The 72,089-nt window shown below is 37.2% G+C and overlaps 3 protein-coding genes across 3 annotated transcripts in view; 1 reads left to right on the forward strand and 2 right to left on the reverse strand.

Moving 5' to 3' along the window:
- The window catches only part of LOC590546 (calcium-activated chloride channel regulator 4A-like), a 24,790-nt gene extending 22,551 nt beyond the window's left edge, over positions 1–2,239 (forward strand). The window contains exon 12 of the mRNA XM_030979099.1: positions 1,707–2,239. Coding sequence (XP_030834959.1) covers positions 1,707–2,203 — 497 coding nt within the window. The 3' untranslated portion in view covers positions 2,204–2,239. The remainder of the gene's footprint in view (positions 1–1,706) is intronic.
- A 13,789-nt stretch (positions 2,240–16,028) lies between these two features.
- LOC115921558 (bone morphogenetic protein 3-like) lies at positions 16,029–18,257 on the reverse strand. Its single transcript, XM_030979100.1, has 2 exons — positions 17,689–18,257; positions 16,029–16,813 (listed from the first exon to the last, which is right to left on the reverse strand). The coding sequence occupies exons 1-2, from the start codon at positions 18,190–18,192 to the stop codon at positions 16,622–16,624; spliced, it is 696 nt and encodes a 231-aa protein (XP_030834960.1). The 5' UTR covers positions 18,193–18,257; the 3' UTR covers positions 16,029–16,621.
- A 7,991-nt stretch (positions 18,258–26,248) lies between these two features.
- LOC581263 (bone morphogenetic protein 3) lies at positions 26,249–28,396 on the reverse strand. The gene is made up of 2 exons (XM_030979102.1): positions 27,429–28,396; positions 26,249–26,911 (listed from the first exon to the last, which is right to left on the reverse strand). The coding sequence occupies exons 1-2, from the start codon at positions 28,359–28,361 to the stop codon at positions 26,720–26,722; spliced, it is 1,125 nt and encodes a 374-aa protein (XP_030834962.1). The 5' UTR covers positions 28,362–28,396; the 3' UTR covers positions 26,249–26,719.
- Positions 28,397–72,089: the final 43,693 nt, after the last annotated feature.

The following is a 72,089-nucleotide window of genomic DNA, read 5'->3' on the forward strand; positions in this document are numbered from 1 at the left end:
CAGCAGGAACATAGCTGGTAGAAAGTGGAGGGGCGTCAGTACATGTGCCAACATTTGCCGATGTTTCCAATGAGCAAGGATATTAGGATAAAGTCAGGTCCTCGTAATGTCAAATTTACCTACAGGTGTATACTGTCTTGCATTATTATAGTTAACCAATCTTGTTCATTACTCATGTTATGTTACATACAACGAGTTATAGGGATGAACAATGCTTTATTTTACAATTCTTTTGGACTTTTTTCTCTGTTTGCACTTAATCATATATCGTGTGAGTCAAAAAAAAGTTTACACTCAGACAATTGTCATTTATGTTAAAAGTCAGCTATGCACGAAAGGTTATGATATATGTATTGAAAGAGTGTTTTATCCCAAATCGTTTGGTATTATTTTTGTGCGGTATGTTTTCACGCTTGAATGAAGAACAGGAGGCATTGTTTGTGAGGGTGCAAAAATCGACTTGCGCAAATTTTTTAAAGTGAGAGAATGAATTGAATGTATCAAATTAGATGCATTGCATTTGCTTTTTTCAGAAGCAAAGTCACACACACACACACACACACACACATACACACGAACACACACAAGGACCAGACATACACATATACACTCACATAGCACAGGATGCAGACTGACCGAGTACTTTGGGAGAAACAATTCATTGTGATGTTAATGCACCAAACTTTCATTATGGCATTATGATTGAATTCAAATTGCATTTCGATATTAAATTGGGAAATTTGCGATTTTACAGAATTGTTCATTAAGACACTAATCTACATCTTTCACTTTCCACCGATGTGAAGTAAATGGGTACCCGATAGGAAGATATTTCCTTTAAGCTTTAGCACCTTATTATGGCGGCTAAGCTATACAGTCGGCATCATAATATGATACTTTGTTTTAGGCGCAGTAGATTAAATTCATATGGTAGCTGCGCTATATAAATGTACCTTATTGTTATTAGCATCATGATGTTTAATACATACCACACATGAAGCACTTTTGAAGTTTTGTTCTGAATTATTATTGTGTTATGCTACAGTCACTCTGCCAAACCGACTCCAACACGACTCCAAACCGACCAAGTGTTTACCTTTCGGGATAATGTAATCTTTTGTCCGGTCTGTATTCGGTCTGGTGTCGGTCTCGTTAGTGTGACCGAGGCATAAACACGTATGTAGACACTGTTTTTTATTTCGATATTTGAGTGTGTGAGTGCACAGAATTTTGTCTGTGTGTGTGTGTGTGTGACTTTGTGTGGGTTGTGATATGTGTGGCATTATTATATTTGTTAGGGATGTTATTTGGATCCGCAAAGACCGAATTAATACCAAAATCCCAATTATTTTATTCAAACATCACATAGGCATCACTTTGGCGCAAGTCGATTTTTGCACTCTCTTTAATGTCTCCTGTTCATGCAATTATGATACCAAATGATTTGGGATAAAAAATACTCTTTCATAAGATGTATAATAATTTACTGTTCATAAGTTATTTGTTTAAATAATTAGTTATCTAGGTGTAAACTCTTGTTTGACTCACACTGTATAAGTGAAGCATTGTAGTTCACCTTTACATTGATGTAGATAGCAATTATGATAGAGCATATAGTTTAATAAAGAATCTGTCTTAAATTAAGAAAAGTTTTTGTTTACATTTTGACATGTGCTGTGATCCCCCCATCCATCTCTTCACTCTAGCTGCCTACTACGAGCTCCGTTTCTCAGATAACTTCACCCAAATCCGAACCAACTTTACCTCCGCTGCTGCTGTTAACGATACCGATCTCATACTTGGTAACCTCTCCCGAGTCGCTTCATCTGGTACTCTCGAGTCCATCACTATTCTTCTGCCTGGTCAGGACTCAGACGCTATCTTTTCATTCATGATAAGAGCCTGGGATGAGGCTGGCAACGCAGGTCCTTTATCGAACATCGTATCTGTCTCAAGACGTTCCCTACCCCCGACTACCATGCCGACTACCATTCTGAACTCGACATCGGAACCACCATCCACACAATCACCTGGAGTAGCACTTCCAATATGGGTTGTCATTTCATTTTCCTGCGCCGCATTCTTCATCGTTATCGCTGTTTCCATTATTGTTGGTGTGCTTTGTAATCGTAGCGCACCTAAGAATCCAATAGGGTCGGTTTATGAGCACACTAATCCTGCTTATGAATGTTATGAACCGTAGTATAGCACACGAATGTTATGTACATGCATGGGCGTCAATCCTGGGGGGGGGGGGGGACACGTCCCCCCACGAATTTTCGGGTGGTAAAATGTCCCCCCCCCCCTCCCCATGATTTGGGGTTAAAATCTTCTTTTTTTTCTTCTTCTTTCTCTCTTTCTCTCTATATTGAGAAAAATCAAGCCAAATCAGGCTATCAGATTTTATTAATAGAAGCGTCATTAATATTACATTCACATTACCGGAAGTTCAAACATTGGTTTACGATGAAGATCCTTTCACCAACTGAAAAAAAATCAAATTAATCCCTTGTATCTTCCAAACCTTATGGCTGATTGTTCCGATGGAAACGACAAATTCATCTACCCCCCCCCCCCCCCTTGCGGTTCTTGTTCCTGTTAGTTGAAATTAAGACTGTTTTCTTTTTAATTTGGCACAAATGATGTCCCAAATCAAGCTATCTATCCATCAATTTAAAAAAAAAAATCTTCAACTTCTGAGGGGGCACACCCCCTGCGTTCTACTGTTTTCTTTTTAATTTGGCAAAAAGTATGCACCAAATCGAGCCATCTATCCAATTTCAAAACAAAATTCAACTTCTGAGGGGGACACATCCCCCCTCAGACACCCCTGCGTTCTTGTTCCTTGTTAATTGAACTTCATCTATCCATCTATCCATCAATTTAAAAACAAATCTACAACTTCTAAGGGGGGCACACCCCCTGCGTTCTACTGTTTTCTTTTTAATTTGGCAAAAAGTATGGCCCAAATCAAGCCATCTATCCATCAATTACAAAAAAATATCTTCAACTTCTGAGGGGGCACAACCCCCCCCCCCCCTCAGACATCCCATGCGTTCTACTGTTTTCTTTTTAATTATGCAAAAAGTATGCCCAAAATCAAGCCATCTATCCATCCATTTAAAAAAAAAAGCCGGCGATTGACCGATAATGTCGAAGGTTCATTAATTTATATGTGGATAAACCATTTTGCACCTAACACCTGAACTTGAACCTCAAACCCTTCAGCTGCAGACAGAAGAGATGCTATTAATTAGGTTATCAAAAATGTGATTTTGTATTCTATGAATATTTATTATTAAGACGATGTACGTAGCATCTCATTATAATCGAATTGCTACATGTATCTCAATTACAAAGAAATCTTAAGTAAAATTAAAAAGCTGCTTATGTGGTGGAAACAAAGAGATTTGACTTTGATGGGGAAAATTCAACTAATTAAGACTTTTGTTTTATCAAAATTAGTATATGTATCATCACTCACACCTGTACCGCCGTGGGCATTCCGTGAAATTGAAGTGTTAATATTTGATTTTTTATGGAATGGAAAAGATAAAATCAAACGGAGTACTTTGTTTTTAGATTACGATAAGGGAGGTCTTAAATTGACAGATTTTCAATTATTTATTCGAACACAAAGAATCATGTGGATGAAAAGACTTATAACAGGAGATTCAAATATGATTTGGAAACGTTATTTTAAATACCTGACTAGTTATTTTAAATACCTGCCTGTGTGACATAAGTTAAATTTGTTCAGGAAAGGAATGAATAATTCATGATTTCTATTGTTCGGTTATTGTAAACGTTCAGGTGGTGCAAACATGTGTGGTAGAGATAGGTGCATACTCTGCTATTTATTGGCTCGTTACTCCTCTTCGTTTCAATGTATTTCTTTTTCTTTCTTTTTTCTGTATTGTATTGTATTGAACTCGCAAACAATTATTTGTCAAATTACTGCCGTCTTAATTTTGATTGTGTACCTCTCGCTACAGTAAACATTTTCTGTCCCTGTTATTTTTCAAGTCTCCCAGGAACCTATTCTTTACAAGCTCTGCTTTTCTATAGGTTCCTGCACATTTCACAGTTTGTACTTTTGTCTGGGTTTCCTTTAAATGATATTAGTTGTCAAACAAATGTGATGATTACCTTGTCAATTAATATTATCATTTTTTTAAATTCTGAAACAATATGTATTTTATGTATATTTTGTTATCTGTATTATTTCTGCATGTGAAATGTGAAATCAATAAACTCAAACTCAAACTCAAACTCAAAAATATGGCGGCCTCTTGATTTTTTTCATTAATGTATCGCCGGATTTACTTGCACTGTCATTACCAGATTTTTACCGTAGCATGCTGGAGGCTTGGCTGGGGACAAAAGCCTTTTTGCTTAAGAACGAAATTTCAAAAAGAAATCAAATTATTTACAATAATAGATGTATCCGCATTCAGGGGCAAATATGTTTCCATGAAGACTTATTTCTGAAAAATGTTTTTAAAATACATCATATTGTTGATAAGAAAGGTGAATTGAAATCCATCACAGAATTTAAGAAAATGGGTTTAACCCTTACTGTACTGGGCTATTTCGAGCACTCTCTGACTGGGGGGGGGGGCCTCGGAGGCCCCCCCCCCTATGATCTCGGCCGTCGAATGTCCGATGAATGCGAAAATTTGCATGTTTGTAGATATTTACGTAAGGAACAAGGTGGTATAAGTAGTTTTTTCCTAATATGCAAATTTTTGTCGTTATAGCCTAATTAAATATGCAAAATGCTAATTTTATGCATTTTACAGAAAACTCTTCACATTTGTCCATAGACTTGTGAAGAATCTTGAAATATATTGAATAAATGTTTCCTTCATCTCAAATTCATGAGGTTTCATTATTTTATGATATTTGAAAATACATAGGTTAATTTGCATAAATTATGAATATGCATTCATGAATATCAAATCTGAAAATATATATAGGGAACTAGAATCATTACAAAAATTGTCAGACTCCACTTTTTTTAATGTTAATTGAAACCCATTATTCATATGAAACTTCTTTTCTAACACAAAATAGTTATTTGATGTAATTAATAATGATAATTTATGCAAATTTGATGCGATTTTCAACTATTTATTTTCTTATGTATTTTATTGTTTTTTTATTTCTTATTATATCTATTGTTTTATTTCTAATGTATTCTTTTGTTCTGAAATACATCAAGTTACTTTGAGAAACATATAAAAGCAATTTGATATCAATTCATATCTTCACATTTCTGCTTGTACATGAGTAATTATAGCACTTTTTTGATGACATGCGCATACTAATTGTTATGTAACACCTTACAGGTATATCCGATTTCGACAAAAATGGTATCAAAATGTGCGTAAGACTTGAGGGAAAAAAGTCATGAAACGACAATTCAAAATTCCGAACGGTTGCGGCGCGATCTCCGAAAATGTCGAGGGGGGCCTCCCAGGCCCCCCCCCCCCCCCCCCCACAGTACAGTAAGGGTTAAACAACATTGAAATAAATATAATAAAACAGTTATATGAAGTCATTCCATTCTCATGGAAAAATCTTTTGAATATATATGAACATCCTTGTGAGGATACTGAATTAAGTTTAGAATTCATTATTAACGGAAACCCTCACTCTTTGCAAGGCATAACATCAATATATATATATATATATATAGTACATTGTTAAAAATGAGAACGGAAAAATCTTATGCTACATGCAACTTAGAACATACTTACAATATGGTCGAAAATGACACGAGAACAATTTTCTTAAGACCCCGAAAATCCACTATAGACAGAAAGCTGAGGGAATTTCAATATAAAATTGTATATAATTTAATTTATACAAATAAGCATCTATACACTTTCAAACATGTAGTGAGCAATCTTTGCTCCTTTTGCAATAAACACGAAGAAACCTATGAGCATCTGTTTTTTACCTGTGAAAAGGTAGCAAATATTTGGAAGGACTGCGGTGACCTTTTTTCTTCATCAGCGTTAAAAAATCTACATTGGCAAGAAATTCATATCGGGATAAAAAGATCCAATGTGGGAGAAGAACAACTGTTAAATCACATTATTCTTTTAACAAAACATATGATTTTTAAATATAGTTCAACTAAAAATAGACCCCCAATTCCTCAAGAAATTAAAAAAAGAATTATAGAAAATAGGCAAGAAGAAAAGGAATTAGCGGGGGAGAGAGGCACTTTAACACTTCACTTCAGAAAATGGGACAACTTCCACAGTTAAGGACGGCGAGGCAAATACTTCTTTCTCAGACTCAGACATTTTTTTTTTTAAATATATAATTTGGTCTTAAGGAAAAGGAAGAGACAGGATTTCCAACAAATATGTAGATGTGAATGCTCGGGCAGGGAGGGGGGATTTGTTAAGCTTTGGAATGAAGGGGGAAGGGGGATATGTCAGTTTGTATGTGTGTCTGAGTATGTGAGCGTGTGTGGTGTGTCTTTCTGTCTGTAGGTAACTCTTTGATTTATAATATTCGTTCAGTATAATTAAATGTAAACATTATGAACTGTGTATTAAACTATCTTATGTATTTTTTGAGAAATGTACAATTTTCTTTATATTTTGATATATGTAAATCAATGAAGCTGTATGTTTGTTTGTTATATATTTTGTACTGAATGAATACAATAAAACAATACTACAAAACAAAAGAAATCTCATCGTATTAAGACGCTATAGCATCTCATTATAATCGTAATGCTACATATATATCTCATATTATGACGCTGTAGCATCTCATGATTATCGTATTGCTTCATGTATATCTCATTGTATTAAGACGCTGTAGCATCTCATTATAATCGTATTGCTACATATATATCTCATTGTATTGAGACGCTGTATCATCTCATAATAATCGTTTTGCTACATATATATCTCTCATTGTATTAAGACGCTGTAGCATTTCATTATAATCGTATTGCTACATGTATATCTCATTGTATTAAGACGCTGTAGCACCTCATTATAATCGTATTGCTACATATATATCTCATTGTATTAAGACGCTGTAGCATCTCATTATAATCTTATTGTCACATATATATCTCATATTAAAACGCTGTAGCATCTCATAATAATCGTATTGCTTCATGTATATCTCATTGTATTAAGACGCTGTAGCATTTCATTATAATCGTATTGCTACATATATATCTCATTGTATTAAGACGCTGTAGCACCTCATAAATTGCTACATGTATATCTCATTGTATTAAGACGCTGTAGCACCTCATTATAATCGTATTGCTACATATATATCTCATTGTATTAAGACGCTGTAGCATCTCATTATAATCTTATTGTCACATATATATCTCATATTAAAACGCTGTAGCATCTCATAATAATCTTATTGCTTGATGTATATCTCATTGTATTAAGACGCTGTAGCATTTCATTATAATCGTATTGCTACATATATATCTCATTGTATTAAGACGCTGTAGCACCTCATAAATTGCTACATGTATATCTCATTGTATTAAGACGCTGTAGCATCTCATTATAATCGTATTGCTACATGTGTATCTCATTGTATTAAGACGCTGTAGCATCTCATTATAATCGTATTGCTACATGTGTATCCCATTGTATTAAGACGCTGTAGCATCTCATTATAATCGTATTGTCTTATATGTTGACCGTTTTGATCCTTTTTTGTATTTTATCTGACAGATAAAATACAATATATACTCGTTATAATGTAATTGAATGCTCTCATGTTACACGGAAATAAGTAAATCTTATTTTACAAGATAAAATATTTCTGTGTGACTTAATTTTTAGTTACAACCTAAACAAAATGAAAATGCTGTGTGATTTTATACTTTCGTTTTCAGTTTCAATCCAAACAAAACGGAGATAAGTAAATTTTATTTTACAAGGTAAATTTAGGCAAAATGCTGTGTGATTGTATACTTCGTCTCAGTTACAACCCAAGCACAATGAAACGCCAGACTACAATCAATTTTAAGTAATGATTAGTAATTAAAGTTTATACTTCCCTTCAACAATATTATTCTAGAAACAAATCTTCATCAACTTGTAATGTCTATTGCTTTATCGAGAAGCCTTTGCTATGTATTTAGAAAGACTTATTCCGTGTGCAGCACATTCTTACCTTCTATGAACATTTAGATCTTTAGCACTGCTCTTCACCTTTTTCCTAATAATGTGCATAATATATATACAGTTTGCTGTAAGAACATCGGTTCAACACCAATTTATAAAGGTATGTCATTTTAACTTAATATTTGGTAACTTAGATTTGTGCAGCTTGTTTATTCTGATGTTACAGTAGCATTTTAATCTAATCCCAGCGAATTTTAGTTGTTCTTATGTCTCCATTGGTAAAAGCTGTAAAATGTTAAATCTGGCCTTTAAAAATGAGATAAAATTTCGGCAAAAATAGTTTCAATCTCGTTTCATTTTCTTTGCTCCTCTAGTTTAAGCAATCGATTTTTTATATTGTTACTTACATATAGCCAGGAAAAACCTCATCCTGTATATGGACTTGTGTGTAACGCTGGTTATCCTGTCGGGTTTGATGTTACAAGTTTGTCGTCAATAATGATATAATTAACTTGATTACAGAGAAATGGTTGTACCGTTTTTCTCTGCTTATGAAGGCATACATATGTAAGGAAGCTTAACAGGCTCCTCATCTACTGTTCTGATTCGGTGGGTTACAGTTTCCGTGTGGCCCAAGTCCTCTTCTGAGGCAGCAAAGACATCACTATTTCGTAACAACAGTGCTTCTGCTTGTTGTCTCTGCTCCTCACTCAGTCCTTGCCATAGTAGTCCAGGTGTCTCTAGCAGTTTCATTCTACCTGTATCAGTTTGTTGGTCCCCACTTGCAACCATTCTTTGACACAGGACACTATTGTCATCGATCATCGATGCAAGTTGAAGAGATCCAATTGGAGTTCTGGTATCCTCATCTGTGGTATTGTATAATTGTACAGTTATTCTTCCCCTACACGAATGAGCCAGCGTGGGACTGGTGATTATTCCCTTCGGAGTTTGCACAATTTGGTCCACAATTACCGCAGTTTGGGTAGGACAAGTGGGTCCTGTCACCTCTATAGCTTGTATTGATCGAGCTGGGATTCTCACTTTCCCTCTTCCAGCTACACGAACAAGGCCCACAGTACTGTTCTTGTCGATCAATTTTTTGCTTGTGACAACTGACGTATCAGCTCCAATTACGGTTGCTAAGGTCTCAACTGGCAATCCTTGTAGAAAATTCATTCCAAGCAGAATGGGATGTTTTGGTTTATGTGTTGTATTTGTTACTAGAATACCTCTTTCTGGAACTGCAATGCCCGCAATAGTCACAGAACAAAAACTATAATTAATGTGTTTACAGACAATAACCCTCTGCGATTTGTGAAGGGATTTTCACAGACTGCTGGTCCCCTGCACAATCTGGTTGCCATCCAAGTTGAGAGAAGGAAAGAAAGAAAGACAATACCCTTTGCATGGGAACCAGAACACCAGGCGGCATTTGAGGAGCTCAAAGAGAAACTGTGTCAACCGCCAGTGCTTGGCTATGCAGACTTCACAAAACCATTTGAGCTCGAGGTTGATGCAAGTCTACAGGGACTAGGTGCTGTTCTTTTCCAGAGACAAGATGGTAAGCGTTTGGTAATTGCCTATGCCAGTCGAACGCTCAGAGGTACAGAGAAGAACATGGAAAGGTACTCCAGTATGAAACTTGAACTACTGGGGATGAAATGGGCAATTTCAGAGAAATTCAGAGACTATCTTATTGGGAGTACATTTACAGTGTTTACAGACAATAACCCTCTGGCTCATCTTAACACGGCGAAACTAGGGGCTGTAGAACAGCGATGGGTTGGCGCCCTCTCTGCATTCAACTTTGATGTACAATACAAACCTGGAGCGTCAAACAAGGTAGCTGATGGTTTATCTCGACGCCCCCATGCGTCACCCGACACTGCACAAGAGGCGACATATACTTCTGATGGATGTTGTATGGTAGTGGGAGCTACTCGGTTGCCAGAGGAACTCCAGCACACTCATGTCTATCCCCGATCTATCCAAGATGAGGGAGAAATGCTGGATAATGAGGAACCCAGGGAACAGTTGGAAGAATTTCAGCTTCTAGACTGGCTGGCTAACCACACCAAGATTCTACAATGGGCTTACCAAAAAGCATGGTAGTCATCTTCCTACCCTCTCTCCCTCATCTTGGATAGATCGGGGATAGACATGAGTGATTGCATCATTATGATCACAAATAATTACTTGCTACATCTGCTTTTTGGTAAGCCTTGTAATGTGATTAGTTGGAGTATGTTTCTATATTGCTTAAGGCTGATAGAATAATTTTGATGGCTCACTCATGTGGAGAATTGTGTTATATATATATGTGAAAGTAATAAATAGGGAGTGGCCTTCATTGCAGATCTATTTACTACATGAATTTCATAGGCTGAGGTAAACTCAATATATATACAATGTACATGTATGAACTAAATTGCATACACTGTATAATATAGAAGATGATCTGGAAAGCAGATGTAGCAAGTAATTATTTGTGATCATAATGATGCAATACTTACTGTAGTTTTTGTGTCTTTTAATTTTCTACAGCAACTGAAGTGACTTCATGCAGTCAAGGGTCTTCTACCCTCTTTTGTTTGATTCGATTATCATGAAATAAAGATTGGCCTCATATACCCAATAGAACCGCAACAACTGCTTCGTCTCATTTATGACTTCGAGTCGATACCCTCACACATACAAAAGCAAAGGTCAAACTACAATATTATAATTTATGCTAAAGTATTATTATTCAAACGGATATTCATTACAATGAAGAATTAGGGGCGGCGGAGCCTCTTGCTAAGTGGGACAGCAACAAAGGATGCATGATTATGAGTCATACCCCTTTGCTTTGATTGATATATTATTAATTTATATTTAAAATAATCTACGACAATCTACCATCTACATATATACATCGATAATTTGTAAAGCTTTTACATGTTTATACAGAACAACTGATTTATTGAAATTAATGCTAGCTTCATTTAGTTTGATCGGTTCATTGTATGTTAATCGCTACCTATGTTAGTTTTTCTCTGTTCATTTATATACGTACGATTGAAATAAACGAAATTAATCAAAGGATCCATTTCTATTTTTCCATTTACATTCTTTACACCTGATAAGTAGCTGAACAATAATAAATAAATAAGTATTAAAACGAATCACTCATATTTGTATATAAATATATTTTACTAAAGGCGTCATTACAGGGACATTTTGAGTGAAAAAATAGTCATTAAGTAGACATTGTCATTAGAATGACAATTTGTTGTCCTCTTAACGTTTTTTACGTTTTATTTCTCATAGAAGGCCCAATTTTGTCACATATCTCTCTCTATACAGTGCGTCCCAGAAAAAACGAAACCGAGAAGTATCGATGTTCTATCCTAACTTAATCACAACTGCAATTAATGAATGATACATATTTAGAAAGCTTAGAGTCTCCTCTTTCATGTGATGATACTCAGATAATGCATATTTCACGCATGAGTGATTAAAAGCAATTTGAAGGAAGGAAACCAAAAAGACATTTGGCGGGCGGTATCTGAATTTCGAAGAAATATTCACATTTCTAGAAAGTTGAGTTTCTGCCCTTTCATATGACACCTGAATCAGGAAAAATGAGCAAGGAATGACAAAGTTCTGTTTGTTTAAAGTAGTGCTTGCATTTCCATAATTTTATTAAACGAATTCGTTTTTCACTGGCTGCCTGCCGTATCAATAAACGAAATTAACAAAAGACTTAACTCCGTTTCGTTGACAATCAGCCGTAGACGAGAGTCTTCATGCATGGCTGATTGTCAACGAAACGGAGTTAAGTCTTTTGTCAAATCTGCTTTTTGCTACGGCAGGCACCCAGTGAAAACAAATTCGTTTGTTAAAATTATGAAAATGTAAGGGCTACTTTAAACAAATAGAACTTTGTTATTCCTGGCTCATTTTTCTTGATTGAGGTATCATATGAAAGAGCAGAAAATGAACTTTCTAGAAATATGAATTTTTCTTTGAAATTCAGATACTGCCTGCCAAATTAATTTTTGGTTTCCTTCCTTCAAATTGCTTTTAATCACCCATGCGTGAAATATGCATCATGTGATTAGCATCAACTGAAAGAAGAGACTCTAAGCTTTCCAAATATGTATCATTCAATAATTATGGTTGTGATTAAGTTATGATAAAACATCGATACTTCTCGGTTTCGTTTTTTCTGGGACGCACTGTATATATGTAATTTTACTAAAGGCGTCATTGGGGGGGGGGGACATTTAGAGCGAATAGGTGGGGGTAATGAGCACTATTTTTTGTTATTCAACATCCCCACCCCCCCCCCCCCCCCTTGAGCAAAACAAAAGATAAGGTAAAATTGTGGTTACCATCTTTTTTAAAACTTTTTTGTTGTTGCCAGGTGTGGGGGCCCCGTCTTCCTTTTTTTTTTGTTATGGTAAAATTGTGGTTGTCATCTTTATCCGCCACTTTGTGTGTGTGCGTGTGTGTGTATCAGAGAGAGAGAGAGAGAGAGAGAAAGAAAGAGAGATAGGTTGAGAGGGCGGAGAGAGAGAGAGAGAGCGAGCTTCTTCAATTTTCTTTCATTGCTTATTGAATCACTGATGACAATAACATTTCATTTTTAATGCATTTGAAAAGGACCATCTGCTTTCATGCACCCCCTTCCTGATGTGGTTACCCTACATAAATAAGACCCATTATTAATTCTCTTTCCATGTCTGTCTGTCTGCCTGTCCCCCCCCCACCCCTCTCTCGATTTTTTGTTCTCTCTCTCTCTCTCTCGCTCTCTGTCATACTCCATACACCCTATTAGAAATGCATTTACCTGTACACTCATTAAACGAAGGATTTAAAATAATTGAATGTTTAGAGCCCCCCCCCCCGGCTCTCGACCCCCTCTCTCTCTCTCTCTCTCTCTCTCTCTCCCTTTCTCTCTCTCTCTCTCTCTCTCTCTCTCTCTTTCTCTTCCTCTCCCTTCCTCTATCTATCTAATAACTCTAGCGAGCATGTTATTCCACATCTCTCTATTTCTATCCTTCCCCATCAACTCCATCCCAAAAGTAAATCAGTTACTAGTAATATAAACGCATAGACTTTCGATAAAATCTAACTAAGGCATTTTCAATAGCCCTTCGCAGACCATCGAAACGGAACAACAGTGTTATGGCATATTTCATAATCCGAACACTATTTCTTCAGGCATTACAATGGTGTACTGACAAATGCCGTCGAGTTTGTTTAATGAAAGTCCTTGTGATCATGTAATTTCTTTAACTGTGACAACACATAGGTTTTGACCTTTACCTTCCATTTTCTAAACCCTCAAAAATAATTTGGAAAATCAAGTATGGTCAATTATATTTCTCTATCCATGGCATAACCATCGCTTTGTTTAGTATTATTAGAAATAATTTGTATTCCTTTTTAAAATGATACCCCAAGGTAGAAAGTGAAAAGATGCAAAATACACTGGTCTTGTTCGCCTTTGCATTCAAATCACCCTATTGTCCAGGCCTTTTCATCAGTTGTTGATACCGGAGTGTTGGCTCAGTCAGTAGAGCGTCCGCCTCACAACCGGGAGGTCGTGGGTTCGAACCCCGGCCGCGTCATACCAAAAGACGTTAAAAGATGGGAGTTGTTGCTACCTTGTTTGGCATTCAAATCGCCCTATTGTCCGGGCCTTTTCAACAGTTGTTGATCTAGGCATGAGCTTCAGAAAATTAACAGGCGTTTCCAAAGTGTTTTGACGGATTAATGTCGTAATACACTTCGATAGTCTTCACAAACAGAATGAAAATGTGCTTGAGTAAATAAGATATTTAATATACACCAAATACTTTATACAGTACTTTACAAACATTAATACAATATTCAGGTTCGTATTCAATATAACAAACCTGTTAAATAGAACCCTATAAACATTTCACGTCATTTTGTAAAAATGCTGCATGTACTTTATACACAATGGTTGAAATTTGGTTGTCTTTTACAAGGTTTGAATATTAAAGATACTTTGTCCCTTTTGCAGCTAACATCAAATTCTGTAGAACTTTGCAGGAATCACAAGTAATTATGTCATGTATGTCCTATCTGTGAGATTTAAAAATTACCAGTGTCCAAGTATTCAAATTATGCAAGGAAACCCGTTTACTTTCTAGACTTCCCTGTCAGACACTATTGAGTGACTGACTGACTTCGTCATCTTCTTTGGAAATTACATACATGAGTTGTAAAGGGTACATGAGCATTTGTCTACATCAATAACCCACTTCTTGTAATGGCCCAAATCAAACTAATTGAATCTTTGTACAGCATAAAACGTACGACCATTCGATACAAGGGTCTGAAAATCAGACCATTACTTAGGTAATTACAATCACTTATGTCGTTTCGAAAACTAATGGTCGTTATGTTCCCACAAAAAAGCCATTTTCAAACCCTTTCGTTTTGAGGAAAGTTCTAAATAGGTATTTCTTTCAATGCCGTTGGAATTTAAATTTTTCATTTGTTGGCCTGCAAATGGGACATACACCTGTAGGCCTAGTACCTTTAAAGCATTGATCCACATAATCATTACGGGAAAGTTAACTTCTAGCCAATCATTACAGGTATACAGGGAGACGTTGGTGATCATAAATGTTATTTAGTGCCGATTTATGTATACGTAATATATATATATATATATAAATCACATTATTTATTTTTTAATCTAGTTACAGTTTTAGGCCGCTTAAAAAACAATGGTCGATTCCTTAATATATATATATAAGGGTTAGTTAGTTACAATGTGACAGCTTGGTTAAGATGATTATGTAACTTACACAAGTAATATACAATGAAAATGAACTTACAAAAATAGATTACGACAGAGGTTTGCAAGCTATTCATATCAATAATAATAAATTGGTATAGATAAATTATGCCAAGACCTTCACAAAAGGACACAAGTTATAATTAATCAAAACGATAATGCTTGAAAATTGAATTGAATTTGATTTGAAATAAAACAACGGGATCTTTGTTAAAGAATTACAAGACGATTGGGATTTCATCTGAATAACAGCCGAGTAAGAAACACCATACTCATACAGAAGTGTAAATGTAAATGTGTGCCTAATCTATTTTTAGACGATCAAAAGTGTAAAATAGTACATTTAAAAAATATATATTATGGACGCGGGTACATGTGGGAAAAAATTTTAAATAAACTTTTTAACTGTGTGTTCGACGTTCATTGGCAATTTCTACATTTTTTAAAATATACATGATTTTTGCCGAAAGCTCAAAATGAAATTAAAAAAACCTTTAAAGGAGGACTTAAAGTTTCCGATTATTCTGGTTTCATACATAGCTACATGTATGCAGTAACTTCAAAACAGGGTTTAAAAACATGTCATACGAAATTCATGAAAAATGATGAATCTCCTTTTCACGTATCTACATGTGTCATATATATTACATCAACTGTAAAGAGATAAAACGATACATATTTATAAACATACTCTATGTTCTTGTACGAATGAAATACAAATATACATAAATCCGTTAAATAGCTTGCAAGTGCAGATTAAATACAAATAAAAAAAAACTTCTCCCATTTATCTGCAGAGATTACATTTCTCTTGTCAATCCCATTGAAGTAATACCCAACACCATCTAGGTCCAAAAGTGCAAAGTTATGAATACAAAACGTGTAGGTTAACTTAGATCAAACATAAATGATAATCATGCTTGTTTCTTTATCATCTGATCATACGCCTTTCATTTTTAAAGAGAGGTTTACTTCCATCTTATTCAATGATAACTTGGCAACTCAGACTAGTGAAAGTATACATTTTCCATAATACACTCCATTTTATCTGATCCCGCAGAGATTTTTGCTACTCGAGTACTTTATCTTGTCGATATCTTTAATCAATCAACTAACATTTTTTTGTGGTATACCTGAAAAGTAATTATCTGTTCCTCATTTCTAACATTTAGTGAGGAACAAAACATTTTGTTTGAATTATAGCAATACGCGTGGAGCATGTAAATCATACAAAGAATCATAGGAAGAAAAAAGTAAGAACTTATATGACTTCTTGCTTTTTCGTACCTAATTTGAGTTGCAATTAACTATAAAACACCCATTCTACTCACTCTGCGAATTATTCAGTCATAATTAACATTCTATCAACGCTCAGAGATGATAGAGGTCGCTCTTCCATTCGACATTGCGTGATCTATGAACTCTTGACGAGAATCTCAGCTTAGTTGACAGGTTGTCATCGTTGTTGGTGGTTAATTTGAATTTCCTCTCCAAACGTCGTTAATATCCTCATTTTTTAATAGTGCCAACGAATATATTAAACTCATTATGTCATTGTTAAATTATTTGCAAACAATTCTTTTTAATTATTAAAAAAAAAAACGATTTTCACAGTTCATCGATTTTAAAGAGTTTTTGCGTTGCCGTTTTAAGGAGCGGTTGAGGCTCAGTGACATCCACATGATTCGACGACCATGTCACTGTATTTCTTGAGTGTGACGGTAGAGTCCTGTTCGATGTAGAGAAGGACTAATGGCTCCATCTTGTCCGGGACGCAACATGGGGTAGGCACCCCCGTTTGGACACCAAGCAAGTGCATAATACTCTGAATGAGGGCGTGATTAGATGGATGAAGTTCCTAAAAAAAAGATTGAAAGAAAATCACGATCAAGTATAAAATCATTCTTGTATGAACGAAGCTAAATATAAAAACTTCTACGTAAACATCAACACCACACCTGTATGTGTGAATCTACTTTAAAGGGAAATGATTAGAATCTGTATTAACAGAGACCAATGTTGATTTTCCGCTATCGCCAATAGCGCTTCCTCGCTATTGGGTCTCGACTGATTATGGAAGCTCGTATACACATGTTGTATAGTGTCAACGACTCAATGGACACCTCAGGTTTATATTAAAATCTTCTAAATAAGAACTAATTATTTTCAATCTAAATACATATCCATCGGATACTTGACCTACATGCATTCGCGGATGAGCAAAGGATTTTTTTTTATTACGTTATTAAAGGTAAAGACCAGTATTGGAACGCCCCAATTTCAAAAAATGAAATAGAAGCTCTCATTACCAATCATGTGAAAGAATATGTTTTGACTAATACATGATGATAAAAAAATTGCCGGAAACCGCCTACTAATTCATATATTTGGTAAATTTGTTTTTCTCATGGTCTGTGAGAGATATAGGGTAGTCCCATATACATCTTTCTGTGTATAGTGCTTGTAACTTTATAAAGAATGGGCCAAATTTCTTATTATTTTGATGATTCCAGAACCTTGCAGATGCTAGATGCTAGATGATCAACCTTTTCTGATCGATTCCACAACGTTTCTTTCACAATGCAATCGCATGACCATAACTGGTCTTTACCTTTAAAGTCGAACCGCTTTACTTGTATAAATTATACAGACGTGCTCTGCGTGTGTAAGATTTTATGAACAATTTTAGACTCTTTTATTATAAATGTCATCTACTATTTTCATTTTTCTCACCTTTTGGATTGGGTAGGCGCACTGCCCAGCACAGTAGAATGCCTGGAACGTCGCTGGAGCAATGACGTAATCATCCCAGCCAATCGCCTGGAAGTCGACATTCATAGAGTGCCTATCACATACATTAGTAGCTTCCGTCGGTGTTCCGATATCGAGATGCTTAGGGCGTGGCTTGTTCAGTTTCTTCTTCCGAGCACGGGACTTCTCTTCCGCATCCAGCATCATATTTTTACTCTTATCCTTTTTTCGCTGATTCCGCGCTCGCCTTCTATTGGACTTGATGCGTCTCATGTTCTGCTCCGCGAAAAACGAGAATGCTGTGTGCGTCGTGGCTGGGAATGTTTTTCCGATCGGATTGAGAGGATACTCGTTGTTGTCTACCGGTTCGACGTCGACAACTTCGTTGCTGACGAGCGTTTCGTTTTCGTCGAGGGTTTCTTTCGTGTCATTGGACCCCGCGCTTCTGCGTCGTCTTACTCCGCTTTCTGGGAGCAGCGTATCCATTTCCTGTTTTGCCAACTTCTCCGCCAATCGTTGCCAATTCGATTGCGCGTTACCTTTCTCCGCTGATACATGTATATCTCATTGTATTAAGACGCTGTAGCATCTCATTATAATCGTATTGCTACATGTATATCTCATTGTATTAAGACGCTGTAGCATTTCATTATAATCGTATTGCTACATGTATATCTCATTGTATTAAGACGCTGTAGCATCTCATTATAATCGCACTGCTACATGTGTATCTCATTGTATTAAGACGCTGTAGCATCTCATTATAATCGTTTTGCTACATGTATATCTCATTGTATTAAGACGCTGTAGCATCTCATTATAATCGTTTTTCTACATATATATCTCATTGTATTAAGACGCTGTAGCATCTCATTATAATCGTTTTGCTACATATATATCTCATTGTATTAAGACGCTGTAGCATCTCTTTATAACCGTATTGTCTTATATGTTGACCGTTTTGATCCTTTTTTGTATTTTATCTGACAGATAAAATACAATATATACTCGTTATAATTTAATTGAATGCTTTCATGTTACACGGAAATAAGTAAACCTTATTTTACAAGAAAAAATATTTCTGTGTGACTTAATTTTAGTTACAACCTAAACAAAATGAAAATGCTGTGTGATTTTATATTTTCGTTTTAAGTTTCAATCCAAACAAAACGGAGATAAGTAAATCTTATTTTACAAGGTAAATTTAGGCAAAATGACGTGTGATTGTATACTTCGTCTCAGTTACAACCCAAGCACATGAAACGCCAGACTACAATCAATTTTAAGTAATGATTAGTAATTAGAGTTTAGACTTCCCTTCACCGATATTATTCTAGAAACAAATCTTCATCAACTTGTAATATATATTGCTTTATCGAGAAGCCTTTGCTATGTATTTAGAAAGACTTATTCTGTCTGCAGCACATTCTTACCTTCTATGAACATTTAGATCTTTAGCACTGCTCTTCACCTTTTTCCTAATAATGTGCATATATATATATAGTTTGCTGTATGAACAGCGGTTCAACACCAATTTATAAAGGTATGTCATTTTACCTTAATATGTTGTAACTTGGATTTGTGCAGCTTGTTTATTCTGATGTTATACAGTGCGTCCCAGATAAAACGAAACCGAGAATTATCGGTGTTTTATCGTAACTTAATCACAATTATAATTGATAAATGACACATATTTGGAAAGCTTAGATCCTCCTCTTTCATTTGATGCAACTCAATATGATGCATATTTCATGCATGAGTGATTAAAATCAATTTGAAGAGAGGAAGCCGAAAAGTCGTTTGGCGGGCGGTATCTGAATTTCAAAAAGAAAATCACATTTCTAGAAAGTTGAGTTTCTGCCCTTTCATATGACACCTCATTCAGGAAAAATGAGCTAGGAATAACAAAGTTCTGTTTGTTTAAAGTAGTGCTTGCATTTCCATAATTTGATTAAACGAATTCGTTTTCACCGGCATGCCTGCCGTATCAACAAACGAAATTAACAAAAGACTTAACTCCGTTTCGTTGACAATCAGCCGTAGATAAAAGACTTCATGAATACTTCAAATGAAAGAAGAGGATCTAAGCTTTCCAAATATGAAATATACAGAACAACAGATTTATTGAAATTGATGTTAGCTTCATTTAGTTTGATCTGTTCACTGGATGTTAATCGCTACCTATGTTTGTTTTTCTCTGTTCATTTATATAAGTACGGCTGAAATAAACGAAATTAATCACAGATCCATTTCTAGTTTTCCATTAACATTCTTTACACCTGATAAGTAGCTGAAAAATAATAAATAAAATGACAATATTTTATATATATATATATATATATATATATATATATATATATATATATATGTTGATATATTATGTTATATATTATACAAATAATGAATGGTTATGAGTTCAATAGAATTTTAATCTTTCAACGAATGAAAATATTCGCACTATTGAATGAATGAAAAACATTAATTATTTGTTTTATACAACATCGAAGAACATCTAATAGAACGTTAATCAACAAATTATGCTTTACTCATTATATAAAAGATAAATTAAAGTTGGAGTCAAGCCTTCTCGATTACATTCAGATTGTCTTCGCGTTAGATACACGCAGGGATACGCGTACGGTAGAGAGGTGCGCAGTCTGCATATAACCAAAAATGCACGGCGAATATAACCAAAAATGCACGCCCGTGCAATAGAACATCTATTAAATATCATGTGACCAACAATCCTCCTATCAAATGACAAAGATCCACGTAGGTGTTGTATTATTATAACTAACAAATTTTTTAAACAAACAAACAAACGATAATTTCGTACGAATCTCACTGTTTTTCTATCATCTTCCCGAATTTCCATTGTCTGAAAAAGGTTAGTACGGCGTTCGTATCAGTTCGTAATGGCATTTGTGACCGAGGCTTTACACATCGCCCGGCAAGCTATTGCGACTATTCTGAAAAATCGCAAGAATTACAGCAAATTGAATTGCGTTGCGAATCGCCAAGATTATTGAACTTTTCAGCAAAAAAAAAAGAAACGATTTTTGAATCTTACCCTTTTTTCTGTAGGTATGAACACCCCTCGTGATATTACATGATCGCGAGCAATAATTCGAAAAATAAACGATAGGGCGATTTCAATAGAATAATATGATAATTTCAAGTTTTTGAAAAATTCACTTATTTGCATATTTATGGTAATTTATGCAAATAAGGTAATAAAATCACATTTTTACCCATAAATCATATATTATTCATATTTAAGCATTCTTTGTCACTACATACACTGTTGGTCATAATGGTGGAATAATTATTTTTACCCCAGTTTAGGGAAGGATTTTTAAAAATTATTTAGTTCTAATAGATCTAGATAATGGCATACATTCTCAGATTCTATTGAATATTAATTTGCGAGTGTTTGTTTTGCGTGACTGCTAAATCATATGTGTGCTACTATGCTAATCAGCTAGGGAACCTACGTCCTTAAATCATAATTGACAGTAATGAGGATTAATGCCTCACAAAAGGGCACTAATATAGCTGATCGACACGATTTTTATCCTGGGGCCTCACAGTATTACGAGGCCATTGCTTAGCCCCTGAATCATGACTGTACGCAGTGTTTGCTAGGGTACGCGGCCCCTTCCACAAATCCCCCAAAACGAAGAAAATGCAATAAATTTTCAAAAATTCATTGCATTTTCCCCCGGCCCCCAACAGGAAAAATTCTTCTGTGTGGCCATGCCTTGAACCATAATGCATGACCCTGCAGAAGAATTTTTCCTGTTGGGGGCCGGGGGAAAATGCAATGAATTTTTGAAAAATTATTGCATTTTTTTCGTTTTGGGGGACTTGTGGAAGGGGCCGCGTACCCTAGCAAACACTGCGTACAGTCATGATTCAGGGGCTAAGCAATGGCCTCGTTACTGTGAGGCCCCAGGATAAAAAATCGTGTCGATTAGCTATATACTAGTGCCCTTTTGTGAGGCATTAATCCTCATTACTGTCAATTATGACTTAAGGACGTAGGTCCCTTAGCTGATTAGCATAGTAGCACACATATGATTAAGCAGTCACGCAAAACAAACACTCGCAAATTAGTATTCAATAAAATCAGAGAATGTATGCCATTATCTAGATCTATTAGAAATAAATAATTTTTACAAATCCTTCCCTAAACTGGGGTAAAAATAAATATTCCACCATTATGACCAACAGTGTATATTCATTAGACCATTTGGAATAAAAATATGACAAACAAATTTGGAAGAGCCAGCGTATTCCTTATGTTATCTCTTTTTTTTGATAATTCGTCGCTGTTTTCACGAAGTGACGGTAGTGAACAAAAATTGCATTTACTTTGCGTTACAATTTTCCTCACTACCGTCACTTCGTGAAAATAGGGACGAATTTCTTATGTATTTCATTGTTTTTCAAACTTATGTATTTTATTGTTTTTGTTGTTTTATTTCATTTCTTACTACAATTCAACTATTTTTACTCCCAAAACAACCACCTAAACTTTAAACAAGACCCAATAACCAATTTTTTGGAAAAATGGCATTTCCATATGTTTTGTACACAAAGCACAAAAATGAGCGAGTTTCGGGCTGACATGCAAAGACAAAATGTCACGTGACCTTGTAACTGTAGGTCCAATTTTCAAGAATATTTTGTTAAAGATGCGCAAGACTCGAAAGAAAAAATACAGCTAGCGGCGGGGCCCCATCTAAATGCGTTCCCGAGCAATCAGAAAAATCGTGGAGGGGGGGGGGGGCATAATGCCCCCCGGCCTTGTTAGGGTTTAGGGGAAGATTCTCAATCATGGCTATGAATGCAACTCTCCTGAGGTTTTTTGTGGCTTTGTGTATTCGGGCATTTTTCTAGGAGATTTGCATGTGTCTGTGTGTTTTTTTTTTGTTATGGTAAAATTGTGGTTATCATCTTTGATCCGCCACTTTGTGTGTGTGCGTGTGTGTGTGTGTATCAGAGAGAGAGAGAGAGAGAGAGAGAGGGGAGGGACAGAGAGATAGGTTGAGAGGGCGGAGAGAGAGAGCGAGCTTCTTCAATTTTCTTTCATTGCTTATTGAACCACTGATGACAATAATATTTGTGTTTAATGCATTGGAAACCGACCATCTGCTTTCGTGCACCCCCTTCCTGTTGTGTTTACCCTACACAAATAAGACCCGATTATTAGTACTCTTTCTATGTCTGTCTGTCTGCCTGTCTCTCTCCCCCCTCCCCACCCCCCTCTATCAAATTTTCTCTTTCCGCCTCTCTCTGTCATTCTCCATACACCCTATTTAAAATGCATTTACCTGTACACTCATTAAACGAAGGATTTAAAATAATTGAATGTTTAGAGCCCCCCCCCCCCCGGCTCTCGACCCTCTCCCCTCTCTCTCTCTCTCTCTCTCTCTCTCCCTTCTCTCCCTCTCTCTCCCCCTCTCTCTCTCTCTCTCTCTCCTCTCTCTCTCCCTCTCCTCGTTCCCCCTTCCTCTATCTATCTGATAACTCTGGCGAGCATGTTATTCCACATCTCTCTATTTATATCCTTCCCCATCAACTCCATCCCAAAAGTAAATCAGTTTAATACTAGTAATACAAACGTATAGACTTTCGAGAAACTAATCTAACTAAGGCATTTTCAATAGCCCTTCGCAGACCATCGAAACGGAACAACAGTGTTATGGCATATTACATAATCCGAACACTATTTCTTAAGGCATTACAATGGTGTACTGACAAATACCGTCGGGTTAGTTTAGTGAAAGTCCTTGCGATCATGTAACTCCTCTAGCTGTGACAACACATAGGTTTTGACCTTAACCTTCCATTTTCTAAACCCCTCAAAAATAATTTGGAAAATCAAGTATGGTCAATTATATTTCTTTATCCATGGCATAACCATCGTTTTGTTTAGTATTATTAGAAATAATGTTTATTCCTTTTTAAAATGATATCCCAAGGTAGAAAGTGAAAAGTTGCAAAATACACTGGTCTTGTTCGCCTTTGCATTCATATCATCCTATTGTCCGGGCCTTTTCAACAGTTGTTGATACCGGAGTGTTGGCTCAGTCAGTAGAGCGTCCGCCTCACAACCGGGAGGTCGTGGGTTCAAACCCCGGCCGCGTCATACCAAAAGACGTTAAAAGATGGGAGTTGTTGCTACCTTGTTTGGCATTCAAATCACCCTATTGTCCGGGCCTTTTCAACAGTTGTTGATCTAGGCATGAGATTCAGAAAATTAACATGCGTTTCCAAAGTGTTTGGACGGATTAATGTCGTAATACACTTCGATAGTCTTCACAAACAGAATGAAAATGTGCTTGAGTAAATAAGATATTTAATATACACCAAATACTTTATACAGTACTTTACAAACATTAATACAATATTCAAGTTCGTATTCAATATAACAAACCTGTTAAATAGAACCCTATAAACATTTCACGTCATTTTGTAAAAATGCTGCATGTACTTTATACACAATGGTTGAAATTTGGTTGTCTTTTACAAGGTTTGAATATTAAAGATACTTTGTCCCTTTTGCAGCTAACAACAAATTCTGTAGAACTTTGCAGGAATCACAAATAATTATGTCATGTATGTCCTATCTGTGAGATTTAAACATTACCAGTGTCCAAGTATTCAAATTATGCAAGGAAACCCGTTTACTTTCTAGACTTCCCTGTCAGACACTATTGAGTGACTGACTGGCTTCGTCATCTTCTTTGGAAATTACATACATGAGTTGTAAAGGGTACATGAGCATTTGTCTACATCAATAACCCACTTCTTGTAATGGCCCAAATCAAACTAATTGAATCTTTGTACAGCATAAAACGTACGACCATTCGGTACAAGGGTCTGAAAATCAGACCATTACTTAGGTAATTACAATCACTTATGTCGGTTCGAAAACTAATGGTCGTTATGTTCCCCAAAAAGCCATTTTCAAACCCTTTCGTTTTGAGGAAAGTTCTAAATAGGTATTTCTTTCAATGCCGTTGGAATTTTAATTTTTCATTTGTTGGCCTGCAAATGGGACATACACCTGTAGTACCTTTAAAGCATTGATCCACATAATCATTACGGGAAAGTTAACTTCTAGCCAATCATTACAGGTATACAGGGAGACGTTGGTGATCATAAATGTTATTTAGTGCCGATTTATGTATACGTAATATATATATATATAAATCACATTATTTATTTTTTTAATCTAGTTACAGTTTTAGGTCGCTTAAAAAACAATGGTCAATTCCTTAATATATATATATATAACGGTTAGTTAGTTACAATGTGACAGCTTGGTTAAGATGATTATGTAACTTACAAAAGTAATGTACAATGAAAATGAACTTACAAAAATAGATTGCGACAGAGGTTTGCAAGCTATTCATATCAATAATTATAAATTGGTATAGATAAATTATGCCAAGACCTTCACAAAAGGACACAAGTTATAATTAATCAAAACGATAATGCTTGAAAATTGAATTGAATTTGATTTGAAATAAAACAACGGGATCTTTGTTAAAGAATTACAAGACGATTGGGATTTCATCTGAATAACAGCCGAGTAAGAAACACCATACTCATACAGAAGTGTAAATGTAAATGTGTGCCTAATCTATTTTTAGACGATCAAAAGTGTAAAATAGTACATTTAAAAAATATATATTATGGACGCGGGTACATGTGGGAAAACTTTTTTAAATTAACTTTTTAACTGTGTGTTCGACGTTCATTGGAAATTTTTACATTTTTTAAAATATACATGATTTTTGCCAAAAGCTCAAAATGAAATTAAAAAAACCTTTAAAGGATGACTTAAAGTTTCCGATTATTCTGGTTTCATACATAGCTACATGTATGCAGTAACTTCATAACAGGGTTTAAAAACATGTCATACGAAATTCATGAAAAATGATGAATCTCCTTTTCACGTATCTACATGTGTCATATATATTACATCAACTGTAAAGAGATAAAACGATACATATTTATAAACATGCTCTATGTTCTTGTACGAATGAAATACAAATATACATAAATCCGTTAAATAGCTTGCAAGTGCAGATTAAATACAAATAAAAAAACTTCTCCCATTTTTCTGCAGAGATTACATTTCTCTTGTCAATCCCATTGAAGTAATACCCAACACCATCTATGTCCAAAAGTGCAAAGTTATGAATACAAAACGTGTAGGTTAACTTAGATCAAACATAAATGATAATCATGCTTGTTTCTTTATCATCTGATCATACGCCTTTCATTTTTAAAGAGAGGTTTACTTCCATCTTATTCAATGATAACTTGGCAACTCAGACTAGTGAAAGTATACATTTTCCATAATACACTCCATTTTATCTGATCCCGCAGAGATTTTTGCAACTCGAGTACTTTATCTTGTCGATATCTTTAATCAATCAACTAACATTTTTTTGTGGTATACCTGAAAAGTAATTATCTGTTCCTCATTTCTAACATTTAGTGAGGAACAAAACATTTTGTTTGAATTATAGCAATACGCTTGGAGCATGTAAATCATACAAAGAATCATAGGAAGAAAAAAGTAAGAACTTATATGACTTCTTGCTTTTTCGTCCCTAATTTGAGTTGCAATTAACTATAAAACACCCATTCAACTCACTCTGCGAATTATTCAGTCATAATTAACATTCTATCAACGCTCAGAGATGATAGAGGTCGCTCTTCCATTCGACATTGCGTGATCTATGAACTCTTGACGAGAATCTCAGCTTAGTTGACAGGTTGTCATCGTTGTTGGTGGTTGATTTGAATTTCCTCTCCAAACGTCGTTAATATCCTCATTTTTTAATAGTGCCAATGAATATATTAAACTCATTATGTCAGTGTTAAATTATTTGCAAACAATTCTTTTTAATTATTAAAAAAAAAACGATTTTCACAGTTCATCGATTTTAAAGAGTTTTTTTGCGCTGCCGTTTTAAGGAGCGGTTGAGGCTCAGTGACATCCACATGATTCGACGACCATGTCACTGTATTTCTTGAGTGTGACGGTAGAGTCCTGTTCGATGTAGAGAAGGACTAATGGCTCCATCTTGTCCGGGACGCAACATGGGGTAGGCACCCCCGTTTGGACACCAAGCAAGTGCATAATACTCTGAATGAGGGCGTGATTAGATGGATGAAGTTCCTAAAAAAAAGATTGAAAGAAAATCACGATCAAGTATAAAATCATTCTTGTATGAACGAAGCTAAATATAAAAACTTCTACGTAAACATCAACACCACACCTGTATGTGTGAATCTACTTTAAAGGGAAATGATTAGAATCTGTATTAACAGAGACCAATGTTGATTTTCCGCTATCGCCAATAGTAGCGCTTCCTCGCTATTGGGTCTCGACTGATTATGGAAGCTCGTATACACATGTTGTATAGTGTCAACGACTCAATGGACACCTCAGGTTTATATTAAAATCTTCTAAATAAGAACTAATTATTTTCAATCTAAATACATATCCATCGGATACTTGACCTACATGCATTCGCGGATGAGCAAAGGATTTTTTTTTTTTTTTTTTATTACGTTATTAAAGTCGAACCGGTTTACTTTATATTTTACACAGACGTGCTCTGCGTCTTTAAGATTTAATGAAAACACTTAGACTGATTTCTTGTAAATGTCATCAACTATCTTCATTTTCTCACCTTTTGGATCGGGAAGGCACACTGGCCAGCACAGTAGAATGCCTGGAACGTCGCTGGAGCAATGACGTAATCATCCCAGCCAATCGCCTGGAAGTCGACATTCATAGAGTGCCTATCACATACATTAGTAGCTTCTGTCGGTGTTCCGATATCGAGATGCTTAGGGCGTGGCTTGTTCAGTTTCTTCTTCCGAGCACGGGACTTCTCTTCCGCATCCAGCATCATATTTTTACTTTTATCCTTTTTACGCTGATTCCGCGCTCGCCTTCTATTGGACTTGATGCGTCTCATGTTCTGCTCCGCGAAAAACGAGAACGCTGTGTGCGTCGTGGCTGGGAATGTTTTCCCGATCGGATTGAGAGGGTACTCGTTGTTGTCTACCGGTTCGACGTCGACAACTTCGTTGCTGACGAGCGTTTCGTTTTCGTCGAGTGTTTCTTTCGTGTCATTGGACCTCGCGCTTCTGCGTCGTCTTACTCCGCTTTCTGGGAGCAGCGTATCCATTTCCTGTTTTGCCAACTTCTCCGCCAATCGCTGCCAATTCGATTGCGCGTTTCCTTTCTCCGCCGATACATCCTCCGTGTACAAGAACACGAACGGTTTCACTAGCTTCTCATGCGTGCCGTCCTGGTAGGGCGTGGCATCGGGACTAGCCTCACCTTCACCGATGTACATCGCTATGGTAACCCTCTCCGTCGCGTTGATCAAGACGTGATTGAGCAATGACGTCACGTTTGTCACCAGCCAACCATTCTTGGGGATTTTCAGATTCTGGACGCCGATTGGATGGCACTCTGAGGCCTTGATGTAATAGAATGAAATTGGGATCTCCTCGTGTTCTTGGCTATCAATCGCGAGGAAGTTCTTAGCATAGAAGTGTAGCTCCGCATATTTGAGTTCTTCCGGGTCGTCCAGTGAGTGCATTGGTCGCATCGTGAACACGTAAGCTTCGCCCAGTCCCGTGCACTCTTGTCCTGTAGGTTCCAAAGAGAGGAAAAGAAAATGGGAGAAAAAGTTAGAAATAAGATTATGAACATAAAATTATGGACGAGCTTTTACTATTGTGATGAATGTCACGGGAAAACAAACAGCCAGCCCACAGGAGGCTTGAGCGGCACACCCCCGTTCAAACCAATTCTGAATACCCCCCCCCCTCCTTTCCGGGGGGAGTACAAAACCTGTGACAGGTACACAGTAACAATGCCCCCCCCCCCCCCATTATAAGACCTGGGGCATTGTATGCACATTATATTCAAAGTATACTAATTCAATCGCTGACGCGCATTATAATCATCTGCTTGAGTTCGATATATTCTTCAATGCATTTATCTGTCCAATATCATTCAACATGGATATTTGGTTTGCTCACATGTAAAATAATGGCTAAGACAAAGGTTACAAAAAACAAAAAATAAGATACAAAACATGGATACTTTATGGTGATGACAACAATTAAATAGCCGTACGTAATAATGATTCTTGTTTGGTTATGGCCGTACTCCGCTATGTACAATCGCAATCACTCGATTAAAGGTAAATCAAAAAGTTACACAGCGACATCTACGGTCAGCTACCAATAACACTCGGTAGCAGCTTCCAAACGCGTCCGGTACATGATACCTCTCAATAATTGTGTCGACAATATAGACGGACAACATTAGACGGACAACGTCAAAGCAATCATGGATCAATTCCATCTTCAAAAGAATCAAATCCATACAAATAAAATCATATCTTCTGGATAAATAAGGGAAAATAAGAATATGTTATATTTTTTTTTGCAACAGGGCATGTCAAGGCACCTACCATGGTAATTTGCCTGGGTGTAACGCATGCTACATTGATCGTTACCATAGTCAAGAGTGTCTCCCTCTCTAAATGGTAATTTGAACTCTATCATGTTTCCCCCCCCCCCCCCTGCAAATCAGTTTTGATTTGTTGCTGGTGTTGTATTGTTGTGTTAATTTCCTTGTAACCATTTTACCCCCCCCCCCCCCCCCCCCCCACACCTGATAAGTCTCTCACTCATGCACTTACTCTCTTCCAAGGCAATTTAAATTTGTTGAGATTCACAATAAAATACTTCCTTTCAGTTTCAACTCCAGTTATGAAAGCGCCACCTTTCCTTACCTGGTTGGTTTCAATGTACAACTTGACTTTGAACAACAAGATGCCAGTCCCATACACCTCGCTGGCTGCTGAATGACTCAATAAAAATACTGGTCCTTCTTCCAATATATCACCTACACTGAAATTTTCTTTCTCCAACTAAGTAGCCCCGTGACAAATTCAATAAACACCCACGAATTCCAACAGCTACATATGTCTAAATCATCGCTTGTGTTTTGCATAAAAAACACTGTGAGTGGTGGATGGTAGAACAGAAAGAAGGAGAAAGCGGGAGAAGAGGAGAAAAAAGATTGAGAAACAACTGGATAGGAGAATAAAAGACAGAGAAAGAAAGAGCGAGATAATAAACAGAAAGAGAAAGAAAGAGCGAGCGAGAAGGGAACAAGGAGACAGAACTATAGTGAAAAAGAGTGAAGGGAGATTAGAAAATATATACAAGCAGACAGAGAGAGAGAGAGGAAGAGAGAGAGACAGAGAGAGACAGAGAGAAAGAGAGACAGAGAGAGAGAGAAAGAGACAGAGAGAGAGAAAGAGACAGAGAGACAGAGAGAGAGCGACACAGAGAGAGATAGACATACAGTCATAAACAGGGATAGAGGAGAGACGGAAAAGGAGAAAGAGAAAGAAAGAAAGAAAGGGAAAAGGAAAAGAAAAAAGGGGAAAATAAATGACAGAAAATATAAGTAAGAGAGGGAGAGAAGGAAGAAAGGTTTTACACCACCCCTAAGAATAAAATGCGCACGCCTTTTGGTCTTTCATCATGCAAGCTATTGCATTCACACTCATCAATCACGAAGGTGGAATTAAAAAAGAGAGCTGAAAATATACAAGTTGTAAAAAGAAACTATCAACACTCTGTGAAATATCTCGTCTACTTCTCTCCCCATATCTCAGCTGAATAAATAGTACCCAAAAATGCAACTGAAAGGGAAAACAGTTGACGATTGTATCATTCCCATCCATCATAATTATTCTGACATATTGGATTTATATATCCGTGAAGTCACAAAGCATATCCTTATACATCACATATGTTGGTTGCCGCATTTTATGTAATACCAGTCTGAGAGCATTAGCTGCATACATTTTTAAGGAAGACAAAAAAACACGTCAACTTAAACGAACATTAATATGAATTTATTGCCATTTTCAGAACGTTCTGGAACGCGAATAAGATGTTTACAATCTCGAAGGGTTAGGAGAGGAATCCATATTTCATCGTGCTAGTAAGGGCGACGACATTAATAATTCAATAATGAGGCAACCCTCCAAGATTAATTCATAATCTGCGTTGGACACAAAGCGTAGTTACCATTTCGCTATTAACTGCGCTAATCAAACCTATAAAGGCAATTAATGCATGCGCCAGTCAATTTAGTACGATGTTTGTACTTTGCATCCACCTTGCGCACAGTGTCACTCTCTCAAGGCGCGTCACAGATAACACATGGCGTTGACGCAGTTCTATGCCAAAAAAAGTGATGTTGACGCCTTGTGGCGCGTGCATCAAAAATAGCGCATGGCGTTGACGCAGTTCTACGCCCGAAAGTAACGTTGACGCCTTGTGGCGCGTGCATCAAAGATAACGCTTGGCGTTGACGCAGTTTTACGCCTGAAAGTGACGTTGACGCCTTGTGGCGCGTGCATCAAAGATAACGCATGGTGTTGACGCAGTTCTACGCCTGAAAGTGACGTTGACGCCTTGTGGCGCGTGCATCAAAGATAACGCATGGTGTTGACGCACTTCTACGCCTGAAAGTAACGTTGACGCCTCGTGGCGCGTGCATCAAAGATAACGCATGTCGTTGACGCAGTTCTACGCCAAAAAGTGACGTTGACGCCTTGTGTGCAGCATGCTTTGCTGAAAGAGATGAAAGTAAAGTACATAAACTGAGTCTGACGGTAAAGACATTTACTGAATCATGCTGAATGAAGCAATCATAGCATGCCGTCTCTAGAATGAAGAGCCAAGTCTAATATGTAATTTTTTTTAAAGAGATAGTAATAAACGCATTTTATAATGTTATATATAATCATGAATATAGGGTATATGGGTTATTTAACGGAACATAACTTACAACTTACAAACTATCTCTTTACGCCAATCGAAGATGTCTTTAGAACATTTCAAATGTTACCCGGGAGAGGGTGGTGTGTGGCTTTCGGACTGACTTTGCCAGATTGCCAACATTTCTAGACAATTTTTAGAACAAGTCAGTGGTGTTTTGGCTGTTTTGGCTCAAATATTTAAAACAAGTTTCTTCAAAATTCCAAATGTGTTAGTTTGTTGACACATAGCGAAAATATAAAACGGCTTAACCTTTTACTACTGATTAGTCGATGGAAATTTTAAAAGGGGTGTCACATCCCCAAACTGTACTCCCCTAACCCTTTTCCTCCTCCCCCCCCCCCTCCCCGAAGCCCGTCACATAACACATTCAACAAGAGCGAAAGGACCATACTTTCGTCGACTTCTTACACTCTTCACTGAAACTAAAAAGAAGATCCAAGAAAAATAAACCCCGCGATATTCGGTTGACTTTTTGGAAGAAAAGCGAGGGATCTTTTCCTGACCTACTTATATTCTAATTCATAAAAAAAAATGTCTTCCTCCATTTTTTAAAAGTTTGCGTTTCGAGGGATAAATGACGGGATCAATAAGTTAATCATGTTTATGATAGAGCTTATTGCGTTATGGGTGGTATTACGGTAGGAATAATGTGAATGTTGCTCTGGATGTAAGTGTCACTACATTTGCTTTTTTCCAGAATGAACAAAAGGTGCGGCCACATACTTCAAGGAAAAAAGGTAGGAGGCCTTCATACTAGCCCTGACATCTTCTTTATCATTTCTTCTTCTTTTCCTTCTCCTTCTCCTTCTTCTTCTTCTTTTTCTTTTTCTTCCTTTTCCTCTTCATTTTTAATATTCTTTTTCTTCTTCTTTTCACCATGTTCATATTCTTTCAACCATTTGTTCATTCGTTATGTTTGTACAGTACACGCCGAAAATCTCCGCAACACGATTACACGATTTATTTTTAGGATTACACGGTTTACACGATTCACCTGAATCGTGTAACTGTGTAATCGTGTAAATTTACACGATTGAAGAATGTCGCTCTGAATCGTGTAATCGTGTAAATAGTTATGTGCATTGGTCGGATGATTCGACCAGATGCAACAATCGTGTAACTGTGTAATCGTGTAAATTTACACGATTGAAGAATGTCGCTCTGAATCGTGTAATCGTGTAAATAGTTATTAGGGTTATAAGGGCATTGGTAGAACGATGCAACAAGCTGCAACAATCGTTAAATCTTATCCTGCTGACACCAATTGCTTTATACACAACTTACCTTCAGTGTACATCAGGTAATTACTGTACTTTATATTCGTGTATATAAACCTCAGCACTTTCCACTAACATGTATCGTATACTAATCCGTGAGACAAGGTAGGAAAACGTCAGAAACAGGAAGACAGATGAAATAGTAAAGGAAAAAAAGATAGCTAGGAGGAGAAGGGAGCATATAAAAGGAAAATGAGGGTTGGGAGGCACAATAAAGATAAACAGAAAAAATTATGCAAGAGAGAAAAATGGGAAAACTAAAAAGTTGACCGGAAGAAAAGAAAGAGTGAAATAGAGTGATAAAAAAAAGAAGGGCGAAACATAGTAAAATTAACAGAAATGAGAAGGCTATGAAACGGAGAGGAAAAGAGACAAGTTAATAAGGTAAGAGGGGAACATAATAGAGATTAAAAGGACACTAATGAGAATGGAAAATGGACACTTATTGCAAAGGAAAATAGGAACTCGTCGAAGGAAAAGGGGCGTGTGTCAAAAGAAAAGGAGCACTTATCAGAGTTGAAAGGGGAAGGGGCACTTTTACAAATTAATAGGGACACTTGTCAAAGTAAAATAGGTACTTTTCCTACACTCAAAGGGGCACTTTGGGGGAACTTGAAAAAGTGGGGGGACACTGTGCTGCTAGCTAAACGTAACTCAAAGACAGTTGGCCATTCACTTATTCTATTCATTCTCGGCTTGCAACTGTTCCCTACACTCTGTAGCCAGTGGCTTACATACTTACGTACATGTAATACCTATTGTTCAGGGGGATCCTATGTTCAAGGGGAACCCCCTGAACAATAGGTATTATGTAAGGATCTCTGCCTGTAGCTAGGGCAACGGCCTTTGTCCCCGGCGAGGGTCAATGGCAGGCCACAGAGTAAGCTTCTTTTGTATGTGACAGGAAGTGTGCCCTTAAGCCTTGACCGTAGCTCTTTATACATATAGCTGAATAATGCAATGTTGTAAAAGGTAATTTACGAAAATGAGGAACGCTAAAAAAGCAATAAGTGATCAAAGTCTAAGGCCCGAATTCACAAAGGAGGTTTGTCGTCAAACCTTGGTTTTTGTGCGTCATATGACGCGTTTTGACGCGTTTTTACAAACCAGGTTTGTAAAATGGATAATGATTGAATAAAAAAAAAGTATAACGATATTCATAGTAACGAATGAGCTGGTGAACATAATTCTAATTGGTACAGCCTTGTAATGTAAGAGTATCACAACATACTTAATTATGTTAGCCCTCCTTTACATTTTGTAATCATTTTTACTTATTTACAACTTAGGAATAACAAAATTCCCCCCTTCCTTCGTCGTTCATCGCTTTTTTTCTTTTTTTCTCACCGAGGATTAAATCCGAGAGTGCTTTTCGGGAAGTGGACTGATTTTTTTAACTTTCAAACAGTCTATAATAAAACTAGAGACAAGACACTGCAATTAAAAATATATACAAGAGAAAGAAAGCGTAATGTTCGCTATCCGCTCGTATCGTCCACTTGTCCTCGTTCAACCAAGAAGTAACTTCTTGCTTTTACTGAACTAGACATCCTTAACCTGCTCACCATCACCACTGAAAATAAATTGTAACACAATTCCAGCGAGCAATCGAATCGTGTAAATTTTGAATCGTGTAATCGTGTTGCGGAGATTTTCGGCGGGAATATTACACGATTACACGATTCGACCTGAATTGAGGAATCGTGTAATTTTACACGATTACACATTTACACGATTCAAATTTCGCTTCATTGGCAAAAAACGAATCGTGTAAAAATAAATGGTTACACGATTCCCGCGAGCAGTCGAATCGTGTAAATTTTGAATCGTGTAAATCGTGTTGCGGAGATTTTCGGCGTGTACTGTAAAGCTGAATTACCTTTCAAGCAACTAATACATTGACCAAATGTCGGCATCACCACACTCCCCGGTATTAATTATCAATATAATAATTTGTCCAAATTAGACGAAAGGGACAAAAGGAAAACATTTTTTAAAAAATCCTATATTCAACCTCGCCCCTTCATAGATCAAAACATTCCACTTTACAATATATTTCAAGGTTTCGCTGAAACATGAAAAACATCATGTTTGTGTAAATATAAATAATGCATGCACCTACACTAGATGACCAATTTTGTATTGCCCCCTTCCTCCGAGTATTACCCTTGTAAGCGGAGCCACAACAACCGCGATTCTAAACGACTATTCCGGCTAAGGGTCAATTAATTTGACGGGTCGTTGAAAATTAAGTAGTTAGGTAATCCCAGGATACTTCTTTAATTTTGACAGATGAAAATCGGGGACAGAATCTCTGACCTATTTACTTTTAAAAACAACTGTTTGTTTGTTTTTGTAACGAAATTATTATTTCGGAACTTCGCTCGAAAGCGGAATGGGGAAGGGGAAGAGTTCTTTTTTACTATAACCAATTAAATCTTAGAATGTTTATGGGTTTTTTGGCAATAAAGGGTGGTGGGGGCGGTGATATCGGTCCCTGGATCCCCATGTAGTTACATTTAGTCCTGAGTTATGCATTCACTATCAGAATCCAAGCCCCTTAATTATTTTGGATGGCATGTCGATGCATCCTAGTCCTACAGACACAGTAGTATACGTGAGGTAAGTGTATTATAGATGGTTCCCTTTGGTGTTTGACCCGATTGCCTACCCCCAATCATGCCTTGTTTACTACCCCCACCCCTCCCCACCCTTACTCTCATTAAATGGCATAACGTGATTCCATGCAGGTACTCATAGGGACACGGCATAGGGGGGGGGGGGCCACCGGTCTTTTTATTACTAGGTGGATCGAATATGAATTAATGGCGTGGGAGGGTCCCATTTTCATGATTCGACGTTCTCATTCCATCCTCTTTACATTTTTCATTTTTGGCTCACCATTTCTGTTTTTTCTTCATTATTCGATTGAGGATGGGACATACCCCCCTCGCCCCTGTATCTACGCCAACCTCCTCCCCATAGGGACACATCGTCATGCCTTACCCGGGCCAGCCCGGCGTGGAGGCGAGCCAGCATCGGGCCGGGTGTCAGCTTAGATTGGAAAATGAACATGTCATTTTCCACTCAATCTCTGTTGCCTCGTGAAAGATATTTATATTGGACAAAGGGTATCAGTGGTATGGTCGTTGTGCGGGCGAAGAGCGAAGGTTGCTTGCCATTTCACAGGAATTCTGCTTTAAAGGTGAGATGTAACTCCCTTCACCAAACGACAAATGAATTGTTCATATGATTCCTAAAGCTGGAAACAACATTGTCCATATGCTCTACTACGAAACAGATTAATTCAAGTTAAGCTAGCGAAACAGAGAAATAGATTAAACATTTGAATTATTGAAAATGACATGGGCAAAGAGCGTCAATATAAATGCAATGGAAAATGGTGAAAAGAAGAACAATGCAAATGTTTAAACGAAGAAAAACTGGTTTCACAGTCTCGTCTTCAGCAGGCTTATATTATTTCATCGTGTAGCAGAAGTGTTGCATCATTAAGAAAAACAATCGCCTATGGTGAGGTCAATTTTGTGTTCGAGCAACCTTTTGGCAATCACATGCCCAGCCCGGCTGATTTTGCTCAGTTTGTAGCAAATGGTTATCTTGACTGGGGAAAAACAACTGCCTCAAAGTTAGTCGTACCAAGGAGGTATTCTCGTCGGTCGTACACATCATTACCCTCATGTTAAAGCGATTCTTTTCACAACATTTAGCAGAGCGTGATCATCCCTTTAAGCCTAGGTCTGCGTCAGTGCCACGCGCTCTTCAATTTACGGTGGTCAATGATCTCAGGGGAGACCATGATGCCCGTCATCGTGTGGGGCAAACGACTTCGGGGACTCAGACACTTGATATGGGCCTGATCACCATGAACTTACACACCAGGATAAGTGGCGTCCTTTCTAAACCATCTCTCTAAATTCACCCATTCTTCCTCTGTGATCAAACAGGCATGAAGAGCTCTCGGTAGACCTTGATTGTCGCTTTGGTCTTGCTGTCCAGTCCCCTCACTGGTGTAGGGGGGGGGGGAGGAGCTTGGGGTAGTTGGACCCCTAAATAGAAATCAAACGTGGCTTATTTTAATTCGATACCAGTGAATTACAAATGTTGCTGAAATGACATAAATTTCCGGGGTTTTTTTCTTCTCACTTTCGCCCATTATGCCAGAGGAGGCACTCCCGGTGGGGGCGGGGGGGGGGGGGGCATTTACCCCCAATTTCAGGCACTCCAAAGTGCCCCTTTGTTAAATAGGACAAGTGCCCCTTTCCTTTTCTGATAACTGTTCTATTCTTCTCTTTTCATCTCTGTTTAGTACCTCTTTAGGTGCGAGAAATTCACCTTTTCACCACTGTTATTTTGCATTTTTTTTATTTTGACAAGTTTTGACCATTTTGAAGCGCAATTTTTGTTTAGGGCTTCAATATTACACCATATCACAGACACATGGTGGCACGTAGGGCCATGCATCTCCGATTTGTATTGTTAAACAATGCCTTTAATGTACGATTAAATCCTCTTATAACTCCTTGACACTTTAGAGTACGAAGCATGTACACTTTCTAGACCTCAAACTTCAGACTGTTCATTCATTCTCACCTTCTCATCTTTCACCAAATCGGATGACTTAATTCAGATAAATTTATCAGACTTGTCTGTTTTGTGTGGTCTAAATGCATATTACGCGCTGGAAGAGAGTAAAGATAATTATTTCCATTTGTCATCTCTTAGACCACTGTCAAACAAATCCACCAAATCAGGTCAATCCACAAGACCCTCCCTCCATTGACTTACTGCACAATTCCACTGGGACAGACCAGTTAACAAGATTGGTTCTTTGAAAGTGTCTTGGTTCTGAAATGAAGCATTTGGAATCAGGAGCGGTGCTAGGAGAGGGGAAACAAGGGCCCTGCCCCCTGCGTTTTTTCACAGACGCCAAAATCTTGTTGTTTACTGCTTGGTTGAAAACTTGAAGAAAAAGTAAACGCTTTCGAAAATGTGATATCAGAGTCATGTCATCCCTGGTAAAATTAAACCCTTGTTAATATTTTTCTTCCTCCTTCTTGTTCTTCTGCCGATCCCCCTTCTCATTCTTCTTCTTCTTTTTGCCGTCTTTTTCTTCTTCTTCGAAGCCTCCTCCTCCTCCTTCTCCTAACTCTTATTTTTCTTCGTCTTTTTCTTCTTCCTTCGAAGCCTCCTCCTCCTACTTCTCCTTACTCTTATTTTTCTTCGTTTTTTTTCTTCTTCCACCTCTTCTTTTTCCTTGCTTCTCAGATATATTTGATACCTTTGCCCCCTAACGAAATTCCTTAGCGCCGCCCCTATTGCAGAATGAATCGTGGCTCCTTGTTTAAGACCAAATATCGGGTGTCAATAGACCTATCGAAGAAACAGAGTCTTGGTGATTTCCCGGTAGAGTTTACGATATAAACGACATCATTACTCAAGATGTCAGAAAGTCAAGTTTGGTGGTCAAGTTTGATTTTGCACAGACTATTCCATCATTGGATGTTTGCAAAAATGATGAAGGGGAGACCTTCAAGGAAGAAGAGAGGGAACTGGGAGATTGGGATGAAGTGGAGGAGAAATAATAAATAGAGTATACTGTTCTCCTTTTAGATGCTGCTTCCCATCTCTCTCTCTCTCTCTCTCTCTCTCTCTCTCTCACACACACACACATGGTGCACCTGCAAGCCTACTGTATGTTCTCCTTTTGTTTATGTGAGTAAGGTAGCGAAAGCGCGACATTTTTCCAGTGTTGTAATGTGGTTTTATCATTATCATCATTGGGCATTATTGATATACAGATGCAAATATGAACGTCAAATATGATAACGAGGAATACCATGAGAAAGTTTAAGGTTGGGATGATAAGGATGATGACGACGATCACGATGGTGCTAATGAGGATGACGGACATTCGGCCTTCTTTGAAATTCCATGCAAAAGATACAAACAGCACAATTTATTTTAAAAGAAAATCTTCAGCTGAAAAAAGTGGTAATGCTACCAACTTTTTACTATCTTTTACGTGCCAAGAAATAAACATGTCATCAAGCGAAGCTAGTATGATGATTTATTTAGTATCTGCCTCTAGCCCATGAATTTGCTCACCGCTGTTTTCGATTGACCCTTTCTAACACTATTGCGCTTTGGAACAGGGGGCAGGCGAAATGATAGCCCCAACTATGAGGACAAAGGTTAAAGGTCACACCCGCTAACACCTCGCATACTGTGACAAAATAATTTTGACACGATGTCAATTTTAGACCACCGTAGGACGAGAGAGATCGGCACGCCAAGGGTCGGGGGCACGAGTCGAGCCATGGCAGGCAGACGGAGAGGGACGGGATCTCAATTTGATGTCATCTCGAACTAAATATATCGCATTCATTTGCATTACACTACAAATATGACACGATCGCAAAGACCTTCTAAAAATCAACCTAAGACAATTCTTAATCGCCTTTGTCCATCACCGACTGAAATGTGCAAACATTACAACGAGCTACGTAATCCTAACATTATTTATTCGTGATATACAATAGGGTTTAAAATTTCCATCGAGTTGATATTTCGAAAATGTTCGAGGTTTTTTTTGTAATTACTACATTGTACATTTAACGGCTCTTGGATCAAGTATGGGTAATGTTGAACTCAATAACAGTTCCGTATATTACGGGATTGTTCAGATTATAACATCTTGAAGAAGTGGCCCACATTGGCGTAGCCACCTTTCCGGGGGCACCCGAGCGAATGTGCCGACGGGGGGGGGGGGGGGGGGGGGGGGGGGACAATGACAAGGAATAAAAGGTTCGTGTTTTAGAAAAAAACAAATCAACTTGATGACTAAAAATCAAGCGTGCCAACGAAATCAAATTACCCATGGTTAAGATGATAACATTGTCTGTCCATTTTTAAATTATATCCTCAATTATGCTTGTACGTTGTCACCCTTCCAAGAATTAAAAAAGTCGTATTCCTAAAATAGCAAATGAGCATTGTAGTTATCCAATAATTTGGCTCCATAATGCAATTCAAGAAGGTAAATATTTTAGCGTTTTAGAAACCAGAATCGAGAATTCTGCGAAGAAGGGATTTGAGTGAAATCTACCTCATCCTCTGCCCCCAGTCTGAACAGGATTGAAAGCAAAGGAAACATTTCTTGTATATTTTGGTAAATCAGATTAGCACGAATTATGACGGGTAGCTGTTCTAAGAGGAAAGGTATTTCGGGAACACCTTGTAGCGCCCCTTGAATTTAACGGCTTTGAACTTGGCCAAATATTTTGACAGGTTGACGAGACATTTACGGACATAGTAGATCGACCATGATGAGCAACGAAAGACATTTTAAAGACGGAAAAAGCAACCCTCTTAATTCAGTATTTCAAAAGCTCTCGAGTACTCGCAGTTAACATGGTTAAACTGTTTTAAAGGGAAGGTGTGTATGCACATTCCGAATTGTTCTTTAATAGCAAAATGAGAATGCTGATTCAACTTATAAAGTGTAAACAAGTCCCGTAACATTAAAATATATAAATACACTTAACATCACAGGAAATCATACACTCTATTTCACCAACACGGATATGTACATACAATTTCCTTATTTTTTTCTTTTTCAGATGCCTTTTTGAACGAAAAATTACTGTATGCCATTTTGGGTTTCGAGGGGGAGTGGGTGGGATGAGTGAGAGGGACCGATTCTGCTAGAAAAGTAGACTTCGTTAGCACCAGAAATACAAAAGGACGTGCACCTGTGCGACACTCTCCTGATATTAATTTCATATGTAAAACAAAACAACACTAATAATTCGGAACCACTGGCGTACCTATGGGGGGGCAGGGGGGGCAGAGTGCCCCCCCTGACGGGCTCCAGGAGAAAAAAAGAAAAAGGGGATAGAAAAGAAAAGAAAGGAAAAGGAAAGAAAAAGAAAAAGGGAAAAGGGAAGAAAAAAGGAAAGAAAGAGACAAAGGAAAAAAGGAAAGAAAAAAGGAAGAAGAAGAGAAAAGGAAGAAAAAGGGAAAAGAAAAGGAAAGGAATAAAAATGGGGAAATTAAAAAAAAAAAAAAGACCATGGCCGTACGCACCAGGGGGGGGGGGGGGGCAGTTGACCCCAGATATTTTGAAAACGTTCAGTTTTTTTCCTGAAAATGTAGTGTAGGCCTATACCAAATCCTTCAATTCTACTTTTGAAAATGCAAAAGTACCCTCATGACCAGTTCGGTCGCTCGAACTCCCTTCACTCCTTTTGCTTTTGAGATTCTTCGAAAACTTTTAACGCATCTTTCCCCCTCCCCCACCAGAAAAATATTCTGCATACGGCCCTGAAAAATTAAAACAAATGAAAATAGGAAAATATAAGTGATATAACAAATTTGAAACTCTTCGCTGGCGCGAACTGCTTGCTAGCCTATTTTGTATTAAATGGTTTCACTTGCTCGTCCCCCTGAAAAAGAAAATGATTAGTATTGCCTAGATTATTGTGCCTGCCCCGACGGGCCCCGACCTGCAACCATGGCAACAATAACACATAATATATGTACCAAATGTTACTAAAAGAGACTAATTCATTTTTCTCGCTCGCGAATAAAATAAATAGACATTGCTTTGGAAACAATTGTGCCCACCCTTGACCTGCAACAATATCATTAAAAATGGAAGAGTTTTTTCGCCCTCTCGCCAAAAAGGAATTGAATCGCGTTAAACGCGATTGCGTCCATCCTGACCTGCACCAATAAAAACAAGTTTATTAATTAATTTCTATTAAAAGAGATTTTTTTTTTTTTTGCTTGCTCGCTATGCTCGCTCGCCAAAATGGAATTGACACCGCTAACGTGCCCGCCCCAACCTGCAATAACCAGTTAATAATTATGTACCAAACGTTATTCAAAGAAGTTTTGGTGTGCTTGTGCCCGCCAAAATGGAATTAACATCACCTTAGACATGATTGTGTAAGCCCTGCCCTGCAACAACAAAATCTGAAATTTATGAACCAATTATCATTACAAAAATTTTGCTCGCTCGCTACGCTCGCTCGCCGAAATAGAAATAACACCGCTTTTAATAATCACGTCCCTGACATGGAACAATGAACCCAAGTTTATATACCATATTTTCCCTATAAAAGAGAAGTGATTTGTTTTGCTCGCTCGCTACGCTCGCTCGCCAAAATAGAAATAACACCGCTTTTAATAATCACGTCCCTGACATGGAACAATGAACCCAAGTTTTATGTACCATATTTTCCCTATAAAAGAAAAGTTTTTTTTTTTTCGCTTGCTACGCTCGCTAGCTCGTGGAATTATGTGCTCACCACTAACCTGCTACAATATCATTACAAAGATAAATGTAGGGGGTTGCCTGCCCGCCAAAATGGGATTGACATTACCTTAAACACGATTGTGCCCGCCCCCTACCTGCAACAATGAAACAAATTTTATATAGCAATTCATTGAGAGAAAGATGTATTTTCGCTCGCTAGCTAAAATGGGTATAAAATCACCCTAAACACAATATTGTTCCCGCGCCCTGCATGGGACAATTGAACCAAGTTTAAGTGGCAATTATTAAAAAAGACGTGATTTTTTTTCTTGCTCGCTACACTCGTTTGCAAAAAAAATGAAATTAACGTCGCTAACAAGTGAATGTTCCCACCCCCAACTTGCAACAACGTTACTTAAAGATTTTTTTTTTGCTCGCTCGCTCGCCAGAAGTGAAAATTAGCATCGCCTTTTTTGTTTGTTTCGGTCGCTTGCCCCCCCCCCCCCCTGACGGAGTACCCCAGGTACGCCACTGTTCGGAACTGTAAGGACTGAGAAGAAGCAACTAAAGGAAATTAGTAGAAATTAAATCCAGAGTATTCATTTACAAGAAATACACATCAATATCAAATATGAATACAACAACACCTGTTTATTGTGACATCTAACGAGCGAGACATTTGCAAGGCTGCACCGTTCAATTATCCTTCTTTTAATAAGACTTACTTACGGGTCAAGTGATCAATTCAGTGTTTATTTGCGACAATTTTACGATCGTTTCTCCTTTTGTCGACAGGAAATACACGAACTGTAATGCGGTACGAGATACAAAAAACGTTTGTTTTCATTTGTAATACAGATTGAAGTGAGAAACATCAAACGCTAAAAAGGGAAATACATTTGCGCAATGCGGAAACGATCACCTGGGACACTATAGAGGCTGTGAAAGCGAATATATAGTGATGCATTTTCTGGCTTAAGGGTAATTGCATATTAACAATTTTCCTATTGTTTTTTATATTTAGGTTCTTTAAAGGCCCTGTCTATACACAAGTTTTTCATCAGTTGTGAGATATTTCGGCATGTGGAGTATAAAAGAGCGCTGCGAGTGATATTTGACATGTTTGGACAGCGAAATTGTTGGTCTATTCGGCTGTAAACACGATGTCATACCGCACTTCATAAGAGGTGAGGTATATTACCACGTATGGACAGCAAAATGGGGCATTATTCTGCCTTTAGTTGCCATGCCGCGTTTTTATGGACAGCAGATTTAATACAAATCATATAAAGAAATCTACATATCAAGCAACTACAATTAATATTGCTCTCTCTGATTGAGACGTTGCAAGCAAGTCTGGTAACATGAATAAATAACTCACACCAATGGCCCATGCAGTACGGGAAAAGGGGCACATGCAGCTCTCCCTACCCCCCCCCCCCCCCCGCACGACCCCTCCTTAGTCGTTGACTTGAAAGTCAGACGTAACTCTACCCTTGCCAAATAAGTAAAGAACTCCATCCTAAACCAATGAATGGGAAAATACAAAATGTAAAGGAGGCAGGTATGTACAACGAATATAAATCTTAAAGGGTTGATTTAAGCAAAATCCACGAATCTACTCCAACAACATGAACAGCAGTTCAGTCAGCGAAAATGTGCGGTATTGCTGTAGCCCTGCATTCAGATCTGAGAGAATCTCAGATCTTCACGAAGGGAAAACGAGGGAGAGAGAGACACACAGAGAGACAGACAGACACAGAGATAGAGAGAGACAGACAGAGAGAGACAAAGAGAGACAGAGACAGACAGAGACAGACATATACAGAGAAAGAGAGAGAGAGAGAGGGCAAAGGCGTGTGAGTTGTTTTATTCGGGTCAATCACCGGTAAATACTGCTTCGACAATACAATGATAGCCTTTCTTTCATTCACATCAAGTAAAATACCTCAATTGTTTTCAATGATCGCGCTAAAATCATATGCGCAAGATAATTTACAAAGCTCGAATAAATACTCATTTGTCATATTTTTTTAACTGTAATGATCGAAAAAGGGCTTGGAAATGGAGGATGATTGAGCATTCAATTATTCGCTATGTCATTGTAAGAAAGGAAAGGATTGGAGATTTGAGGAGTGTTTGGGGAAGATTTCAAAATGGGTCGGTTACTTCAGTTGACCCAGAAGATATTCCGAAGCTCCTTTATGGGCTTGGAAATCCTCTCTATGATTGATGAGATGAAACTATTTCCGAGAGAGAAGGAGATAGATAGAGAGAGAGAGAGAGAGAGAGAGAGAGAGAGAGAGAGAGAGAGGGGGAGAGCGAGAGGGCAAGGAGGGTAAAGGGAGAGAGAGACAGAAACACAAAGAGAGAGAGAGAGAGTGGGAGAGGGGGAAGAGAGAGAGAGAGGGAAGGGGGATAGAGGGAGATAGACAGAGAGACAGAGAGACAGAGAGACAGAAACACAAAGAGAGAGAGCGAGAGAGAGTGTGGGAGAGAGACGGACAGACAGACAGATACAGAGAGATTTACAAGCAGGAAACTAAAGATGTAAGAGACTTTTTTTTACCAAAATGATGAGCTTATTCACTTTTTTTTAATTCTCACGCTAGGAAGCTCTTAAATCACAAAAACAATCGTCAAGGCGGATTTTTTTTAAAATCCATTACTTTTGTCAAATTTTGAAAATTTTGAAATAGGAGACAAATAGACTTACAATTACACGCGCGTCATAATCGGGAGGGGTACACACTTACACCTAAAGTGCAGCGATTGAGTCCTTAACCTTAAAACGTCAACTTGTCTCCTGTCCTACATTTTGAAACAATACCATCATACTACCCTCTAGACTCATGATACTAGATTCTAAGACAATAATCCAGATATAGTCTTGCCTATCAGCTTACACTATAGACTGATAAAGATCAGACGTCGAAACTATTCCACAAAGCCATACAGAAATGAAAATGAGATAAGCCATCTTAAATCCGACGAAATGATGACGATATGATTCGCAGACAGGACACACAGTTGGAAGATCTGATTTGTTAAAACGAGCATTATGCTATGATGAAATAGAGTAGGTAATCATAATTCTAATAATCTCGTTTTGTTTTTATTCTTATAGGCCTATATATAGTTTATCACATGTTCAACGTCTTGTGACATTATGTAACTTTATGTAAGTTGGAGTGGTGTGAACTTCAAGGCATTTCTACAACAGATTTTTTTCCCCGTGTGCTAACGATTTGGTTTTGAACCAGGGACATTCTCTTTCTAGCATGTCCATGTAAAATACCAAGCAAGTGTAGTAATGAATCTTCAAAATTCTAGACTCGAAGTTTATAATCTGTAATTTTTTCAATGTGGATATACATGTACGGCCTTATAATTCGAAAATTTGTCAGATATAACAAACTTAACATGCTCAATGGAGACAGATTTGCATAGAGGGCAGGTACAGGAAGAACTTGTATTATACAGTATATGCATCCCGTGACGATTTATATTGCACTGCCAAAGTACATGTATTTCCTTAATAAACACAAATAGCTCTCGAGCTTTTGAATTGGAATATTATACTTGTCTGCTGTCTCAAAATAAATGTCAGGTAAAAGTGACTATTGCGTTGTACCCTTACATTTTGTTTTAATTCTGCCCCACGTAAGAGCAGTCTTTCCCCATAGAGATCTATATTGGGGCTACGCCACGAATGGTGCGGAGGGGATGGGCAAACGGAGCTGATATCACTATAGGTATTTGATCAAGTCGGGTCATAGCTGCACTCAATGACCGACTGTATGGTTCCTCGTAATGTCGAAAACATTGACAGTGCTTCCCATCCCAGGGACATTCTGAAAGATGTTGACAAGGATGGAGATAATAATTGGCTAGGACAGGAGATGGAACCCAGAATGAAGGCGAGGTTGATGAGAGATGAAGGAGGAGGAGGGAAGAGTTTATGGAACATAACCCGAGAGGAAAATGTGTTTCCGGTGGGATAACTCTGACATCTATTCGGACAGATCGACTGTTCCTAATGACGAAGACGTATAGGCTGTTAATTGACATGGACACTTTTGTATTGCTTGCAGACATTGACCGATAAGAATTATTTCTTAAACAGCCAGTAAGGAAAGGAAACTTGAATTTCCTATACAAAGAATCCCCCCCCCCCCCTCCTCAAGGTGATAGGTTAAGGGTAAAATTATCCTGAAGTACACTCCCTGTCTGACAAACCAAAATTGTTCCTTTTTTTTTTGTTTACTAAAATAAGACACATTTTTTGTCTAAGATAACTTTGTCTATACAGGCCTAATAAGAACAAAAATGCCTTTGGCAAGAAGACATTAATCTGCATTTACCACTCTCTTCCCAGGGGTACAATGGGTACCAGTAGGAAGGAATTCCTCGAATGCTGTGAGCACCCGCAAAGGTAACCTAGCAGAGCGGAGTAATATTGGAGTGCCTTGAGCACCTTGCATGGTGGATATGTGCGCTATAGAAATAAATGATTTTATTATTATCATCATTTGCCCAATTCATAGTCAATGGGGAACAAAATTGTCCAAAATGGACGTAAAATATTCAATATTTCTCAAGTTGGTATGATACAGTACATAATTATCCTCATCTTATATTTTACCAAGTATTTTTTCATATTATTAGAAGCATGTTTACCATATCGAATGCTCGTTACATTAACCTTTTCCCTTTTCTCACTCTTCGACTGTCGATGTCTTTGTCTCAAATTACGTCTAAAAATAACAATTTACACGCAATCCGGTGGGACGACCTATCATCATATTTGTGAATTAAATCGTAGCTCATCGGATGCTTGCATCTGAATGACATTTCGACCAGACGATCTGAATCTTCGCGCCTTTATTCGGTTTCCAAGGTGACAGCCGATGTCTTTATGTCATTAACATTGATTGGGTATTCTACATTTGCAGACGGTGAAGTATTAGTGCGAACTTGAGTCACTGTGATTTAGACGAAAACGTAATATTTAACTCTCTCCATAAATGATCCCGGAGGTTAAGCCATATCCTTCACAAGTTTACATGTTTTCTGTAAGCCAAATTTATATTTTTCAAAGATTTTTCAAAGATTTTTCGGTATTTCTCAGTCATATAACTTTTCTGTTCGCAGTCCATGAATGTTTCGAAATGGATAAATGCATATCCGATTATTTGTTTTAATAACTATGATACACTGTTTAGTAATTTCGGGGCCTTTTCTCTCTTTTAGCACTGAAATTTTTTCCTTAAGATTCTTATTTGGGAAAAAGAGTAAACGTTGTAATCCAAGTAATATAGTTTATGAACCTTTTATAATTCGATATAAATGCTTTTAAATGTGACAGTGATTTTTCACTTATTTTGTCATCACTTTACAAAAGGTCTCTGCTAATTTATCTCGATCATAGAAACCGTTTGAGAAAAAAATCCCTCACAAAATTCTTAGTAGAAATACTTCTTGTAACTATATTTACTATGATTAGACGGGTTACAAACAAATACAACAAGCTATTCTATTACTACAAAAGTCTACATTAGCATTACTGCGACGTGTATATCAACAAACAAATTACTATATATACTAACTAATCGCATCACTCATTCAGGAGTACTTTCAAAGTACTATACGTGTGTTATTTAACTTCAATTAACATACACACGCAGTCAGAATAAGTACCAGTGATTGAATTACGTCTGAATGAGTAGAATAAAGAGATAACGAATACCGAGTGTAATTTTAGCCATAATTCGACTAATGCATTTTCCTGTTTGGTCCAAGACACGTCGGATGGCCGACATTGCAGACGTGTTCTTCACGGAGCGCAGTCAAGACAGTTTAATGGCCATCATCTCCGACCTCAACATTTGGTTGTTATTATCAATTTGATCATAAAAATAGAACACTAGCATTATCCTCTCAGTGAAAGTTGTAGCTGTCATGAAAAGGTTAAGAATCGGCGATGCCTTGTTATATTCATTCAGGAGATATGCAGGGAGATTATAGGACTTTCTTGTGTATGGCAGGAAATGTTATTTACATCCTCAGTTGGCAAAAGATTTAATTGCTGGGCTGTTGTTATTTGTTATTATTATTATTCGTCATCTCGTCGGCACTTTTAAGCTTCCGTAGCAATAGCGTAATTATTTAAAGCTATACCTCCTTGTGTAGGGAATCCAGACTGGAGTACCTGTAGCTGTTGATCAACTTGAACATGAGACAGGAGGCCGTATATTTATCATGTTTATCTCTTGGTGAACAAAAAATCTAAGGCTGTTCTTGATTCCCGGGACTCGAACAAAAGCAAACCTGTTATTAGAAATCCGGATCATTACAATCTCTTTCAATAACTCAACTGATTTCCAAAAATGATTCTCAACAGTCTGTCGTTCTTTGTATAGTCAGGAATATCTGTTTTCCCCTTGTGTATTGTGACAGACTATTGGAACTTGGAATGCGAAATTTTGCCGGCGGAAAAACAGCATGTTTTGGATTTAGGCAGATAAATCAATGCAGAATAGTATATGATCCTGACAGTTTACATGCTTTCCCATAGATTTCACATGCCCCAGCCCAACCTGATGAATTATGGGATTTTGCGTTATTTTCATTTTTTCAAACCTGTAAAAAACTGTACTGTGGGAAAAGAACCGAAAAATGAATAAAGGTAGAGAAGAGAGGGGTATGAAATAGCAGAATTTTTCTGAAATATAATCAAAATATTAATAAATAATCAATAAGAAAAAGAGGATGGGAGTAGAGAAGCAAGAAGGAACAAAGAGAATAGTTTGGCGTTGCGCCTAGCGGGGCGGAGGTGAAGGGGCTCAAAATGAATATCGACTCCCAATTAAATGACACACAGGGAGAATGAAAGAAAGAGAGAAGGAAAAGGGGGGAAATAAGAAATTTTAAAAAGAAGAAAGAAAGATAGAAAGAAAGAAAAAAAGATGGAAAGAAACAATTCTGTGGCCCATCCCCACGCATGAGTCCGCCCAAGCTACACCACTTGATGTCTGAGAAAGTTTCATATGATGCACAGATTTGTCAAAGCCGCCAGGTAAAATAGAAATTTCGTCTTCAATCCAGATTGTAGATCCAGAAGAATTTGGAAATTTTGTGAAAGATAAGCTTGAGTTCTGGTAATGATAGAAAATAAATTCTCACAGAATCCAACAAAACTTACTTTGAATGTTCAAGATTAAAAATAAATGACACGCGCCAAACGATTTTGTTTGAAAATGTATAGTGGCTTAGTAATGAGCAAAGGAAGATAAGGAAATCAAAGTACGAGGCCCGACACCATGTGTTTATAAACACAGGTCACTATATGCAAATGAGAGTTGTGGTTTTTATTGAAGATGATTTCCAGCAAGATTTTGTGAGTTTTTATTTTTTATTTTACTGGTTCAAACAATCAATCTACTGCAGGATACAAAAATCCGGAATGAATTATAGCCATGTTCTCTCGACATACGCATACCAGAGCTCAAGATTAGCTTTAACTAATATGGTTTAAAACTATTTTCTTTTCAACAGTTATGCTCCTACCACCATCCCTCCTCTACATAATCAGCACTCGTTTGATCATCTTTCTGCCTAGTTATTAGCACTAAGGTCAGATGAACTACCTGTGAAGATCAACGTTCATGAAGAGTGCAATGACATCCTGTCGTCGAACACGATGCCATCAACCTCTTCTTAATCCAGATAGACGGCGAATGAAGATGATGGTTCTTTGTCATCAAACCACACATCAATACCAAACGATGTTCAACGGGATGTAATCACGTTAATATATAGCTGGTATCAAAACATTCTCCGAAGGATTTAAAAACACGAAATCAAAAAGCCAATCTCGCCTTAAAAACTACGAAAAACAACGATGCCAGCGGCTTTTTTAAATTTGATGGAGAGGGAGAGAGGGAGGGAGAGAGAGGGGAGAGAGAGAGAGTGAGGGAGAGAGAGAGAGAGAGAGAGAGAGAGAGAGAAAGGCGATAGAGAGCAGAAATGTTTCTGGAGAAAGAGAGGGACAGAGAGAGAGCGAGATAGATAGAGAAAGAGAGAGAGAGAGAGAGAGAGAGAGAGGTGATAGAGAGCAGAAATGTTTCTGGAGAAAGAGAGGGACAGAAAGAGAGCGAGATAGATAAATAGAGAGAGAGAGAGAGAGAGAGAGAGAGATGAAGAGAAATGAAGAGAGAGGGAGGACAGGGGCTGCTACAAAGTTTTTGTTTAGGTCCAACAAATACGCTACGCCACAGGGCTAATACAAGAAAAGCAGAAACGCGCAAAGACTTTGAATAACTGTTTAAGCACACCTGCAATATCTAAAACTCGCGCAGGAGTAATTTTTGAAATGACAAAGGTGAAAGAGAGAAAAACCGTACCTTTCTGTCATTCTTTTGCTTATCAAAAACATAAATCTTGCATATTTCTTCTATTTTGATTCTCCCCTAAATCTGACTTTGACACGTCAGTGACAAATGGCCAGCCGGGAGCAACGATTTGGGTTTGTTAGAAGCTAGAGATGGGTGAGATTTTACCCGAGGCAGTTAACTGACAAATTTAATATAAACGCCTTTCCTCGCAAATATGCTGTTCATTTAAAATTCAAATTCCGATGTATGAAATGAATCGGGATGTCTACGAAATATTTATTATCATTTCTATATTTTCTCTTTGATACGGATGCAAATTATGAAACTTTTCTATCTGCTTTCCGGTTTTGTTTGTGTGATGTGTGTTACGAATCAACCGTTCACCTTTTGTAGAACTGGTCAGACTTGAGCTTAATCTGCCGAAAAGCATCCCAGAAAATTATTCTTGTTATGTTGCTTTCATTCTTTTAGTAGAAGATTAAGCAAAAGAAAGGAGGGAATAACCACCCCCCCCCCCCCGCTCCCGATCAAGAAGAATTTCGATGTGTTAGTCAAGCGGACAGCTGTGAGTTTACATTTACACAAACCTCTGCGAGAGTGCAATGCAGTGCGCTTAGACGCAGACTAAAATAGATGATCCGTCAGCAATGCCATCATAAATCATAGCCAAATATCGAAATATCTGGCGCACATACCCGAACTAAGATTACAATTTGTTTCAAATACCTTGGACTTAAGTGATCTTGAAAATGAAGGTCACGAAAGTTCAATGTCTGTTCCCCTCCCATCCCTGTAAGACACATCGTTAATTTAGAAGAGTCCCTTGTTGAAGCATCGTAAATAAATAAGGAAAATGTATTGACCTTTCTATCTTGTTAGCGCCAAAATAATGGCTTCCAATTTTCCACCATTTCGCACGTTTCACTACTCGGAGTAAATAAATATCAGTTCAGGCTTCACCAACAGAAACATTTCAAGCATACTTCACAACGTCGTAAATTACCCATCCCGGCAATAAACATTATTGTTCCGTTTGTTTCTGTTTCCTTTCTGAATAAATCAATCTCTTTCTAGGATGCTGACAAGATCCGACAAAAAATAAAATGTATTGAAGACCACTCCACCCCCTCCCCCCTACCTACTGGTAAAAGGTTATTTCTCACTTTCACTGCATCATCATTGACATTAGTGTTGAACAAATTCAAAGAAGTAGTGCGTATACCCAACGTGAAGATTTCCTTGAATGCGGTCATTTTTTCAAAAACGTTTTCTCAACTGGCTCAATGAGTTATTATTGCTATAGTTGTAACAAACTTTCAGACCGCCTGTTGACCTCAATGCGTCGGCACGGGGGACTGCGTCAACGACTGGTGCAACCTCTGACGCATCGTGGTGCGCCATTTGCGAGTGACATACACACAACAAAAGCAAAATGAACAGCGTGACAATTGCCTTTTGATTTACTAATATATAAAATAACATTCTGTAAATGACGCTTCGTGTTTATGGAACGGAAGTAGATTAGTGAAATATTTCGAGGCATCATCTGAATATGAATAATATAAATGTGTTTGATCAACGAACATTCAAGTCGCATATGCCACTTATCAAAGAGAAAGTGTAGCTATAATTTTGCGGAAATGGTGCAAATGGATTCGACATTCATGGCAGTGGCTTTGTGAGCCGAGGTTTTTCTCGGTGCGATGAGGAAGGCTTCCTCTCGCATACCCCACGGTCGCGGGTGAGTGAACGAGAGCGACTCGATGAGCAACAGGCAGAAGACAGGCCTAAACTGGGCTAATGGGAGAGGGAAATGTTTGGTTTCCCGTATATACCCACAAAGTTTGTAAAACCATGATGCTCAAAATTCCAATTCGAATTTGCCAGCTCCCAAGCTGAATAAGTTGAAAGCAATACCCAGTGTTCTGCATGATAGAAATATATGCGACAGTATTAGGAACACACTTCCTTCATTTAAATATTCATTGATTGGTGATCATAATATAATTCATATTTATTTCAGTGGAAGAAAATCAAAGAAATTACAAACTGCGCCAGAATATGAGAAGTATATCCTCCTCAACTGAAATTAAACATGATGAAATTGACGAGCAATGTAAAATGTCTGTGCTCTACTAGCAATAAATGCAGGAAGGTTCCATAATTCCTTTGAATGTTAGAGCGTACACAGTGTTTCAACGTTGAAGATTAAACATATTTAAGAGAGCAGAGAAGGTTAAGGCAGAAATGAAATGTGGATGTTGGAGAAAGTTTTTAAGTAACGTAAGACTTTTGCAAGAAAGATTCGGCCCGGGATCTCGAGCACCCGCATTAATAAAAACACCACTTTAAAGATAAAGTTGAGTTATGGTCATGCGATGGCATTGTGAAAGAAACGTTGTGGAATCGATCAGAAAAAGTTGATCATCTAGCATATAAGTATTGGTGTGTACTGCAAGGTTCTGGAATCATCAAAATGATAAGAAATTTGGCCCAGTCTTGGTAAAGTTACAAACACTGTACGCAGAAAGATGTATATGGGACTACCTTATATCTTTCCAGTCCAGATAGATACAATAATTTACCAAATATATCAATTAGTAGGCGGTTTCCTGGCACTATTTGTATCATTATGTATTGGTAAAAACATATTCTTTCACATGATTGGTAATAAGAGCTTCCATTTAATTTTTTGAGCGGGGAGCGTTTCCAAAACTGGTCTTTACCTTTGAATACCCCACTTCCACAGTGCATTATAAAAGCACTACCACTGCCTAACTCTAGAGACGAACTTTGACGAAGCACAAGAAACCGATGACACCGAATCTCTCAAGTGCAAAGTTCAAGTTGAATATTGTATTTCCATTTTCAACAACAAAAATACAAAATTATAAACAATAAATAAATTAAAAAACAATATTTTGTTCAACTAAATAGTTTTGTTGGTAATCAAAGTGGCTATCTTTTTTACTCTGAAAAATTTGTGGCGCAAAACCCATAATATTGATCAAGGGTTGGCAATATGCATATATCAGCATAACCACTCTATAACATAGTTTTAACCCTTGAATATTACAATCCAATTGCAAACTTGTCCACCCACGTTAAGTTCAAGGTATCGCAGTGTACCAGCATTCATTATATTGAATAGATCCCGTACAAAAGAATCCTGGTATTTAATCAAAGTCTGACATCGTAAACGTGCCCTCGAAAAGTATGCATTCTTCAAATAGAAAAAAGAACCCATCATTCATCTTTTTGTTACAATTTTTCGAACCAAGCATCGTGCCCAGGTTATTCTGATGATAAAAAGAACACACGATGAAATAAAATAACACAATGAGGTAAAAAAAAAAAAAAAAAAAAAAACTTGGGTCTGGTGTATCCATGACGTATACAAAATGGAGCATTCCAACACAATCCACAATAATTTTCCCAAATATTGAGGTAGGTCAGTCCTCTAAATAAATTCTGATGGGGAATTCGAAGTCGTTGAATGACTAGCAATATTTACCATGGAATGAAGTGAATTGTTGAGACTACAAGCCTCTTACCCGTCCCATTAGAGCATATTGGTAACCTTTCAATGGATACGGATCTCATTCATTTCTAACAAGTTTGCTCACATTTGGTAACATTGTTCAGATAAAAGAAAATGGGGGCTAAGGTAGTGACTGCCATGCTTGATGTACAATTAAAGATAATCTGAAAGTTTAAGTGAAAATAGACCATTATTAATGCTATAAATCGGGAAAACTGATCTCATCGATTCGTTAATTCTCCCAACTATATTATTACAATTAAATTACATTCTAGGTGATTGTAAATCATCACAATGCAATGAATTGGCTCTATATACCATTCAAGACATTTAAGTGTTGACAGATATTTAAAAGCCTGTCTTATGTCTTATTTTCATGGAAAAATGGTTGGAAAAATTCAAAAATGGTTGGGAGAATTTACTGTTAGAGTGTGTCGCACAGTGACACCTACAAAGAAAACCATAAATATTGTTGTGGTTTGAGAATTCTTTTCAGGAATTTTAACATGTTAGCGGGTAAGTACAGTACAAGGAATACAATAGGTAACATTTCGTACACAAATCAGTGAAATCACGGAACTGTTTTATCAATCTTCAACAATGTGACTGAGTCATTTTAATAACAATAATATTAGCAATAATGATAATAACTGGGTCTTATTTAAAGCTATTTACCCAGGGTAGCCACATAATTACTGATCCTACTCATCCTGTTGGCTCTGTAGTTATCATTGCCAAGTACCCATTCACACATGGGTGGAGAGTGGCAAATATGGATTGATGTCTTACCAAAGGACATTAGTGCCAGGCTGGGATTTGAACCCACAACCCTTGGACTGAGAGTCAAGTGAACGAACCAATATACCACGACACCTCCGCTAAAACCAATCTAAACCCTAATACTAACCATTACACTGTATCTCAGACGAAAAGAAAGCGAATGTCAATGTATTCAAATGTCTCGGAATTCTTTGTCATAGAATGGACGAAAAATAACAGGCTTTCAAAAGGATACAAGTCATCTTAATTGGATAGAAACCAATCCCGCAGACAGAAATAATATAGCCAGAACCATTCCAGAGCGAGATATGTATGCCAGGTAATTGATATTCTATCAAATTGACCGGTTATTGTGTAATATTGACCTAATTATATTATCTGATTTGAATGCAAGCGACCTTTAAACGTATATCAGCCAAATACGAGAAACAGAATATGATTTGGCCTCCCTGGAAGATTTTATTGGGCCATATTCTAGTAAATTCTATATTCGATCTCATTGTGGTTCTAGTTTTCCTTTGTCATTCCAGTTATTTATATTATGTACATGGATATACGGAGATAGGAGAGAGAGATTTGAGTGTCGAGACAGCTAGAGAATGATGTGAAGATGATGTAAACTCATGTAGCCCGTGCGGTTTTCAATGGAGATACAACATTTATTTGCATATAGCTAGCTGGCTATCTCCTCCCATTGGCATTGCCTGGCTCCAGACACTGGGGGTATCAAGGGGCGGCTCCTGCGTTAGTGTTGGTGGGAGGGGTCGCATCATATTCTCTCTCGTTATTTCGCCGACCCCGCCCCTCCCCACCATCCCTTTATTTTATATTCGCCATTCGATTGAGGATGAACGTGCCACATGCCCCCTGTACACATTAAGAAATAAGGGTGTCATTCTGCTACCATAGCAGCCCCCCCCCCCCCCCGCCAAATACGCGTATAGGTGAATGCAAATCTGCACCCTTATTGCACCCTTATTTCTCAGTGTGTATATATACACCAATGTCTCCTGCGGAAGTGTTTTCTCTCTCACATTTCTTCTAAAAAAAGTTGAACGACCCCGATATCTATCCAGGTAGCTACAGCTTCAATGCCCCTAAACGTCTCTCAATTGTTTTCTTTAATTCTTTTAGAGGGCGTTTATCCTTGACAATGTTTTCGCAAAGGTCAATACAAATGTTCCACGTACAGCTTACGTACGTTAACCCCTTGCTTACAATGTTTCGTGTTTCGCCTATACCTAACACGAACCGAGAGGGGATCGGTAGCCAGCGACTTAAACGTTAAGATGCGGCCTATGCACCGAGCGTCTTCGCTCCACTCTTGAATGCCAATGTGAAATCCATTTATGTTCTTTTCCTGATCATATTGATCGCATTAACCAATAAAAGATATCACTTTAGAAAATGCGGACGAGTTTCCCTAAGTAAACGCGCGCCATCTGGCTGCTCGCTCCCTCCCCCATCAGAATAACGAAAGGACGCAATTTGGGTAAAAGAAGATGACTATTCTCCCTCGACTGCTTAATAGACAAGTTTCACATGGCGTGTATCCAGAGGTCAATGAAAGTAAAATGCAATTTGGCGAGAAATGTCCTAGCACGAAATGCGGTGTTGTTATTGTGCTTGTCCCTTTTTTGTTTTCCTAAGAGAAAAGATTAAGTCTTTGCTCCGCTAAATTGGATGATGTTATAGGGCGCGGGGTGTTTTAAGTACCTGTGTGCCACTCTCGAGGGCTTTCTATATCTGTCACAATTTTCTTTTTCTGCGTCGGTAGATATCGAAAAAACGAATGTGTTTACAGGTATGGAGATGCGAAAGATAAGCAAAGGTGAGCGTTACGAAACCATTAGAGTGAGAGTCTGGGTAAATGCTGTTCATGTAGGATAAAATTGGTGGTCCGATTTTGGAAGGGCGCGCTATTTAAGGTGCATGCAGCATTGTAAACAGCTGCTAAGTCTGTTTATTTTTGTTTTTCTTTGTATTTTTTTTGGTCAATTTCAATTAGCTTTGTAACGAGAAGAATTTTTGATTCACAAATCTATTGTCTGTTTAGAGTTATTTTTTTAACAGGAAACTTCAATCTACATGTATTTGAAACCGATAAAATACGTCCCATTATTATTTCTTACAATCAATACCATCCATCTGATGCAATAACATCCTTACAAATGCATTTTTTCTCTTCTAAAGCTGGCTTATAAGATTCAAGATTCAAGATTCAATATTCAAATGATTTTATTTCTCATGCAAAACACAATACAATGAACATTTATTACAAAAATATACAATAACACAATACAAATATATTAGTAATGGCACGAGAAAAGAGGAACTAACTAGAGGCAGAGTTTGTTAAAGTATTAGCTCCTCAGAGGCTGTTTTACAATACGTCTTAAAAACAAAGTATACATAGAAAATCAATAACTTAAAAAATATATAACACTAAGAAATATATAATTTGGGGGGAATTTTTTTTTAAAGGAACAAATGGGGAAAAAGTAGAAGGCAAAAAGAAAAAGATAGATGAAAGAAGAAAATGAATGATTGCTATTAAAAGCACGAGAAAAGGAGGTTTGATCAGCAGAAAGAGGGAGAAAGGGATTGAGTTGAGATTCATGCATACCGACGTGTCAACAATGTCAACAATGTCAACAATAGGGACTTTTAGATTTGCCGAACGACAACGTGGATTGCTACGATCGACGTCCTGTTAATGCACTGCCTTGAATGGACGTCACAGTCCACGCAAATCTAAAAGTCCTTATTGCAGCTGACCGGCGACGACACGTAACTTTATGCATATGTGTTAAAACAATTATTGTTCAGCTGTAATTATTATCATTACTGGATGCGTTAGGAAAAACAATTTTATTTTCCAATAAAAGCATAATTCCGAATCAAGTCTGACAAATTCGTCTAGCAATTATGTCTTCAATAAAGGCACTATTACCTCTTCTTCATAAAAGTATCATCTAATGGTTAGTAAGAACAACTGATTTTTTTGATTGGGCTAATCCAAATTTGATTTTATTTCTCTTTTTTTTTCTCTTGTCAAAAATCGTCGTCGTGCTGTGTCATACATCTATTTTCTTATTTATGTCATGAAGTTGCTTCTCTTTTTGAAGTCTTGCAATTCGATCCAAGTTTCCGCCCCTGCACATATCGTCCCAGCGGTAAGAGACGGTCTGGTAATCCCCCTGGCCTAGAAACTCAGTGACTCGGCTCGAAATGTTAGACCGACATGCGAAGACATCCAACATATTTTCATAATTCTGTTGTTGTTGCTACTTCACGTTGTTGTTTTATTACCATATGACATCGACTTCATATTGTTGACATAGCATTTCGAGGGTGGGGGCGAGTTGGAAGGGTGGAGTTGCTTATTTTGATATGGACGAGGGTTAGTTGGAGTTGAATAAACAGTTTTTACACCTTCGCCAGGTAACTATTTTCATTGGCGTCTGTTTGGTGGTCACCAAGGTGACGTCACAATAAGTTTGCGCTCGATCATCGAAGTATGAATGAAGTTCTTAAACCAATTCGGCAGACTGAAGTGAATGAAGCACTCGTGATGTATGTTGGTGTACAACCAAATACCTACGCGTATACTTACAGGTAGTTTCTCGACTTTTCCCAGACACTTAAAGAGATAGTTGAGTGCTGTTGCAGAGGGCGCTACACAAAATAATATTTTTGTGAGATAATGAAAAACTGAGTGTCAAATTTGAAAAAACATAATATTTAAATGACAAAATCATCTTTGTTTGATCAAAATCGGTTCACAGACGGCTGAAATATAACGATTTCTAATACTTGTGTACCACCACAAATATTATAGATATTTTGAAAAATTTGAAAAAACCGTTGAAAAGAACGATATAACGCCTTTTACGTCGTATTTCAGCCAATGCCGATGTTGGCTTTTTGGTTGGCATTTTCGTGTTGCTTATATTATCCACAATCAGCCGGCTCATGTATTGTTGTTTTTAATTAAATAATTAATTAACGGTCACCGTGTTTTTTTTAAAGTGGAGCTGAATTGGTATGATCGTATTGGCTAAATTTCACACATATTGGGGTCTAAAATTACCTTCATAGCAATGTTAGGTTCTAAAAGGGCACTACAAATGTCATAGACAAGAATAAGAGCAATAACCATGCACTTTGAAGGCATTTGCGGTCTGAAAACAGAACTCAACTATCCCTTTAAGATGCTTAACAAGGCTCGTGATGAAAAATATCGAATCCAAAATAATCATACATGCCTACAGGTATGAAAAGTAAATTAGTTCCTTTTCTAGCTTATATATTAATCATGAAAGCAATAGTTTCAAAATCGCGTGCGTGATCTTAGAGTATATTGCAGCTGTAGTTCTTTAAGTGATAGTCCATTAGGTACAAATATTGAACTCTCTTTCTAAAACTATAATGACAAATGTTTATGGTAACTTAACCTACTCCACTTATGTTAGCTGAAAATGGACCTCAAAATACCAGTGAAGGCAAAGTCTACATGTTACAACTATACTTTAGTATGATTTGACTAAATCTAGAATTAAACTTACTGATCTGGCTGAAACTATGAAACAATTTAGTTTGATGGTCATACTCTAAACATTTCTTATGGATAATTTAAAAACAAACTATTTAAAGCCGGTATTCAAAATAATACGTCTAATTTTAGTTATACATCATAAGTCAAAACCTATGTGCTTCGGTGTCATTATCTACCTCGTAGATAAGGTGGAGTACCTACCGGCCATGCGATTATATTTTGATAGAAACTGTTTGGAAGCGACTGGGAATACTTTATTACGTGGTACATGTACTGTGAGCTTCTGGAATTATCAAAATGAAAAAAAATGGACTTTGCTTTGCTGAAAGTACATGTACTAACGCATATATGAGACTACAGAGTGGTCAAAACGTTTGAGGTATTTCTCGTCATAATTAGAATATCAGAACATTCAAGAGCAATCCTATTTCAGGGGAAAGTGCTACAATAATATGCTTCCAAACTGACATAAAAATGATAAGAAACATGGGAACGCTCACACATCATATTGTCACCTGTAATAGAACTCAACCTTTTCTGTAACAAGTTTCCGTCGGTAGCTGCATCTTCGTAAGATGCAGCATTGGGAGATGTCATCGAACCTAAGATATTGTCATCACTCATCGAGAAAGTACATCTTAGGGATTAACTACATCGTCTAGTAAGAGCCCGGATTACCATCTAAAAGAAATAATCCTACGTGAGCAAGGTTGAAGAGAGGTATGCGGAGTGGTGTCCTGATGCTAGATGTGTTGTGAAACTGCGTATGTATTTTAACTTCTATTACTGATAGATCATAACGATGGTCTAATTCTTTTCTTCTAAAGATGATCCGTCAAAATGATGATGCAACTATTTTCGTCTAAATCTCTTAACATCGCATATCTCTATTTTCTTTTCCTTGAATGAACATTACTATTTTAGATTTGCTTTTTTTTTCTCTAAACACAATCTTAACATTTTTCTTTTTGGTAATCCTTATTGTTCCATTTCCCAACTTTCCCAATGTACTTTTTAATCATATTTTTCCCACATTTATTTCTTTACAGTTTCATCAGAATTTCAAATATTTTCACAGGAATAATCTCAAGGGCAATTTCAATACCCTATAGAGTACCGAAGCTGTGACGTCATAAAAATTTATTTTTAGAATTTCTCAATTTTTTTCTTCATTTTCCGAAAGAGCATCAAAAATAATGTATGGCTGAGATATGACCAAATGAATAAATATATTTCCTACATTTCCTACATAACTCAGTGTTATATGCTCTGGCTCCTAACCATTTAGAAATTCTAAAAATCGAATTTTGATGACGTCACACTTCATCACTCTATTGTACATCCCATAGAAATCATTTTCTGATTACGTAATCCGTCATAGTAATGGTTGCACATTTCAAAGGGTGACGTACATGTATGTACATGGCCATTGAGATTGCTTTAAGTTGGTTTTCCGAAAGTAGCTACAATCATGTCCATTCTATTTCAGTCATCATCATCATCTTCGTCGTCGTAACTATCGTCTACACTACATATCTTTCTCTTTTCCGTCTGTCCTGTAACACTTGCACCGTCATCCCAAATTTACTTTTTACCCCCTAACTTTTCTTCTCAAAAGCGTCTTTCCGCTTCTCCTTTCTTACCCCTTTCTCGATCCCATCTTCACAAATCTCGCAAATTCTCGTCCCATTTTCCACGGCCTCGGCCGGAGCTCATCGAACTATTAAAGCCCTTCTCTTGTCGGGGTCTAATCCCTGCCCAAATTGACTAATCTCGCCCCCATTCTCGCGTTACTTGGTCCAAGTAAGAAATGGTGATGCTGATATGATAGATGAGTGACGTGTTAAGGAGGATGTGATCGATGGGTTAGCATCAATGAGGGGACGTGTGTGTAGGGCTCTGAGGACGTCGTGTGAGTATCACGTGATGGAGAGGGGCCAATGAAGGCACCGCAATGTACTAAAATGCGACCCACTTCAAAGTAACTATGAGAAGTTTCAGCAATTCTTCATTATTACTCTGAAGAATGCTTATTTGTTAACGTCTTTTTATTTGAATAAACAATTAATACCACTATCTATATATCGCACCGTTATTCAAACTTTATCAAAAGTTAAGAATTCAAAATAGGGCTCGCCCCCACCCCCTCCCCTCCCCTCCCCTTCCATCGAAATAAAGTGGTTGAATGTTACTAATTGCGAAAAGTGTAAATTAGTTTTGTTTGGCTCAATTTTCTGAATAAAAACACACACCCATATATAGACCTATCTAATCATGCTATATATATATATATATATATATATGGACATTATTTTTGTTAATTTAAAAATGATACGGCTGGATAGCACTGTTGAGAGCCATTAATTACATGATTTTATTCTTCCTAAAGGTCCAGAATTCGAGGATGTTTTACATTTGGAATGAAAAATGTGCAGAGAACTGTATTTTTAACCAGTAGATTATATTTTGTTTCAAAACAATGAACATTGCAAGTTTTAATAACTTTATGAAAACCGTCCCGCAAATATAACGAAGACCAGTCCTTCTTTCCACGAAATACTCGTCCTTCATTGACAGTGTGCGTTACCTTTAAGAAGAAATTACAATAAAAACACATCTTATTTCAATAATATGAATCTGTTTACGAGTCAGACGACCGCAAGAGAACTCATCGACACTGACTCAGGGGTGACAAAATTATTCGTAATAACAATCATCGCGAGAAAAAAGGAACCTTCTCCAAACATTGATTCATCTCCTTACAAGGATGTTTCCTAAATAGCGAAGAAATGATTGACTCACTTTGAATGAGATGAAACGGTTCCGGCTGTTTGTTCACTCACCGACGCGGTTCAGATAGACACAATAATAGAAAAACAAATGTATCAAGTCTCTTGGACTATATGGTTCCAATAACGACACGTATGTTATGGTGCTATAACAAGTCTATGGTATGTTTTCATAATCATGTAAGGCACGCAAGATATACTATTGCCTGGTAGTATTTCCTTGATAGGCCTATAACTCAATGTTTGTTCAGTCTCTTTTATACTTAATAGGGTTTTTACTTTTTGAAGTTAATAACTATCGTATTATACATGTAGGATTAACTCTAAAGTCATAGATTTCACAGAAATTCTTCTTATATTTTGTTTGTAAAACATGTTGAAGTGCAATATCAGTGGGGTAGCGTTACCGGGTCGAGATATTGAGAGGGCACTATCAACGTATGTATGCGGGGGGGGGGGCTCCCCCTCTCCCTCTCCATTGCCCCCTTTTATTATTTTTTCTATTTCGTTATCTTCCCTCTTTTTATCGTCAAATGATTAGAGGGCAGTATCCCCCGTCCTAGTAGCAACGCCACACTTTATCATAAAGTTAGTATATGTATGTTATTCACGTGTTTGAAAAGACAATTAAAATGTTGAACTGACGAATGAAGCAATCATTATAACAACTAAACAAACATTGGCAATCTCATTAGAATCTAAAAGCGCTTTTTAGGAAGCAAAATAAGTGAAGAATGGTGCGAAATTTTAACGGAGGCTCATTATCGCTATTGTGCTGTTATGTCTGGATGTGGATGGCATGGTAAAAATTGGTAATTCAACCAAATTTATCGAATTTGAACATGGAGAAACAATTCTTGAACAGAATTAACAGAATAGGAGAAGACAAAAACGAATCACTTCTGAAATGTACAGATTAGACGTGACACAGTCAAATCTGATCAAATGAAAGCAAAAACATGTTTTCGTGATTGAGGGGAAAGAGGGCCAATTATTTGTGACGCTTGTGAGATCTTTTCAATAATACATGTTTCTTTTGAAAGTGGTATACCTCATCATTTCTTAATAATGCGACCCGCGATATGTCTAGTAGTTGATTATTTGACTCGTTTTACGAAGTCAAATATCCGTGAGAAATCGACAAGAGAATTTTTTTGGATTTTTAGTAATATTTTTAAAAAATTGCGAGCTTTTGTGAATGTTAGTCCTCCTGTATGCTAAATTTATCATGTATTCATCCATGATATATTCACAATGTTGTAAAGCAAATCTATCTCTCCAACAACTCCAATTTGGGCAAGAGCTCGCGGATTTTAATTATTTCGGGCGAAAGTGTAATTTATCTTTGAGCAAAAAAAATTAAGATTCGACGGATAATTTGAAGTTGTTAACGTTGAAACAATCTCATAACATTCTCATAACACATACGAGGAAAAAGGCATTATAGAACTAATATCGGGACTCTGAAATATTTGTAATGTTTTGTTTGTTTATTGTTAATTCATAATACAAGCCTGTACGTCATGCACGCGTACCTTGGCCCTGTCTCATGCTGACGTTTACACACAGTATTATGATTATCAGGCAGGGCCAGTTTGCTACCAAATATGTCACCTCATATATTCAAACAGGCCTACTGTGACAAAAACACTATACGCTATCGCAACTACTTTCGAAACATAAACTCAAGAGTAATTCGGGGGCTACTTTTCAAGCTTGCTTGCATGAAAATAACACTCTTTAATTTGTTTTCCATTGAACTCTATGTACATTTCGGGGGCTCTTTTTGGCATTTCGGGGGCTAATTCGCCCCGAGCCCCGTGTATTTTTATTTTTTCCCTGGTTCCATAGAAATCGTGCTCAGATTACGCAATAAATTATTGTTATCTTCCCATAGGTGACGACCATGATCAATGAAATTGCATCAGGTTGATTTCCTGAAAGTATTTGCGATCATTAGACTAGTAGCCCTTTGCCGACATTTCTTCAATAATCCCATACTGGCTAACTGACCCAAGGGCACTTGAGCATAACTGGACGAAAGGGAAAACTTGACGAAGATAATTAGAATTAACCCACTGCCTACAGGTACAGGCTGGTTTCTGTCTTAAACATATGGGGAGTTTGAGAGTTTAGTTGTTAATGGGTTAAACAAAGTGACAGGGAATTATGGTCACTGTACCACGTCTAGGATACATGTATGTAAATGAAAAATATGTATGCAGATAAAATAGGATTAGTCGACCTAGGTACCCCTGGCCACGAAGCGGTTAAAGACCGAATTTCAATTCTGAATCATAACTTATCAACAAAGTCCCATCGTAAAGCCACAACAATTAGGGTACACCGCTACAAAGCAATTGCTGAGACGAGACTGCTCAATAATTTGACAATAATCCAAGTCCATGATCATACTAATTCTTTTTGATCCTCCATCATTAGACACGGAATGTCATTGCGACAAAGACCTCAAAGAGAACACAATCACATGCCGCCATTTTGTACTTTTGAGTTTACCTCGTTCCCTTCGATTAAAACCCCCGACCTTGTCGTGAAAGCTCGATCTGAATGGGAAAACCTAGATTTCTATTCAGCCTCGAAATGAACCCTTTTCATCGGAGGGGAGTGACTGTTTCACCCACGAGGAAAGCATCAAAAGACTGAAAATTGGAAAGATAAAACGATGAATTGAAGAGGATGGCACACATAACATAAAGATCATATAGGATATATCCTATAATTATATTTACTGATTATAATTATATACATCACGTTGTCGTTGATATGAGAACAAAGGCGGGCCGCAGTTGGAACAATTTTCAGTTCTTGGAGATTCTTGGTGATAATGGCAATGTGGGAAAATAAAGCTATGAATTGAAGAGGATGGCAAACAATACATATCCTAAGTTCATAGAGGATAGCAGTGGGGAATATTTTCAGGTCTTCAATTTTTTGTGTAATCATGATAATAAGGACGTTGAGGAGTTAGTATTGAATACAGAGAAAATGTGTCGCTCTCGGTTCTCAATTGAAAATATGGTTCTCCGTCGTAACTATACGAAGAATTGTAGGGGAAATATCGGAGAGAAAGCAGAAAGGTATCACACTTTGAATAATAGTTTTAAATTGAACATTTGATTTCCATCGTTTGTAATTGAAGTGTGAACGCGTGAACGTGCACGTGTGGGGTGTTATACAGAACAAAGTGCAGAAATGTATCACTTTTAGAAGAATGGCTGTAAAATGAAAGTGTGGTTCTTTATCAACACATCCCCATCATGACTAAATTATTGTGTTGCTTTTTTAGTGTAACACTGACTCATGACCGCAAATCATTCATATCAAATTCCACACCTCAAGCGATTGTCAATGGGAATGTAATTCATTTTGTTTCTTTATTAAGAGTTAAAACTTTCCTTGTCTAACTTTTTAGACCCAGTTCTCCGCTTATGTGTTTCGAGATGGATTATTCAAATTATTGGAAAAAGATCTCGAAGTATTGCTCAGACAGCAAACGAACTCTATGCAGAGGTCGGAGATCGATATCATGAATTGCAATCGTCCATGCATGAATTGTTACTTTTTACGCATTGTGAAACTGTCACAATAATTTGCTCTTAAAGAAAATATAACCAAACGCCTCTTTATTCCATTTTAACCATCAGGCAAGATTCACCAAGTTGAATGGTCCATTCGCATCTGGGGAACCTCAAGCGAAAGATGGCCCCCAAAAGATACGTTTCATCACCGCCACTAACATCTTTTCTCCATCAGATAGCATTTTGTGAGCGTTATCTGAAAAATGGCGCTCATGATTTTAAAAGCGATTGCGATGAGGGGTTTACAAAACCAAATGTCCCCCGGACTGGAGCCCATTTAGGGAATAAGAAAACTAATTCTGATTTACAAATCACTTTGGGAGTTTCAAAAGAAGACAAGAAGAGGATTTTTGAATTAGTACTTATGTAGTGACATATAGGACACCTAATAGCTGATAGCTATAACTAATATGTAATGTTGTACTTGGTGCAGGCGTGTGAAGCGACTTCATCACTTTGAAGTCTATGTGAGTATCGCAATGCATTGTGGGATGGCCGAGGGATATTTCTTATTTTTAATTTATATTTTCAGTCAATAGGAATAAAAATTCAATATTTAAAGTCGTCCTCAGATTGTACAGAAGCATATGAAGTACAAATTATTTTAAAATTAAATAAGGGGATAAAGTTTTCGTAATGGTTGTTCTAAAAGGATGATTGCTTGATTGGTTAGTTGATTGATTGATTGACTACATGATTGAGTGGGTAATCGAATGCCTGATTAACTGGTGAGAAAAACAAATCTAAATTAATAAATAATTGGTTTTTAACTCACTGAGTGACTAGTGGCGATCAAATAATTAAACATTTAATATCGACTGAAAATATCATTTAGTTATTCGTAGATAAAATGTGCGATTGATAATTTGTCTATGTAATGAAGGCATAAGAATCCGTCGATTGATTGATTGATTGCGTTCATAGTTGCTTGTCTGTGTGATATAATGATTGATTGATAAAAGTAGGTAAATATTATGACAATGAATTCTGTATTCCTACAACATATTATTGTGGTCTCCAAAATTTAAATTCAGTTTTACTTTAAAAGTTCATTGAATCGTAATGACAACAAGCATGTTAATATACAAAAACAGCTTTATGATGAGTTTCAAATAGCGATAATCTAAAAATCAAAAAGAAAAAAATGGGAGACCACCCAAAATGACCACTTTGAATCGTAAAGCATCCACACCTGACTAAATTTCCTTTATTAAATGAAATTAAATAAAAATGGGATAAATCTTTACCAACGCCTCCGCGCTATCAGCCACAAGTATTCCCGATGATTAAGCGCCATCCTCTATCCATGAATAAAAGAAAATTGAGTCACTATCCATCCATTCAACAACAAAAAATATCTTTAAAAAAAGAATAAATAAAAAGATGATGAAATTCTTTTGATACGCCAGGTGTGCCTTTAAATTCATTCACAAAATTCAAGGTTATAGCTGATACTAATCTTCAATCTTCTCGGTGTATCCTATTGTTGGTGACATCAAAACTGATACTGATTGATATCTCACCCCTATCATTTTAGTGAATACAACTGTCACTCTGCACTTCCAGATTAATATTGGACGTGATGAGGAAAAGAAAACCGCCATTAAGATTCGAAGGACGCGATAAGTCAAATCTTCTTCTTTGATACATCCCTCGGGGTAAGACATCCGGATAGTTGTATACATTTTATTATTCTGATAATTTTGTTCAGCGAAAATTCGATGAAATTTCTTTAATGACGTTTTTCCCATAAATAGTACAATATTTTCTCTGCCACTTGTAATCAGATTAAAATCAAATAGGTCAGTATATGAGCTTATGAGTAAATATGATACCGAAATTGCCGAACATTAAGCTTTAGCAATTAATATTAAGAAAATAAAGTGCATGTGTATATAGTGCACCTGGATTAAAGCTAAGTACAATTATAGTGATGATGCGATTTTATCTTACTTCTGTCACTTTGAGATTAAGGATGAAGCAAAATAAACGACTCTGTAATTTAAAGAATCTATTGTATTCAAGAATCTTTGATATTAGACGATATAATAATACAGCATCTGTGGTATTGAAAAATATTTCAAATTTGCAACAAATTGGATTTCCGATTTGCTTCACGCGTCCATTTCCTTTGACCATTATCAGCAATATAAATGATATACAAATCTGATCATTTCGGTTTGACCTGGACCTATATATTCCGTATGTCTTCCTTCTTTACAGAGTTTCCCATCTAAATACAATGATTATAAAAAGTTTACATTTAAAATCGTCAGAAAAAAACATTTGGAAATGATACAAGCACTTCTTGTAGTCATCATACTTTTCTCCTTAATGATGACTACATCTTTACTAATATTACATTTGGAAATGATTTTTTGCCAAATCCTCTCCTCTTATCCCCCTCTTCCTATCATTTGCCTTTTCATCTAAACATCTCAGGACTTTCCTATCATATTATTCTCAGATAATAGCCCATTTCCCCCAAATTAGAAGAAAAGTCCCATCCACAAAAATATCAAATTTGGGCTGTTGTCGTGACGTTCCAAAGACAAGGCAAACTTAAGAAGGAATATTCGATGAATTTGACAGAATCCTAAACAGTTCCCAAGAAGCTTTTGTACTGCCCCATAAAACCAATTTCCGAATTCGATCAAGGAAGACTTCCTAGACGCATTTATTCCCGTCCTCTTCAATTACTCTATGGTCATAATATATGAGTCTTGATGGTGGTATTATGATAGCCAGGTAGATGGGCATGACAGTTAGACTTAATGTTTGGTCACGTGACTGCCACGAATACCCACAAATACGACAAAGAAATGGATGTTCTGGTTTAGTTATATGTAACAGCTGTTGTTAATCAAGCGAATTTAACATATGTTTTCTCCTCGGGATTAAAAAAAACGTGAATTCTATTTGGCTCCTTATATTTTCAATCAAATAACCCATTTATTTTTGTATTTTCATCGTTTAGATTACATCGATGATGTTGTATAATGTATCGTTTTATAACAAATGTTCAAATAATATGTTTGATTGTTGTTTTTTAAACATTGTATAATACCGCTTCTAGCCATCTCACACCTTTTCTGACATCCACATCTTACATTTATCTTTTACTGACTCCACTATTTTATTTCCTCAACGCAAATGTTCATGTTTTATTGTAAATATTGACGTTTTCAGTATAATGGGTATTTTGTTGCTAGTATTTTTAAATTGAAGGCTAAGTTCCAAACCATTATTAGCCTTATATGTGCCATATTAGTCTATTGGACATTCGCTAGTTTGCCACGTTTGCCAATCGGCACAGACAAAAGGCGCAAATTAACAATAGGATTAACCCAGTGTATCAATTGGTCATACATTATGCAGTAACCATCTCCTGTATTCCTTCAAATTTCAAATAATGTAATATCATATAAGCATTATGAAAGAAATATAATAATATAATGAATGAGGAAAGAATAATTTTGAAAAGTTTTATTTTTCTTTGAAATACACGGCTGAGGTTTTTCGTGTGAAGCATATTAGCGAATGAATTGGATAATGGACAGCTTTTATTAGCTTCAGTTTATATATCTCCCTCCGAGGGCATCACATGTCCCATCCCATTACAAATGTTTCAAAGTGATCGATGTCGAATTACATTCTATAAATTGTTTTATTCTCCTACTTCCGACGTCTAGAAACTGAAGCCATACAAAATTTCCGATATTTGAGGTAAAGAAAGAGGTATGTCATCCATCCCTAAAGGTGGAACTTCATATGTCTGTGGCGTAACGTCAAGGGTAGTAAGGAATGTCCCCCCCCCCTCCCCCCCCCCCCCTCGTCGACTGGCAAACAAAAAAGAGGGGAAAGAAAAGAAAGATAAAGAATGGAGCAGAGGGATGTAATTTCTTTTTATTCAAACAAAATAAAATTTCTCCCAGGAAGCATTACATCTATAAAAAGTTATTGTCCCAATGGCAGACTAATGACTATTAATAAGTCAGAATGAATCAGGAGAGCTTACACTGTATGTATTGTTTCTAGTTCATCGTGGCTGTGCCATGGACCAGTGATGGTCTGGTGGTAGAGTCGCTGCCCGGCAAGCAGTAGATGCAGGTTCAAATCCCGCTGGTTCCAAGATTTTTTCTGACTTGTTTTCAATTACAGATCGTTAAATTTCTCCCAGGAAGCATTACATTTATAAAAAAAATGAGATGAGTGTACCCCTTCCATGCCCTCACCCAACTTGACGGACTTGCCGCTCGCATTGGATTCACTATTATGAAACGTGTCTCATCGATACCAGTGCCCCCATTGGTTGGAGCCTCCTTACGCCACTGATCTATGTTTGATACCCTCTGTGAGCCCCCCCCCCCCCCCCACCAACAAAAGAATGTGTTTCAATATTAAAATATTCTTCTGTTTGCATTTTGCATTCTGTCACGAAATTTCAAGTGTAATTGTTTGTTTGTATAATTGAATATACTCGATATGAGAATCTTTCTCCTTTCAAGAGGTACGGTACATTCCATTTATAAATAAACTCATTACGCGGTTAATGGTTGTCTGCTTTGATAATCTGGTCAAGGTTAATTACCTACTCCATGAGCCTTTACAACTAAATTCCTTTTTAACATTATATCAGTCACCCTGTTAGTAATTGACTTTGCATATTATTTCTGACATGAAGTAGTGTGAAGATTAATCTTTTCATAATGTATGAAGTTTGAATAAAGTTCAAAAAGAGAATTTTCTTGCTCGGATCAATTCCAAAATGGTGGTTGGCTTTATCGTGTTTAACCATCAAACCTGTCAAATGAAGGCTATCTTAGTACCTTTGTAGAAATGTAGCCTTTATAGAAAGTTGGCCTCTACGACAAGTTTGATCATTACATTTTAATACCATATTTCAAGTTCAACAAGGGTACACTTAGAGACATGATATTAATATCTGTGTTTATAATAAACATGTACATCTGACATAGCACTGTCTAAACTGCGTGTAACAAAACAAAAAAAGTATCATATTCCTTCTCTCCGTCCCGCGGGCATCTGTAGGCAATTCACCGCGAAATGGCGCGAAATAAATTTGGCTCTACGGGGCGTCTGATGGCATGCGCGTGTCGTCTGCTCGCTAAACCATTTACCCCCCCCCCCCCCCCCCCCCACTCCTCAAATTTTATTTTGGTCTCCAAATTCTCGTCGTGATCATCAGATGTGTAGAATATCAAGTGGGCTTGCTCTAAAGGTTCGATGGGCAAGACCCCGCAGAACATTCCTGTTTCGTCAGTTATAATTCCTCATCCCACTAGCAAAGAATATTAAATTGAGAGACAGATAGGGAAAGAGATAGGGAGAGAGGATGAGAAAGAGAGAGAGAAAGAGAGAGAGGGGGGCTGAGATAGATGATAGCAGGCATGGTAGGAAATATTCATGTACAGTTGTATAAGGTACGTCTCTAATTTTAACAAAAGTAAATGAATGATTACAAAAATATATATATGGCGCCACAGATTTGAAAATATATAGCCTCAACGTAAATGCTGCTGGTTGTCATTAGAGGATTACAAATTCATGTACATGCTCCGAGTGTTAAATTGCGAAAAACAAGACTTCACTTTAAGATTAAATAAAAACAAAAGGTTATTTTTCTTATAGTATAAAAACAAATTATGATAATTTCTAAACACCTCCTCTCCCCCCCCCCCCTCTCTCTCTCTCTCTCTCTCTCTCTCTCTCTCTCTCCCTCTCTCTCTATGTCTCTCCATGTCTCTATTGACATTTTATTTCACCTAATTTGAGTGGATTAGTTGAGTAAGAACTCCCATCTCCCTGGTAAGACTCTTTTACATGCATGACAGACTTCATGGGGGATAGCAATTAAACTAAGGGATAATCTATTCAGTTTAATGTGATTGTACAAAGCTTATTACAGTTCATGAACAGTCGCGTTAGGTCACATTCGAAGTTAGAAGTAGTTTTACATACGTAATGCCCCCCCCCCCCTGTACTTTGCCTTCAATAATGAAGATTGTTGGTAATTTTCTATCACAAGATTGTCGTTGTATTGATCGTAGGTGTAAGACAAAACTACCGTTTGCAGGGTTTGCTTTTTCTCATGATCATGATCATTGAATTAACCCACTGGCTATGGGTACCGGGTGGCTTCTGTATTAAAGCACATGGGAATGAGGGAACTCCGTAGTCAATCGGTTAAAGAGAAGGTTGAGTTCTGGGGAGAGGTCA

This window comes from Strongylocentrotus purpuratus, unplaced genomic scaffold, assembly GCF_000002235.5.
Source record: "Strongylocentrotus purpuratus isolate Spur 01 unplaced genomic scaffold, Spur_5.0 spur5_scaffold_10, whole genome shotgun sequence".
Classification (NCBI taxonomy): domain Eukaryota; kingdom Metazoa; phylum Echinodermata; class Echinoidea; order Camarodonta; family Strongylocentrotidae; genus Strongylocentrotus; species Strongylocentrotus purpuratus.

Bases quoted from the DNA above. Each gene is read 5' to 3' on its own strand.
- LOC115921558 (XM_030979100.1), bottom strand. From the start codon at position 18,192: ATGGATACGCTGCTCCCAGAAAGCGGAGTAAGACGACGCAGAAGCGCG. The intron at 16,814-17,688 runs GTGAGAAAAATG...TCTTTTTTTTAG, and splicing joins GCGCCTACCCAATCCAAAAG to GAACTTCATCCATCTAATCA.
- LOC581263 (XM_030979102.1), bottom strand. From the start codon at position 28,361: ATGCGACCAATGCACTCACTGGACGACCCGGAAGAACTCAAATATGCG. The intron at 26,912-27,428 runs GTGAGAAAATGA...TCTTTTTTTTAG, and splicing joins GTGCCTTCCCGATCCAAAAG to GAACTTCATCCATCTAATCA.